Below are 72,089 nucleotides of genomic sequence, written 5' to 3' on the forward strand. Positions count from 1 at the left end.
AGCAGAGTCTAGTTTTTCTCCTAGGAACTATATGAAACTTGAAGGCTGGCAACGACTGGAGAGAACTGAACTGGGAAGTTTCTCAAGCTCATTAGGGTTAAAGGGACTACACCTGGGAGGGGGCAGCTATTAGGGGAGTCACAGCTGCTAATCTGCATTCATAGTCTGCGGGGGAGGGATGGGACATACATACACACATTTCTCACAGCCAAGTTTGAATTGATTAAATAGATTTTTTATATATATGTATATATATATATACACATTTATCCAGCAGAAGTAAAGTGCTCTATAGTCTGCTTTGGTGATAAACGGAGGCCAGTAATGACTTAAATTATCTCCTAACATGGTTGTGCGGCCACAATGGGTGGCGTGAGGAGACCTCATCCAGGCCATACATAAAATATATAAAATCAATTTTATATATATATATAAAATATATAAAATCTATTTTATATATATATAAAATATATAAAATCTATTTTATATATATATAAAATATATAAAATCTATTTTATATATATATAAAATATATAAAATCTATTTTATATATATATAAAATATATAAAATCTATTTTATATATATAAAATATATAAAATCTATTTTATATATATAAAATAGATATATAGATATATCTAGATATATAGATATATATAAAATAGATTTTATATATTTTATATATATATAAAATATATAAAATATATAAAATATATAAAATCTATTTTTTATATATATAAAATATATAAAATCTATTTTTTATATATATAAAATATATAAAATCTATTTTTTATATATATAAAATATATAAAATATATTATATATATAAAATAGATATTTTATATATATAAAATAGATTTTATATATATAAAATATATAAAATATATAAAATCTATTTTATATATATAAATATATAAAATCTATTTTATATATAAATAAAATATATAAAATCTATTTTATATATAAATAAAATATATAAAATCTATTTTATATATAAATAAAATATATAAAATCTACTTTATATATAAAATATATAAAATATACAAAATTCATTTTATATATAAAATATATAAAATATACAAAATCTATTTTATATAATCTATTTTATATATATAAAATATGTTATATATAATCTATTTTATATATATAAAATCTATTATATAATCTATTTTATATATATAATCTATTTTATATATAAAATCTTATATATAATCTATTTTATATATAAAATCTATTTTATATGTAAAATCTATTATACATAAAATCTATTTTATATATAAAATCTATTATATATAAAATCTATTTTATATATAAAATCTATTTATATAATCTATTTTTATATAATCTATTTCATATATATAAAAAATCTATTTTATATATAATCTATTTTATATATATAATCTATTTTTTATATATAATCTATTTAAAATAGATTATATATATATATTTTTTCTAGTATAATCCCTGGCACATACTTGTTTTAAGCATGTTTTTTATTTTCTGTATTTTATGATGTTCTAATATCTCAGAAAGCTTGCTGGCCAGGGAGAGACTTCACCTCACAGGAGCAGCCAATTCTTATACAAAACAGAGGTCTCCAGAGAGCACCAACCAATCCCAAGTCTACCGCCTCAACCATTTCCTTGTCTAGCTCTCACACAAAAAGCCAATATTTCCGCACCCCTAAATCACTCTAAGGACAGATCCATGCAACTAAAGACCACCTCTATGCCCCAAAGCCCCCTATAATTATCGAAACTGCCAACCTTAAGCTCTTCACCCTGCCCTGCCTTGCCTTTCCCGCAGAAACCCCAATAAAGGCTCTAGCCTCAACTTTCCCCTCACTCCCACTTCTGCTTCCTGGCACTGGAACCTCTTCCGTGGTCCTGAGTTGCATGCCTTGCCTCTCATTTCTTAGGGAGCTGTGAGCAGCAGTGAGCCTTTCTTTTAATGGCATTACCTCTCTATGTCGTCACACAGTCATACCTCTCTATGTCGTCACACAGTCATACCTCTCTCAGTTACATTCCGGGTATAATTTTAGAACAGTATTTAATGAATGTGAACGTCTCCCCTTCCCATATTGTCATTTAACGATTCCCAAGAGCCCGTACGTTGTAATTAGATATAGTGGACACAAACACAGAGAGTTTCACTCTATTGCTATCAACCAACAAGATGTAGACAGACCTGAAGACTTGGGAGGTAAAGTTCTGCAGCAGCGGTTCTCAGGCTTTAGCCGGCATCAGAGTCACCAGGAGAGCTGTGAAAACACAGATTACTGAACCCAGCATCCAGTTTCTGATTCAGGAGGTCTGCGTTGGCCTTCCAGAATTTGCATTTGTAAGAAGTTCCCAGGTGCTGTTGCTACTGGCTCAGGGACAATATTTTGAGAACCATGGCTTTAGAGGATGTGAAAATGAGCAGTTTGGGGAAAATAACTGGCGTGATAGGATAAACAAATATCTCAATTTGAATAGAATCAAAGTTTTGGAGTTTGGGGGAAACATCAACAAAGTAGATGCCTGCTTCACAAAAGGTGCCTAGATTACTTAGGCAGAGTTCCCAGAGTGAAGCTCTCTGTCTCAGAGAAAGAGCCACTCGGAGAATTTTCTGTTGTTTGTTTGGTTTCTGGACTTTTTTAGACGTCCATTGTTTATTTCCCTTTCCCCACATTTTTTGGCTAGCAGGGTCAAATATGAAAGCTTATCATTTATCCAGCAGAAGTAAAGTGCTCTATAGTCTGCTTTGGTGATAGACGGAGGCCAGTGATGACTTAAATTATCTGCTAACATTGTTGTGCGGCCACAATGGGTGGCGTGAGGAGACCTCATCCAGGCCATACATAAAATATATATTTTAAATAGTCCACACGTTCCCAACACAGGCACATAAATAGTGTCACTCTTTTAAACTATCACATCAGCACGGAGTATTTAATAACAACAGCATTTTTTCTCCCTCAGCGTTGTTTTAAGCCTCTATTCTTTGGCAGGTCTGTCTTGTCCCCAGCTTTCTAGGAATGAACTAAAAGAACTTTTGCATCTGCATGAACTAATAGCCTCTTGTGAAACAATGTGGGCTGTAAGTAGAGTTGCCAGAGTGAGTCAATAAAAAGACAACTAAAGTTTGAATTTCAGACAAATAACAATTTCTTATATGTTTACCCCATGCAATATTTGGAACATAATTACACTAAAAAGTTTTTCACTATTTATCTGAAATTTATTTATTTATTTATTTATTTATTTATTTATTTATTTATTTTTTGAGATGAGGTCTCGCTTTGTCACCCTGGCTGGAGCTGGGTGGTGCAATCACAGCTCACTGTGGCCTCGACCTCCTAGGCTAAAGCAGTCCTCCAGCCTCAGCCTCCCGAGTAGCTGGCACTACAGACTCACACCACCACACCCAGCTACATTTTTTTTTTATTTTTTGTAGAGATGGGATCTCCGCATTTTGCCTTGGCTGGTCTCAAATTCCTGGGTTCAAGCCATCTGCCTGCCTTGCTTTCCCAAAGCTCTGGGATTACAGGCATGAGCCACCTCGCCCAGCAGAAATTCCAATTTAACGGAGCATCCTAGATTTTATCTGACAACCTGCTACAAAGCCTTCCTCAGAGGTCATCCCTAGGCTCTGTATTGTCAGGAAAAACAAGGAGTGGGGAGGGAGCTTAGAAGCTGAACAATGCATGAGGTAGGAACAATGAAGAAAAGCCTTTTCCCTCCTCCATGAGCTATAACTGCTGCTTCCTTCTGCACATTGCACTGTGGTCAGGGAGCCTTGTTAACTACAGCTCCAACACCACTTTATAAATCATTACTCACTTCCTGTCCATTAACATTACCAAACAGCAGGGGACAACTTGTAAGCTATTATCCTGTAGTCAAGCCCTTGCATCAAAAACATTAGCTCACCAAGTATTTTTGTACATTTTAGTAAGGATTGCTCTTTCCTAAGTCAAGTTTTAAATCTCCCCCGCCAACACACACAGTATTACCACCTCTTTACAACTATATACGTGTAAATACTCTGACTCAGCTTTTTCTTTTACTACATCATTATCAAATAACCAAATTTCCCTATTCTTACCATTATCATCAATAGAACAAAGGCATTACTAAACACCAGAAACTATCAGATAATGCAAAAAGGCAATTCAAACCATGAGGTCTGTCTCCTGGGAATTTCTCTAGGTGCTATGGATACAAAGATGAACAAGACACTCTTTTGTGAATCCATTTAAAATATTTGGGAAATTTGACCAGGTGCGGTGTCTTACGCCTGTAATCCCAACACTTTGGGAGGCCAAGGCGGGCGGATCACTAGAAGCCAGGAGTTTGAGACCAGCCTGACCAATATGGCGAAACCCCATTTCTACTAAAAATACAAAAATTAGCCAGATGTGGTGGCGTGGGCTTCTAATCCCAGCTTGGGAGACAGAGGCTAGAGAATTGCTCCACCTGGGAGGTGGAGGCTGCAGTGAGCCAAGATCTTGCCATTGTACTCCAGCCTGGACAACAGAGTGAGAGTTGGTTTCAAATAAACACATAAATAAAGTATTTGGGAAATTTAAATGATTTGGAAAGGATTCCTCAGGCCTCTTGAACTACTGTGAATACCTGGTGCCCACTCAATGCACAACTATCCTTTTCCTGGAATTACTTCCTCCTCCCTGACAAGTAGATGCGGCAACAATCTCAGTGGATGATTTGTGTCTCCGATCCCTTGGCCACGGTAGATTGTACCAGGACATAGGCCTGATAAAAACAGTGTCCATTTTATTTCTCACCTGAGAATTTGAGATTCAGACTGAGAAACAGCTACTCAGCCTCTGAGCATGGTTGGAACTAGGACTTGGAAACTGTAGAGCTGTGAAGAATGGGTTCTGTGTATGGATTCAAGACATGGAAAAAGCCAGTGAAGGGAGAAAAGGAGGAAGCAGACAGAATGAAGACAGAGTGACTTTTTCTCCCATTCATTCCAAAAACATTTGTTAATGGCCTTCCATGCATGTGTCAAACACAGTTCTGAACTCTAGAAACAGAGGAGTGAAGAGGTAAAAGCCCTGCCTAAGAATGACAATAAATAAATGAGAAGTTAAATAATTAATAATACGATATATCAGATCAGTGTTAAAAAGAAAAATTAAAAATGTAACCTTTATTATCTAGAAATAAGAAGTTCTACAAAAGTGTAGGGCAATTTCAAATGGAGTAGTCAGGAAGACCTCACTGAGAATAAGACATTTGAGAAAAGAACCGAGGGAGGTGAAGCAGTGAACATCTTAAGGGGAGATATGTTGGCACTTTGGAGGTACCTTGAACTTAAATAACTAACTTCACAACCTAAAATTTAAAGAACATTTGCATAACACCCTCTTAGATTTATCATCTCTCTCCTTTGCCTTTGACAAGTATTACTCAAGCACTCATTGTATGTCTACTGTGTGGAGTCAGGACAGACAAGTGGATGGAGTGAGTAGTGGCCTGGGAGTGCTGATATCAGCAAAAGAAACAGGCAGAGTGCAATGCAGGGTATCACACGCCAGGATGAAGGGCTTCAGGTATACAGTACTGGGTCACAGGTCTACTTGGATTATAATGTTTACAGCCATTTCCATGCGCCACTCCAGAACTATGCAGAACAAAATAAGAGGAGTTACTACCACTCAAGCCTGCCCCCCAATTCCCAGAAAGGAGGTAACCTAAGGAAATGTCAATATTCAGTTAAAACATGGAAGCAGTAGTCTAGAATCTAGGTCAGAAAAAGCTACCATGTTTAAAGACCTTGTGCGAATAGGAAGCTGAGAATGTTTCATGCTTATTGAGGATCTAAAGATAAAATGTATTAAAAGAAGGGCTTCTGTATTTATGGGAAATTAGACTATATTCCAACTTCAAATCTATATTTTTATGATGCTGTGATGTCACCATAAACAGCAAGTGACATTCCCATTGGGTGAAAGAATAAGACGTGGCAAACTCAAGTTTTCACAAGCTAATAGGCAAATTACTCTCATGGTGAGATAACTGAGACCAAAGAGAAGGGAGGCATAAAGAAGTTAAAGAAAATAACAAGAAAGAACAAATCATTTAGATGGAAGGGAGGATGGAGGGAAGGGACCTGAAATTGAGGCACTAGAGCAACTGCTGGCAGCCCAGCATCCAGTGTGTGATGAGGAGAGGCTGAAGATCAGAAAGGTTTTCTTTTCTATGGGAGCCTGCTAGTCTTCAGGCACTGCCACAAACAAGCGATATATCTGAATGATTATGAGCATGCGATATTTTGAATGACTTCAGGCTTCATTAGGTTACAGTACCACATAAGTCATGTCACACTGTGCTTGGATGAGCTGGCACATATTTGTTCATTTCCTAGGGGTTAAAATATGTTTTATTTTCTTCAGCTTCTTTTAAATCTGTAAATATCAAGGCTCAGAAGACTTCACTTTGTTCAATGTATCAAAATAAACCTTGGCCACAGCTATCATTGTATCACAGCAGGGTCAATATGAACCAGTAATATAATCCTTCAAATCATAATTTGGTTCCAAATCATTTTAGGTTTAGGATTCAGTGGGAGAGTGGAGGGGAAGGTTGCAGTACAGAATGAAAGGAGAATACATTATAGAATGAAGGAGAAAACCAAGGTGGGGATGGCAGAAGTGGGGGGAAGGCAGGGGTAGGGACCATCATCACGCCAAGGGCATGACTCCAGCATGACCCCTTCTAATGCAGCCTGCTCCAACTCACCTCTCCCCTGAGCTCTAGAGAGAATGATCAACTTGCAGATGCCATCACACCTGCTATTTCAAAATATTTCCCACATCCATACAGTTGATCTTCCAGCTTTATTTCTCAAGCATCCTGCCCTGTTGTACACCCACAAGCACTGTCTTTCAAGATACAGTTCCATCTACACAATCTAGAATTTTCTGAAATATTTGCCTCCCATTCTAGAAATGGGGAATTGACCATATCCTTCTTTGTCTCTCCTTTCTCCACTCTCCCAATCACATAGTCTTAACAGAACAATTATATTTTATTAAGCTTAGATGTCAGATCTCTTCCTATCAGACTTAAAGCTCCTTGAGGGCAAGAATGATGTCTTTTTCATTGTTACTTACCAGGGTCTAGCAGTTAAAAGTCAAGCAATCCAGTTATATACAACTTTAATTCTCATGACATCAACCAATATATTATAGATAATTATCTGATCAATTGGGAAATTCAGGCTAAAGTAGATGATGTCTTCTTTCCAAGTCCACAAACTGAACTTTAACCTCTGACTGTGATTCCAAGTACAATGTGTTTGGAAGATGCTAAGAAGCCAGATTCCAGCTGACACAGGGTCACGTGGGCTGCTTCAGCTCTTATTGGAAGAAAGGGAGAAAAGTGAAGAATGTTCAATTGTCAGTTATTTACTCAAAAGACTGGAGGAAGGACTGTGTGTGGTCAGAAAATTAATCCTTAGCCCTTCTCAGAGGAAATTTATTTCAAATCTTGATCTCCTTAACTCTAATTTAGTTGTACCCACTAATTATTGGATAGTTCAATGCAGAAGTTCCGTAGTTACTTCAAATACAACAGTAACAAATTTGAATCCTTCATTGTCTCATTTAATAATCTCTTCCTGTCAATAACCCCTCACTCCCTGGGCTGCATGGCTCAACTATTGAGATACTGTTAATTCTCCCCCCTTTTTCACATCTCACACATTATAATGATTATCTTACATTTACAATCAGGCTTTAGAGTTTTAAAAATACCATCATATATAAATTGTCTCATTTAATCTTTGCAGTAAACCTGTTCAAGATTTTTTTTTTTAATGAACATTGTAAAAATTGGCCAGGTCACTAAGTTAACAAAAATGATACATCCGAGACTCAGATCTCAGTCTTCTGACTCCAAATTTAGGTCTCACCTTCAAGCACTTATAAAGCCTACTTCATTTTCTTTGAAACGTTGATCCTTCTTTTCATTACTGCTGCTACCCAATTATCTTGGTGCTGACCCTCAGTTATTTAAGCCTGAATAACTACATTTGTCTCCACGCATCTAAATTCACTAATCTCCATCCATCCTCTTGATGATAATGCCAAGTTAATATGCCTCAAACACTGTGTTCTTCATACCCATAACAATATAATAGATTTCAACAGCATTCACTGCTCCAAGAATAAGCTACACAAGAATATGTTTGAGAGCAGCATGGAAAAGGAAAAGACACTCTCATAAATTTCTGGTGGTGATGGCGGTGATGGCTATTGGTATAACTTTTCTGAGGATAAATTTGGAAATATCTACCGATACTCAAAATATGCATGCCCTATGCCTTAGCAAGTTTACTTTAAGGGTTTATATTGTGAAAAACTTACTTAAGATTACAAATACATATTACAATTCAGGATGATTGTGACATTGTTTTTAATAGTTATAAATCGAAACACTTTAAATGTTTATCAATAGTGAGTTTGTTAATTAAACAAAGTTTAATTCATACAATGAAATGCAATGTAGTTATTTAAAAGACTGATGTAGATCTATGTGCATCAACATGATAAGATGGCCTATAAAAAGTGAAATAAACAATAAGAGAAATATATTATTATTCATACCATTGTGTTAAAAATATATGTATGTATGTTTGAATAGGAAATCTATTTGTGTTTGAATAAGAAAAAGACTGAAAGAACATATACGATACTCTTAAAAGGGTTTTTTTAAGTATCAACATTATAGAAAATCTTTTAGTTTTTTTTAATCATTTGAAATTTAAAGCTATGTTTTTTAATGTCAGAAAAAAATCAATAAATAAATATATAGGAAATTTACTGCAAGCACTGAATGTGAGGCTTTTTTAAAGGTATATTTATAAAACAGTCTAGTATATGTATTAATATAATTAGAATTCCTTAGAAAGTAGAGAGAATGGAGCAGAAAAGTATTTTACAAAACAATGGCTAGTAATTTTCTATAGGTACTGACAGGCAATAAAGCACAGATCCAAGAAGCTCATAGTACACCAAGCAAAATAACAACAAAGAACACCTCTCCATGCCATACGGCATATTCAGATTGCTAAAAACAACAAAGAAGGAGAATATCGTGAGGGCCGCCTGAGAAAAAATACACGTTACATACAGAGGAACAAAGATAAGAATTACACCAAACTTCTTGTCAGAAACAGTGCAAGCTGAAAAAAAAGAAAGAAAAAGAAAAAAAGAAAAAAAAGTGACTCTTTACATGCTAAAAGAAAAAACTTAAAACCTAAATTCTATACCCAGCCAAAATAGTTTTTCAGAAATGAAGTATAAAAAGACTTTTCAAACAAATGAAAGCTTAACAGAATGCATTGCCTAGAAACCGACAGTACAAGAAAAGTTACAGAACATTCTTCAGGCAGAAAGAATAGGATAGCAGATAGAAACTGACAGGAAAAGATATACCATGTAAATGTTAACAAAAGAAAACTGGAGTATCTATATTAATATCACACAAAATATATTTCAGAACAAAGAATACTATCAGAAATAAAGAGGTAAATTACATGACAAAAGGGTAAACTCTTCAAAATGACATAACAATTCTAAATGTGTATGTGCCTAACAAAAGTGTCAAAATGTATAAAACAAAAAGTCATAAAACGGAAGAGAGAAATATACAAATCTACAATTAGAGTTGGAGACTTCAATACATCTCTCAGCAATTGATAGAACAAGGAGGCATAAAATGAGTACCAATATGTACCTTAACACAATATTATTCAATTTGCCCTAATCAACATTTGTAGACCCTCTGAGTGACAACAGTATAATATATATTATTCTCAAGTGCTCATGGAATATTCACCAATATAGACCATATTCTGGATTATTAAAAAAGCTCAGCAAATTTTAAAAATAGAAACCCCATAATATATGTTCTCTGACAATTATGGAATTAAACTAAAAATTAATAACAAAAACATCTGGAAAAGATCCCCAAAAGTTTGGATATTAATAACCTATGGGTCAGAGAGAAAATCTTAAGGGAAATAAAAATATGTTGAACTAAATGAAAATGAAAATATAACTTAGCAAAATGTGTAGGATGAAACTAAAGCAGTGATTAGAGAGAATTTTATAGTGTTAAATACTTGTGTTAGAAAAAATAAGAGCTTCAAATCAGTTGCTAATCTCCCTTAAGAAAGTAGAGAAAGGAGAGAAAATTCATTCCAAGGAAAGAAAACAATATAGAAAGAAATACAAATCAATAAAATCAAAAACAGGAAAACAGTACAGAAAACCAATTGAACCAAAAGTTGATTCTTTGAAATGATTAATAAAATTGATAAACTTCTAGACAAACTGGCAACAGAAAACAGAGAAGACCCAAATTGCCAATATCAAGAATGAAAGAGGATGTCATCACAACAGACTTTGTAGACATTCAAAGGTTAATAAGGGAATACTACAAAAACAAACTCTATGCCTCCAAATTCAACAACTTTAATAAAAAAGGACCAATTCTTTGAAAGTCATGAACTACTAAAATCACTCAAGAAGAAATCATTAATCTGAATATTCCTATATCTATTTAATAAAATAAATTTGTAATTTAAAACTTTCCTAAAAAGAAATTTCCAGGACAAGTTCACCGATGAATTGTACCAAACATTTAGGAAAAGAATAATATTAATTCTGTATAAACATTTTCCAGAAAAAGAAAGAGACTTCCCAAATTATTTTATGAGGCCATCATTAGCCTAATACCAAAGCCAGACCAAATCATTATAATAAAAAGAAAACTACAGATGAATGTTCTTCATGAACATACATGCAAAATAGTCAACAAAATATTAGCAAATCGAAACCAGAAACATATAAAAAGGATAATAAATGTCAACCAAACAAGTTATCCCAGGAATACAAGACTTCTTCAACATTCTAAAATTAATCCATGTAGTTCACCATATTAGTAGAACAAAGAAGAAAAAAACAGCCAGGCGCAGTGGCTCACATCTGTAATCCCAGCACTTTGGGAGGCAGAGGCAGGCTGATGGCTTGAGCTCAGTTCGAGACAAGCATAGGCAATATGGTGAAACCATGTCTTTACCAAAAATTCAAAAAAAAAAAATTAGCTGGGCATGGTAGTGGGTGCCTGTGGGCTCAGCCACTCAGGAGGCTGAGGTGGGAGGATCGCTTGAGCCTGGGAGGCAGAGGTTGCGGTAAGCCACGTTGGTGTCATTGCACTCCAGCCTAAGCAACAAAGAGAGACACTGTCCCCCCCCAAAAAAAAGAGAGAGCGAAGAAGAAAAAACTGATTATCTCACTCAGCATATACAAGAAAAGCATTTGACAAAACTCAATATCCATCTGTTATAAAAACTCTCAGAAAACTAGAAAAGAAGGGAATTTCCTAAATTTGATCAAAGGAATCTACAAAAATCTATAGCTAACATTATACTTAATGGAAAAAGACTAAAATCTTCCCCCTACCCACGGTAAAAAACAAGGCAAGAATGTTCTTTCTCACCACTTCTATAAAAACTTGTACTAGAAGTGCTAGCCAGTACAATTTTAAAAAAGAATGAAAGATAAGCCTATCGTATAATAAAAGAAGGAATAAAACTGTTTGCTTTCACAGACAACATGAGTGTCTACAGAAAATCCCACGTAATCTGTAAAGCCTACTAGAACTCATAAAACTTTATCTAAGTCACAGGATATAAGACCAAAATACAAAATTGTATTTCTATATAATAGCAATAAATAATTAGAGCTCAAATTAGTTTTTAAAATATCATTTATAATAGCACCTCCAAAAAATGAAAAGAAATACTAAAGTACAGATCTAACAAAATATGGGCAGGATCTGTATTCTGGATACTATAAAATATTAATAAAATAAATCAAAGAAGACCCAAATAAGTGAAGAAATGTAGCTGTTCATGGACTGGAAGACTCAGTATTGTAATATTATATTGAAATATTATACAATATTATAATATCATAATTGTATTACAAGTGCATTGCATTATATTGCAAGTGTATTATAATCTTACAGTAATTATACAATACTTTAATATTGTACAATATTGTGTTGTAATGTTGGATAATATTATAAAGAAAAGACTATAAAGACTCAAAATTGATCTATAGATTCATTGCAATTCCAGTGAAAATCCAAACTGCCTACGTGGTTTGTTTATTTGTTCATTTTTGGAGGAAGGGTAAATATTGGCAAGCTGTCTAATGTAATGGAAAGACAAAGGAACTAGAATGGCCAAAATAATTTTGAAAAAGAAAAACAAAGTTAAGGACTCACAATACCTACTTTCAAGACTTACTATAAGTCAAGAGTAATAAAGATAATGTGTTATTGATGAAAAGACATACACAATGGTCAGCAGTAAAGAAGTCTAGAGATAAACCCACATGTATACAGTCAACTGGCTTTTTAGAAAAGGACAAAGGCAATTCCACGATGTTAGAAAAGCTACACATCCTAATGAAAAGGATATAAGCCTGGACATAAACCTGTATGCAAATGTTTATAGCAGCTTTATTAAGAAATGAACAAAAACAGACGTTCTTCAACTTGTGAATGAATAAACAAACCACGTGACATCTATATAATGGAACAGTGTTTGGCAATAAAATGGGACAAACTTGATTCACACAAAAGCATGAATGAATCTTAAATGTATTTTCTAAGGCAAAACAACAGAAACTGAAAGCAAATTCATGGTTGGCAACGTGGGATGTGGAGAGGGGCCGATTGCAAAGAGGCAGAATGAGAGATGGTGATGGTGAAAACGTTGCGAATTATGACTGTGGTGATGGATACACCACTCTACAGATTTACCAAAAACCACAGAACTATTATATTGAAATATTATACAATATTAGAATATTATACAATATCACATATTATGCATGTGTAACATTATACAGTATCACAAACAGTGAATTTTTTACCATATGTTAGTTAGAAAAAATCTACAGGAAATGGGTTGAATCCAAAATGGAATAACCATAACAATTGAACATCGCCAGTAATAAGACGTTATCAACAGCCTATTTTTCCTGATAGATTCACTGGGAAGCGCACACTGTATCTGTGGTATTCTTACCAAAAATGCATAACCTCAATCAAATCATGGGAAGACATCAGGTAAACCCACGACGACATTATGTTTTACATAATATCTGACCAGTGCTTTTCAAAAGTGTCAAGATCACAAAACACAAAGACTAACAAGCTCTCACAGATTATTTGAGACTAAGGAGAAAAAACAACTAACTACAATGTGAGATCCTGGGTTGGATATCAGAAAACTAGAAAAAAGGATGATACTGGAAAAACTGATTAAATCTGAATAAAGTCCACAGTTTAGTTAATAGCATTGTTACTAATTATAATTTATTTATTTTGATAATTTTTCTAAGTTTATATGAAAGGTTAAAATCAGACGAATCTGAGCAAAAGGTATACAGAAACTTTCTGTACTATTTTTGCAAACCTATAAGACTATAATTATTTTAAATTATTAATTTTTTATTTAAACAATTTAAATATATTCAGAAACTGTACTTAGTTTCGCTTTAATGTTCACTAGACTTCAGTACCAACACAATTGGCAGATTGATATATATATAATTGTTCTGAGAAAAGCTTGTTTGATTTGGTGATTTTCTGTATTTTTACTAAGAAATGGATTTCCATTTCAAGTACATTGATACAAGAGCCAAATTCAGTGAGAATGATATTAATTTTCCCCCAGAAACCACCAGAGCCTCAGAAGAGTAGACAAAAGCTTGGGAAGTCTTTTGAGAGTTTCCTAAAATCAAACTTTCATAATGGCACAAATGCTTTGGATAAGGATTCTTTGTGTCCTTTCTCAAAGGACTTTTTGCTTATTGAATTAGGGAAGTGAGGGTAAGGTTTTTTTTGGAGAAGTCACACTGTACATTTACAACACACCTTTCAACATCATTGGTAGGAATTTGTAATCATGAAAAATGCGTGGAAGTCTCAATGCACTTGATAAAGGTCTTTGGGAGACAATGTAATGGAATTATTAACACAGTCCAATCAGAGTCTATCGCTTACTTATGGGCATGTATGTGTACTGTGGCAAATATTTTGGTATCCTGGGTATCTTTAGTTCAATCCCCAGAATATTAAACAATTCCCAGGCTGTGAGTTTCTGTAAATGTTCAAGATCATCTAACAGCAATGATGTGAACTGCTATGACAGACAGGTAATAAAAATTATGCTAATGAATTTGTAGTATAAAATCTCTCTAGGTGGTCTTTATTCTTGCTGAATCTTTAACTCATTTTCCTAAGCATTTAAACAAGTCATTTTTATAACTCTACAAACCCTGCTAAGAAACTGGCATCTCTGACTTGATCTGCAGATATTCTTGAGCTTGTTTCTCTGTATTGGGTTGGCCTGTTATATTACGTTATGCAGAAATGATCAGTATTTCTGTTAACAGCGACTCCTGTAATTACTCTCCCAAGTATTGACGAAGGTCACTAGTGAAATCTTTCTGTGGCCTTCAAAGTGTTATATTTGGTTCTGTGTAGAAAGATTGTTGAAGAGTATCAATTTCAAGTTCACATTATAATGATCGGGCCAAGTAGTTCTTTTTTAAATCTCCAAAATTAGAAATGCCCATCTCTTACATTACAAGCAGCCACATTCTCATAAGGCTCTGAAGATCAACAATGAGATATGAGCAAGGAGAGGTAATGCTGGTGACACATATTATTTTGATTATATCAGAACTGTTGTAATGCCTTAGCTTTAAGGCCCCCCAATCAGTGAGCACCACAACATGAGTCTTTTTGGTGACTCCTATTTTATCTCCTTTGCCTAGAAAGGATATCTACATAGGAATTTAGAAAACAGGATAGGCTTCAATCACTTCAGCTACACACAAACCAAATTCTTTTAAGCACAGAGTTTCAAAAGTTTCTGAGTGGAGATTTTATGCAACTGTTGGTTTAAAATGCACTAAAGAATTTATGCTTTCATTTTCTGGAGCTTTCTTTTTAATCGAGATCTTATGCTTGATACTAGAATACCTACTGGGATAGAAAAAAAAGTAGATTGAAAAGCAAACATTGAATCACTATGCTTTTTTACATGAAATACACATCAAGATTAATTATAACTTAAAAACTTCGCCTGCAACTGCAGCAACTCAGAGAAACAGGATACTAACAGCATCACTGATTTCAGCATAGACAGCATAACAATAATTCTAGAGAAAATCAAGTGCGGTAGAAGGCAATCCTCATTAGCTGTTCGTCATGGCAGGTTACATCCCATGCTGTCAGGTCTCCTTGAGTACTCACTTACAATTGAAACCCAAAAGTTACCCAGCAAAAGGGAGCTGTGTTTGGCTTTGTAAAGGTAACTTCCATTTGCAAATAATAAACCCCAATCATATAATACTCAGCAGGATTTTACTATAAATTCAATTCTAATTATAGTCAATACAAGATTCAATTTTGTTTCATATTCCATGTTGTTTGTTTTTTACCTAAATTAGAGCCTCTGTTCTATATCTTCAGTATATAGAAGGGGTGTTATATCTTCAGTAACCTCATACCTCAAAGTGGCTACCTCTGACCATCTCAGCTTCAGTAAATCTCTTGAACTCTTTCTTGAATGATCTATCTTCAGCAAATGCGTAACACCTGCTAAGAAGACTTTTTTCTTCTAAAATTTAAATCCAAATATTCCATTTATTAAAAAGAGAACTTTATATGTGCCTAATTGTTTACCTTCAAATTACCAAAGAGAAAAAAATGGTAAAGGTTATTTACTCATCAGGAAGGCTTTTGAGTCACTGGCATATTTTCAGAAAACTTTTAAAGATGTTTAATACAGGAAATTGCTTTTTTTCTGAAACTTCAAAACCCAGTTCACATGACACTACCCTATGAATAAAATAATCTCTAAACTTGTAAGCAAGAATCTGTTTAACCCACAAGTCTATTTCTTTTCTCCCTATTTTCTAATCAAATTCTAAAGTGTTGTGCAAAGATACAGTGGAAATATCTGTCTACTGTTTTGAGAGCAGTCTCGTTCAATAACACGCAGACCTACAATACCCCTCTCGTATGCATTTTAAACTTAGAAAAATCTGACTTCTGAACTAACAGTTCCAGTTTGAATTTTGACATAAACAATACTAATCCCTAGACTTTAAAACCTAGTATTTAGGAAATGTGGGTGAGCTAATGGAATTAGCCCAAATGTATAAAGAAACTTGAATATGATGATGGAGACCCCTAAAGCAGAGGGCACTACGTATGCAGGCACTCCATTTCTGAGCCTTCTTAATTAAGCTATTTTCTCCAGAGCTGGGATTTTCTACTTTTAATGCAATAGCAAAACAACAATTCAGCATGTTCCCAGAGTACAAACAAGGATTGTGCTGATGTAATATTTACAACTGCATCTTCTCTGTGTTCTTCTTTTATCTCTTCCTCTGCTCTGGGTCCTTTATCAGTCAGTCAGCTAAGGTCAGACTCACCTCAGTGGCTCAGCACACCACTCTTGTTTCCATTACATTTGGAGGCAGAAAATCTGAATCTTTACAATGCTGACCTTATTGTTTTACAAGCTATTGATTATGGCTATCAAATTTCAACAGTTCACTGGGGTCAGTCTCTGGAAAAAGAAAAGGCAGAAAGAGAAGCCACATTCCTCTCCCTCTTCTGACTGCACTGACTTCTCCATTAGTTAGATTTTGGTGTAATTAGAATGAATCACTGCCAGACGCAGCTCCTGTCTATTCTAGACTGCCACTCTTGATTCACCTAGATTTTTGGCCATACATCAGAGAACACATCTGGTATGTAATGAGGAATGTACAGAGTGGAAAGGGGAGGTCAGCGAGAAGCGAATGGGCCCTCTCTAGGAATGATTATAGAGTCACTGACACACAAATAAATGGCATGTATCACAATCCACAACTCTTAGGAAGTGTAAATCTCATATTTGACATACCCTTTGGCAAGAGATAGACTTTATGAATCTTTTTCACATCACTAGAGCAGTTTTATACAAGGATACCCTGTCCTGACATAATTCTCAACCTCAAATGCTTTTCTTATCTATCAGGAATATATTTTTTCACTGTAATTTTTTTCAATACATTAGGCCTTCAATATAATAATCATTAAACTACAGTACTTTTGCCTCAGATATTATTTTCTCCCCTGGACTACTTTCTTTCTAATCTTGTGATTCCTTTAATATTATTACCATTTATTGAATGCTTACAATATTCTGGCACTATGCTAAGTGATTTATTTCATTAATCTCATTTAAACCCCAACAATACTGAGGTAGTTCTGTTATTGTTTCTACTTCGTGGATGAGAAGGCTGAGATAAAGCAAGCTTCAGTGATTTTGATGATGATCACATAAAAATTAAGTGGTAAAAATCAGACTTGAACCCAGGAAATATGTTTCTGAACCTATAAGCGTAACCACTGCACCAGATTGGCTCCTTTTCATTAAAGGAACAAGCGAATGAACTAGCCAGCTACCCACCCACCAACTCTGTGCCTGTCTCTTTGCTTGATACTGAGAATACAAAGGTGACTCTCTCATTGTCCCAATTCTTAAGTACATCGCAGAATAACAGCATGTGCCAAAATAGCTTCATTACAAGACTATAACTAGAATAAAATAGCTAACATTTGTTGCTCATTATGTGCCAGATACTGTTTGAAATACTTGACCTATCTTATCTAATATAAACCTGATAACTCCAAGGTAGGTACTACTGTGATCCCCATTTTATCGATAAGAAAAGCCAAACACAGGAAAGCGTGGGTGCTTGGAAAAGACAGCCAGCTATGATGGGGTAGATCTGAGATACAAAGTCAGGTGGAAAGAGCCACAAGATATGCAGATTTTGTAAAGGAAAATGTGTCTCTTCAGTTAAAAAAAAAAATTAGGGAAATCTTTGTGGCAGAGATGGCATTTGATCAAGACCTTGAATCATAAGAAAAGGCAATAAAATGAGCTAAGACATTAATGTAGAAAAACCCAGGGCAAATAATGAGAATAGTAAATAGGTCAGAGGAAACCATGACTGAGTGTATGATTAATAAAGACCATACTAGATACATTTCTATCCTCATAGTATCCTTCAATCATTGCTACTGTGTAACATAATGGTAAGTGGGCTACAGAATTTAAGTTGTATAACTCACCTACAAAAACAGAGGGAAACGTGCTTTTAAAAAACTACTAAACACATTTGTCACATTAGAGCTTGATTCTAACGCGCATTTTAGTGACATGGCTGTCCAGTGTCTTCCAGTCATTGTCATTGTCACTGGCATACTCTTGGGACAGATTTTCTTGCCTCGGTTTTTATTATGCACCATATCAGTCAAGGCCCCAACAAAAAACAAACAGCACAGTCAAAATGGGATGGCTTGAGAAGAGTTTTTTTTTTCATAAATCTATTATAAAGTTGTGGGTAGAGTGTGGAGGAACCACTAGGGACAATGCAGGAACCTGGAACTAACAGCAATGGAGTATTTCATCCCCCCTTGCATAAAGGTGTGAGGAAAGGGAGAGGTGAAGAACCCAAAAATGAAGAAGAGCCAGTACAGGAGGTGACCCTGAGGACAACAGTGACCTTCAGTGGAAGGAAACAGACACTTAAAAGGAGCCAAGGGAATAAGGAAACACCTGATTTTTTCCCCCACCTTTAAACCTAGGTGTTGGGGACGGGACTTCCTATTGGCCTAAGCGAACCAGAAACCATATGGCATAAGCACCATGGTTGTTGTCTCTGTAAGTCAGCAGGTCAGGAGGGCAGAAGGAAGATATTAGTACATCTATACACAATTTTGTTCTGTACATTGTCAACTTTTCAGAAATAAATGATTTAAATCATCATTAAAATATGCCCCTGGCTTATATGGAATCTTTTAGATTGTTACAGAAGATCACTTGAACTTAGTAAATACACCTTAACAAATGACATTTTATACTTTCAGAGTAAATATATACGCCAGGTACTAGGATATTCAAGTAATTATGTTGTAACTCCTGATTCAGACAAAAGAAACTCCAAGAAAAGTCATTTGATATTTATTTTAATGGTTTGAAGGATTTTTGAAATAGGTTGAAATAGAGTTTTACATGAAAACTTCCATTTAGGTCAGTGAATTATAAACTTGGTTACGCATTGAAATGACCTGGGGAGCTCTGAAAATTACTGATGCCTGGGACCCAGGCCTGGAGAGTCTGTTCTAACTGGTCTGAATTCCAGCTGGGGCAACAGAAGTTCTAGATGTTCCCCAGCAGAGTCTAATATGCAATCAAGTCTGAGAGCCACTGAGTTAGTCCATAATGATAACTAACAGGTGGTCTTTTTATCAGCCTTTTACAATATGATCTTATTGTTCCTGTTTACTCAGTAAGACATTTGTCCTCTTCAAAATTAATCAGAAGGCAATTAACTGTATGGTTAGTTAACTGAACATTTAATAAATTAAAATTACTACATGAACCTTGCCAGTTTCCCTTTATTTACTCTCCATGTCAACATCATCTGAATCAAGCCATTATATTGTACATGGATAGCCTATACTTTATCTTAAAGTTGCTAAGGAAACAAGTCATGCATTTATATAATGCTAATCTGAAGAGGAGCAAGTAAGTGGTAATGCAAGTACTAACATTTATTTTGTAGTTTTTTTCTTTTGGAAAACTCAGCAGCAAGCAGATCTCACAAAAGGTTTTACTGACTGTAGGAGCATTTTTCCTGCATTGACAATGTAGTCCCATCTAGCACACTTCATCACTGCTAGATAAGGTTCCATATATGAGAAAAAGAAGCAGCCCAGCATAGGAGTTAGAAGCTGGACTCTGAGTCTGAGTCTGACTCCATCACTTTATAGCCATGCAATTTTTTGCCAAGTCACTTTTCTGCTTCTGTAAAGCTAAGATAATAATGCTCACCTCACAGGGTTATTAAGAGAATTACCAGAGTTAATATGGATAAAAGCACACAGGACAGTATCTAGCCCATAGGAAGAGTTATATGTGTTAGCCATTATTAACAGCCATGCAACCTGGGGTGACTTATGTGCTAGGAAAATGTCTTTTTCTCCAGTAGAAATTTCCTCTCAGTGATACATCAGTTTACCAATTAGGCTTTAGTTAACATGCAAAGGTCATTCATACAGCTAATTCTTGGCTTTAGAAAGTATATGAAAACAATCAATAAATACACAATTAAAAAGAAAAGGAATTAGAGTTTTCATATTTCCATTTCCATCTCTCTTAGGAACCTTCTTGATAAATACTCATTGATACTGCAATCAATAAAGGGAAGGATTTGGAGATCACACCTGCCAAAAAAAGGCAGAAAATGGGGAGAAAGTTCACTTAGGTTCTCTACAATGTAAAAGAATAAAGTTAATTTCTAATCAAATATTTAGTTGAATGAGGGCGATTCAAAAATTGCCTTGGTTATAACGAGCTGAAGGTTTTCTCTTTGACAGAGGACAAGTTCCTGTCCCATCTGCATTCAGGTGGTTTATACTGTTCTTACCTAATGAGATATAAAATATCTCCTAAATATTGACACATTAGAGGCATGCTTCACTCAGCATGAAGGTTTGAGACATCAAGGATACCTTGAGCATCCTCGGATTCCAACAACTTGTCAGACAAATTAGCACCTTTTCAATCAAGGGTAAAATTAAGTTTCACATTTCTTCCTGGTGGGGGGAAAAGAACGAAGGAGAAAATCACTCTGGTTTAATACTTTCTTTGTTAAGACAAATACAGAGAGCCTGATCATCTCTGTACAGCTCTCCCTGACCTCCTGATTTTTAATTCATTGGTTTTAAATGATCCTTAACAGTTAAGATCCTTTCGTCAACGCCTCTGTGCTTACCGCAGAAGACAGGCACTGTGTCTTTTGGTAGTCAAGCTATTTCTCTTTTTATGAATTTAACAAACTAATCCTAAAGAAAAATTAACATTTTGTTAATAGATGCTGAAAATAGATTTTTAAATTTTTTTACATTTCATAGGCATTTAAAAAATTTACTTGAGTCCAGTTTATGAGCTGAGTTAACCACTTTAAGAAGTGAGAGGGTGACGCTAACAGCTTTAAAATTCCTCTGGGGAAGCTTCAAAAAAATGCTATTGTGTAATTCGGAATAAATGTACCATGTTCTTTCTTCCTTTCTTTTTCCTATAAGTAACTTTTAGTTTCATAAGGTGGAAAGAAGTCATGAAAAATGCCTTGAAAACGTATTGTTATTGGCATTGTTGTAAAACCGTATCTTTATCTTTCTAGAGCTTAATATTATTGTTGTTTTTTTTTTTTTTTTTTTTTTTTTTTTGAGACGGAGTCTCTCTCTGTCGTCCAGGCTGCAGTGCAGTGACCGGATCTCGGCTCACTGCAAGCTCCGCCTCCCGGGTTCCCGCCATTCTCCTGCCTCAGCCTCCCGAGTAGCTGGGACTACAGGCGCCACCACCTCGCCCGGCTAGTTTTTCGTATTTTCAGTAGAGACGGGGTTTCGCGGGGTTAGCCAGGATGGTCTCGATCTCCTGACCTCGTGATCCGCCCGTCTCTGCCTCCCAAAGTGCTGGGATTACAGGCTTGAGCCACCGCGCCCGGCCTGAGCTTAATATTATTGAACCCCCAAGCTCCAGAAGAACTTGAAAAAAATTTTCCCCAGAAAAAGAATCTCTTTGTGGCAAATTAACCCCCAAACATCCAACAATTAATGAACTTTAAAAAATCCAACTACTGTGTATCTACCCAAAGGAAAAGAAATGATTATATCAAAAAGATATTTGTACTTGTATGTTTATTGCAGTACTATTTGCAATAGTAAAGACATGGAACCAACCTAACATTAACAGATGATTGGGTTTTTTAAATGTGGTATACATACACAAAGGAATTGTACTCAGCCACAAAAAAGAATGTGATCAGTCTTTGGCAGCAACATGGACAGAACTGGAGGTCATTAAGTGAAATAGGTCAGAAACAGAAAGTCAAATACCGCATGTTCTTATTTATAAGTGGGAACTAAATAATGTGTACACATGGATATAGAATGTGGAATAATAGACATTGGAAACACAGAAGAGTGGAGAGGAGGGCTGATGAATATAGAGTGTGGAATAATAGACATTGGAAACACAGAAGAGTGGAGAGGAGGGCTGAGAAATTACCTAAAGGGTACAATGTACACTGTTCAGATGATGGTTACACGAAAAGCCCAGACTTCACCACTATTCGATATACCTATGGAACAAAACTGCAGTTGTACCCCCTAAATCCATACAAATTTTTTAAAGCTGGCATATACAGGGAGGACATGACAGGAGGTGTTTCTCTGACACAGAGTTTGGTCAGTTTGCTCTGGGGGAAGAAGAATGAGTTGTCATGACAACCAGTATGTATTGTCACGAAAACAGTTTTTTCAGTGGGACCCAAAACTACCAAAGCTAGTAGGATAATGGACAAAACACAGAAGAGGCCAAAGAGATGAGAGAAGAAAAATCACAGAATTCGAGAACTAAAATTCTGAGACTTCATCTGAGAGATCATCTCCTCTAGTTCCCTCATTTTTCAGACAACAGGAAACTAGATCCATTTAGTGGCTTTCCCATAGTCACATTCTTACTTCAGCTGCCAAAACAGTATCATTTCATTTATCAGCAATGCTTCTGGGATTGGCAGCAACAACAAGGACACCACTAGTTGCAGTAAAACAGTATATGTACATCAGTAGTGGGTGTTCCAAACCACAGACACTGGCAGAGAAGACAAGCAGTGTCAGAGCACCAGAATATGCAACAGCTCTGTGGAGGAGGGCTCCTCAGTGAAGGAGGAGGATGGAGGGCCGCTTCGCTGCCTGCAGCTTCTGGAGTCTCCGTGAGCTACTTTAAAGACCTATGTTATTTAGAAGATAGTTACTTCATTGCCCAGGAAATTTAACTGGTCTCTGCTAGTATTCTTGCCATCTTTCTGCCCTACTACTGAGTTCCCTGATTGATTCAACCTGTGAACCCAGGTGTTATTCAGATGATAAAATACAGCATTAGGAGAGATCACTTGAGAAATTTAATTCATCACACAGATGCTGAAAATGATTGACTTTATTATACTCTTAAAAAGGAATTTTATATAGAAAGACCATTACCAATCACTACGAAAACACACTTAAGTACACAGACCAACGACACTATAAAGCAACCATACAAACAATAACCAGCAATAACCAAAATATGATTACAATAATATGCAACTAACAAAATATGTTAGCTGCATAATAACCAGCTAACGCACAACAACGGGATGAAATCCACCCATATCAATACTAACCTTGAATGTAAATGGCTAAATGCCCTATTTAAAAGGCACAGAGTTGCAAGACCAAATGGTATGCTGCCTGCAAGAAACCCATCTTGCATGCAATGATGCCCATCGGCTCAAAATAAAGGGGTGGAGAAAAATCTACCAAGCAAATGGAAAACAAAAAAAAGCAAGGGTTGCAATCTTAATGTCAGACAAAACAGACTTTACATCGAAAAAGATTAAACAATACAATGCATTACACAATGGTAAAGGGTTCAATTCTACAAGAAGACCTGGCTATCCTAAATATATATGAACCTAACACAGGAGCACCCAGATTCATAAATCAAGTTCTTAGAGACCTTCAAAAAGACTTAGACTCCTATACAGTAATAGAGGGAGACTTCAATGCCCTACAGAGAGTATTAGACAGACTGTCAAAACAGAATATTAACAAAGATATTCAAGACCTAAATTCAGTACTGTATCAAATGGACCTGACAGACACCTAGAGAACTCTCCACCCAAAATCTCCTGACCTCATGATCCGCCCACCTCAGCCTCCCAAAGTGCTGGGATTACAGGCATGAACGACTGCACCCGACCAACTTAAAAGTTTTAAAATTAACTCTCTTCTGACATACAGTCTTAAAATGGAAAAAAAAAAAAAAATCCTATTCTTAATGCTTACCAAAAGGTGGAAGCAGGACAGAAGACTGTGTCTAAGTTGACAGTGAGGTGGTGAAATTGAAACTATTTAGCTACTAATTTGGTTATTCCAGAGAGCATTTGAAAAGATCCTAACAAACAAGAAATTTATAGCAAAATTAAGGATGATTTCTAGGCACTGGAAAAAGAAATTAGAACAAAGGGGCTTAAGCAATCAACTCATAAAATCATTGAACATAAGGGTGTAATATTGACCAACACACTCACCATTCATTCAGTCATTCATTCATCAACAATACTAATTAATCTAAGTCCAACCCTACTTTACATGACACTGTTAGAACCTGAAAATGCATTATGAAAAACACAGTTCTCTTGTTAAATCATCTGGTAATCCAATAAGAGAGACAAGGAGCCAACAACACCTCAGCCAGCTGGAAAAATGCAAGAAAGCTACCCCAGAGAAAGCAATGTACACACTAAATTTTGAAAGATAAGTAACTTTTCAAGGGAACAAACTAGGAGTTTGCATGCTGGCAAAGAAATACATTATGAGAAGTCAGCCTGTGCATACAACTACAAATAAGTCCAAAGGCTGAAAGCTAACATTGGAGGAACTACTGGACAGAGGTGAATTTAACTAGTTATACAAGGTCTACACATAAACAGATGAGTCTATGGATATGGCTCATCTATATTAAGGAGGTAGTGTGCTGTACTCAGTCTACCAAACCAAATGTTCATCTCAACCACAAACACCCTCAGAGACACACCCAGAATAATGTTAGATTAAATGCATGATCACTCTGTGGTCCCGTTAAGGTAACACATAACAGACAGACCAATGTGGATTGGAATAGTGAACTTAACCCAAACCTTAAATAGTGGGCAGTATTAGGATAGGAGTGGAGCTGCTTAGAGAGAACAGAAGGGATTGAGCCAAGATAGAAGAGATCAACAACAGCAGCAAAACTCTAGAGGCTAAAGCAGAAGGTTTGAGATGAGCAGTGTTGACACACAGAAATTGGTGGGGTGATATCATCCATTAGAAAGTGAAATTTTAGAGTGATAGGCTGTGTGCCATCCTCTATAGATTTTACTCTGCAGAGATGTGGGATACTTGACAAAGATTATTGTGATGACTAATTCAGGTTAAAGTTTTAGCACTTCCCTAGTACACAGTAAGAAATATATAAATGATTTTGATTAGGATTTTTGGCCCCGTTCTTTTCTTCATCTCCTTTATTCTATCAGCTACCTAGCAACAGTCATTTTTCTTGGATTTTTCCTCTTTTTCTTAACCACTTTCTTTCCTTCTAATATATCACTTCTTGTCTGAATTACTGTTAATATTGTCTTTAACCAGTTTCCATTTCTTAATCCACTCAAATTCATACTATCACCAGATTGACCTTCAAAATAATCACTCATTTTGAGTCATTTTTAAAACTGCTAACATTAAATCCCATTGCTTTTCACATAATTACATCACATTTCAGCTCACTACTCTACAATTTCACTCTCTAATGGGTGATACTACACTATCTCTTGCTGTGTGCCAACACTGCTCATCTCAAACCCTCTGCTTTAGCCTTTAGAGTTTTGCTGCTGTTGTTGATCTCTTCTACCTTGACTCAATTCCTACTCTTCTCTCGAAGCACCTCCATTCCTGTTCTAATATTGCCCACTCTTTAAGGCTCAGGTCAGGTTCACTATTCCAATCCACATTGGTCTGCCTCTTATGTGTTAACTTGACCGGACCACATGGTGCCCACACATTTGATCTAACATTATTCTGGGTGTGTCTCTGAGGGGGATGAGATTAACATTTGGATTGGTAGACTGAGTACAGCAGATTGCCTTCCTAATTACTGGTGAGCCTTATCCATTCAATTGAAGGCCCTAGAAGAAAAAGGTGAATAAGAAAGAATTCCTCCTGCCTGACTTGCTTGAGTTACGAATTGGCCTTTTCTAGCTTGTAGAGTTGGACAGAAACATTGGCTCTCCTTGGATCTTGAGTTTGCCAGCTTTCAGCTCTCCTGGTTCTTCAGACTCTGACTGGAACTTTTACCATTGGCTCTCCTCCTGCATGTCCAGCTTGCCAACTGCAGATCTTTTTGATTGTTGTTAGAGTCAACAGACAGGTCTTGAATGCCTGAGCTCAAGCGATCCTCTTGCCTCAGCCTCCTGAGTAGGTGTGCATCACTGCCCCTAGCCCTAAACTGTAGCTCTTAAAGCCTCCATAATCATGTGAGCCAATTACTTATCATAAATGTGTGTGTGTGTATATATATATATATACACACACACACACATATATATGTATACACGCAGGCATGCACACACACACATTCTGTTGGTTCTGCTTCCCTTGGAAAACCCTAATATACATACCTTAATTAACTTTTAGCAAAATGTATGTACTACTTCTCCAATAAGGTTATAAGCCCTTTGAGGCTGGAACCATTCTTATGCTTCTTAGGATATTAATTAGCTCAGTGTTATTCATACATTTGGCACCAAAAAAAAAAAATACACTACATTGACTTACAATGAGAATTTCAACAGTTGATATGTCAAAATAAAAGGGATTAAAAAGCTTTTAGATGGGATAAAGCAAAGGCTAATTTTAGATAAAGCTGGCAGTTGATATTAGAATTCTATCAAGAGGGGTTAAAAATATTCTAATTTGACTTCTGACCCAGTTAACCATGAGAAGTGTTATCCTAGTAAAATGCTTCTAAGACTATAATAACATTTCCTATTTGAAATGGGTAAGAAGTAAATGTGCCTAGGAAAAGTTTGACCCTTTTACTTTCTATTATAGCTAGAATAAGTACATCAAGCAGTTACAGACATACCTCAAAGATATTGCAGGTTCAGTTCTACATCACCATAATAAACTGAACATTGGGTAATAAAGTGAGTCACACAATTTTTTTTTTGTTTCCCAGTGCATATAAAATGACGTTTACACATACTGTATTCTATTAAGTGTGCATTTTTACTGGGCTAATCTTATAATTATGACATCATTATACTCAAGGTTGCTAATTGTTAAAAAAAAAAAAAAGAAAGAAAGAAAGGAAAGGAAAAGAAAGGAGAGGAGAGAGGAGGGGAGGGAAGGGGAAGGGGAAGGGGAAGGGTTTAAGGAAAGGAAGGAAGGAAGGAAGGAAGGAAGGAAGGAAGGAAGGAAGGAAGGAAAAAAAAAAAACAAATAACAAAACAAAAACAAAAACCAAACAAACAGAAAACAGATGGTATACTATGTCTTACTCTGCTGCCCAGGCTGGAGTGCAGTCACGCAATCTTGGCTCACTGCAACCTCCACCTCCTGGGCTCAAGAGGGTCTCCTGTCTCAACCTCCTTGGTAGCTGGGATTACAGGCACCCACCACCATGCCCAGCTAATTGTTTTATTTTTAGTAGAGTTGAGGTTTCACCATGTTGGCCAGGCTGGTCTTGAACTCCTGACCTCAAGTGATCTGCAAAAGCCTCAGCCTCCCAAAGTGCTGAGATTACAGGTGTAAGCCACCACGTCTGGCCTGGTACAGCAATGTTCAAAAGTCATTATCCAACAAGTGAATGTAAGGTGTCTTGGGCTTGATCCTGGACCTGAAAGTAGACATTAGTGAGACAAGCAGCAAATTTAACTGAGATCTGAAGATGAGCCATAGAATTAAATCAGTGTGAATTCCCTGATTTTGATAATTGTACTAGGCTTAAGTAAGATGTTAACATCTGGAAAAGCTAGGTAAAGGGTATATGAGAATTCTTTGTACCATTTTTGCAACATTTGTGTAAGTCTAAAATTATTTCAGACTTCAAAATGAAAAGTCAAAATTGTAAAACAATGAAATCACAGAAAAAGCCATAGATATTTTAAGTGATCATATTAGACATTGTATAATTTAGACCACTCAATCCAGAGTTGCCCATCTCAGGGAGGTTAACCTCAGCTGAATAAGTTCATTAATGTTTTTTCCCTTAATTTGCCACATCCTACTTGCTGAGTCTGAAGTAATTGAGTTGAGTTCACTTCCAATCCCATAAAAAGGGAAGAGGAAACCTGTTTAAAGTGGGAAGCAGTTGTGTTCTAACTGGCTGCTGGCGGAGTGCTACCTCCAGGAAACAGAAAGCCCCACCCCTTTTATTTACACATCCTAAGCACTTGCAAATAAAAAGCCACAGCAGTGTGAAAATTCCTGAGGAATTCCAAAATGTCATTATTGATAGGAAACCAAATAAAGAGAGTCATATCAGAAACACAGAAGTTCTTTTCCTATTGCTCTTCTTTGGTATCAACGCCTTTTAGCCATGCTACTTCTGGCTAGAACATTTATAGCCAAAACCAGGATGTTCATCTTCTCTTGGTTTCAGGTAACACAATCAGACTCCCAAAATATCACATCATCTTGTCCATTATGTTCTACAAACCAACAGTCAAACAGTTGGAATTTTCGTCCATCATTTTGTAGCATACAAAGTTTTCACACATTTTTTTGCATGTTGTTGGAATTAAATCAATGGTGGCGCTAGAGAACTTCTCAAGTTCCCCATCCGCTGCTCCTGCTCTCTGTTTTACAAGGCAGTAGGCGTTGTTTTATGACGTCTGCACTATCGACATTACAGCTCATCAACCCTCTGTCTGATCCTAACATTAGCCAGAAACTTTTGGGTAGTGTTATATGTTTTAAAGAACAACATGAGATGATTTTTTAACTAGATCAAGAAATACAACCTCTTAAACTGTGGGTTCATACTTGTGCTATTTTGACACAACCAATGCTACAAATTTCTATCCTGTGACAGAGTGCACTAGCTAATGGTCGATCTTAGAAAAATAAAGCATCAAGGGGAGTCTTCTAAGTGAAACCTTAGCAAAGGTAAATTATCTTTACGGTCATCTGTCTTATCATGATTTAAATGTGCTGGGTAGAGCTGGGGAAGATTACATTTTGAGAAAATAAAGGAAAAGTCTCAAAGATGCATTTTGAAAGATGGCAAAATGCTAAGGGTGTTACAAAATACTTCATGGTTCTCACCTAGGTGTGGATATTGAGTAAGGTCAAGAGCTGTAAAACTTTTGCACACAGCTTTATTTGTCTGCACTCAGATGAAGATAATTAGAACAGCTCCAAGCAAATCATAAAATAAGGGAATTGGTCTTTGATGGCCTTGTCTTACTCCTGCTCCACACTTCCCAGAATGGCATCTTCTCCTCTCACTGCAGAAGAGCTGTGCCTCTCTATTCCCAGAGCCTTGCCCCTATCAAAAGCAGGACGAATCTGATATCTGTATTTACTTTCCCACACGTATCCCTTTATACTAAGATGTTAAACTCTTCTAGGTGTGTTAAGACTTTTAATTCTGTGAAATAAAAAGCTTTGCTTTCTTTTAAAATGATGCCAGTATTTAGAGAGGAAAAACAAACAAACAGTAGTTCTGCTGAGAAATCAAGCATTCCTTTCTGACTCCAGAAAGCAAAGTAGACATACATTGCTTCTTTTAGGGAGCTAGAGGAGCCAGATCTTAAAGAGGGTCCCCTAAATACTTTCATGAAGCAAATCTTAACCCTTCCCTTTCCCCGTTATTCCCCAGCCAGCTTCCTCATGCTAACTCGCCTCTCCAGGGGCCATCCGGACAGGGGTCTTGCTTCTCCTACAGCAGAGTCTGCACTTTGTAACTCTCAGCTTCACCTTCATATTTTATCATGCGGCTTTCCTTCTCTTTCGAATGCTCTAGAGCTCAATGAATCTGTAGATGAAGGTAGGGAAAAAAGAAAGGAACAACCTGGGGTCTGCTCAAAAGCTTCTCATTTGTGGGAAGAGGCGCCTAGGAGAAGATTTGTAAGATGGAGGCAGACAAGTTCACACCTCAGATCATAAAAACGTATTTGAGGTCAAAGTAGCCCCTGTTGTGAAAGAGTAATATAAAAATTATACCCCAAAAAGTACACACAAAATATACCTGAGTGGCAGTCATGGTGGAAGTGAGGATGAAATAGAACAGGTTATTTGGAAAATGTCCTTGGATTATGAAGAAAAAGCTACATAGTGACAGTATGACTGTGTAAAATTTTCACAATTTCATTTTTTTATTTTTAAAAAATTGTAGAAATTGTCTAATTCAGCTTCCCACACAAAGTGGGGTGGGGAATCTTATATTTTAATTAAAAACATTTACTTCAGAACTTGGGTACTGTTACCACATATAAAGAACAACAAGAGGTGGTTTGTTGGAGGAGAGGAGGTGTAAGCCTTTTAGTAGCTGTGCGTTCTCAGGCAAAAATTTATCTTCTCTGGGACTCCAAGAAAATGAGAGTTATTTGAACCCAGCTAGCCTCTAAGATTCTGTGGTGATTCCCACCAAATAGTGTTTAATTTACACTAATTTAAAAGTTATTGCAATGGCATTTATAAATTTCATTAAGTATATGTTAGACAATGTACATTTTTTTTTTTTTTTTTTTTTTTTGAGACGGAGTCTCGCTCTGTCGCCCAGGCTGGAGTGCAGTGCTGCAAGCTCCGCCTCCCGGGTTCACGCCATTCTCCTGCCTCAGCCTCCTGAGTAGCTGGGACTACAGGCGCCCGCCCCTGCGCCCGGCTAATTTTTTCTATTTTTAGTAGAGACGGGGTTTCACCATGGTCTCGATCTCCTGACCTTGTGATCCGCCCACCTCGGCCTTCCAAAGTGCTGGGATTACAGGCGTGAGCCACCACGCCCGGCCTGTACATTTTAGTTCTATATGAAAACACCTTCATAGTTTCAGGTTCATTACTTTGAGTATCATTGTCTACTTATATTGCAAAATCCACAATCAAAACAAACATAATCTATATTGTAATGCTGTCTTATTGACACGTTAATGACGTTGTGTCCATGACAATAAACGATGCCGTTCACATTTCCAAGAGGCTCTTGGAGACCCCTCCTGTGAGTTTGTGAATTTTCACCCAGCATTGTGATACCACCGAAGTGGAGTCTCTCCTATTCTGTCTCCACTCTGCCCTTTATCAAAGGGGCCACGGATCAACCGAAAAAGAAAAAAAGAAAAAAGCCACACTTAGCTACAGAATGTCTCCTTTACTGAATATGTATCCTTTGTTGAAGAATGAAAAGCAGCAAGTTGCTCAGACAGATAAACCGGAAGAGAGAATAAAAAATCTACATGTGTATGATATCGGACTTCCATTTTCACAGGATACTGACTGTAATTCACTCTCAAAATAGCCTCTCCAATTCTAACTGAGCAAGTCTAGTCAAACATGACAATTTTAAAGCTTTTTAAGGAGCTAATTCATTCATTTGTTGATTAAATACAAATAAGGTCCACTTTTATTTTCTTAGCCTCAGGCCTGGGCTCTCAGAAGGCTGTTAAGCCTGCATAATAACTTCATCTGAATTTAATTTTTTCAGGCTACTTTGAAACAGTTACATAACTAATTCATATTAGTCATCTCGGAGAAATCTCAGACCAAGTTTTCATGTATAAAGAGGTACCCCTGCTAATCCTGCTTTCCTCTGGATCACAGTCTATGTGAAGGAGTTGAGAATTCTGCCATTACAGGTTAATGCTTGACCTTTGGGATTTTTCTGTGGATCTGCTACTGGTAAGTTAATATAAATTACTGCACAATCGAAGTCTCAGAAATTTGAGTGCATTTATAAATTTAAAATTAAATTTAGTCTATAGGGAAAAATGAAGCTGATTTTGACACAGGTCACATTTGGAAATGGCCTAATACCCTAGCAAGCTCCTTCTGACTATCCTGCTTTCCCCTGATGCAGCCTGAGTTAACTCCAATCGGGGAGTAGCAATTGGCCTTTCACACTATAGTTGCTATATTGGGAGACTCAAAGAAGTCACGTTATTTGGTCAGTAAGTTGCCTTTGTCAATGAATAATTCTATAAGCATTGTAGACAACAGTACAAAATGGCTTAGATATTAACCTAGAATTCACCTGACTCAGCATAATCAGTGTAGCTTTTGAAAGGGAGAAATTGCTTTTACAAGCTCTATTACATTGAGAAAATTAGTCTTTGGGACTTCCTTCACTCTATCCTAAGCCAATCTTACTCTCTTATTTTCCCTTTTCTTTACTGCCCTGCTTTCTGTTCAGCCACTATCCAGGCCTATCTCCATGAATAGCAAAGCACTAAATTGGCAGAGAACAATGAACGTACTTTGTAAGCCAAGCAAACTGGGAAATAACCTTATTCATTAGGTAAAAGCACTACCTTTCCCCCTTGGAGAAAATTGTGCCGTGACTCTTTATTATTCCAGCCTGCATTTCTAGAAAATATCTAAATCTAAAGCAATGTTCCTTCTCTGTGAGTTCTATGAATAAAAATATTTATTCTTTTTTTATACTATGACTAAAGAGTCTACGAGTTCAGTTTCAAATCACCTAGAATGTTCAGTGTTTTACACTGCATGAGAGGAGAATTTATTTAATATGTTTACAGCTGGGTAATAGTTTACAGCATAGAATGGAAATAGAAAATTCTATCCTATGCTTTTAGACAAGCACTTTGAAGCCAGAATCCATCCATTCAAGCACCGTAAAATGATAAACCACATATATCAATGCATCTTAGAGATGGATGGTGGGAGCTCCATATCCTGGGAGTATCCTGAGCTCCTGGAGAGATTCAGATGTGTTCCCATCTGCAGCCAACTTTCAAATACCTGGGGCAGACATCTCAGCCACTTTATTTATTAAGGTATAACCGATCTGGACTAAGGAACCAAAACAGGCCTCCCTGAAGAAGTGATATTCACGATCTGAACAACGAGCAGGAATTAAAAGTAAAAGATGACAAAGGAGTGGTGGGGATTTCCAGATATAGAGAACAAGATCTGCAATAGTCCCGTAGTGAGCAGGGACATGGCACATTCTTAGAGTCTGAGAGGAAGCCAGACCACAAAGAACAAAAGTGAAAGTTTCAAGAGGACACTAGAGATACAGGTAGTGGCCAGTGCATGGCTTTGTGGGCCATCTGCTCCCTGGGAATGAGGACACACTTGACTTATATCTTGTCTCTCCCTTATCATTGTGTTCCTTTGGACTTAGCAACCCAGCCATGAGCTGTTTTCACTGTAAATGATTAGAAATTCCAAAGGTCACTGCAGTAGTATTTGCCTTAGGTACCAAATGTGACAGCTGAGGCTAAAAGGTGCTGGGCATCTGTATCCAGAAATGTTGCTGGATGCCTCCAACTAATCCTTGGGCTTTAGTGCCATCTAAGAAGGCAAATCAGACACCAGCTAACGGGGGATAAGATTTCTGAGCTATTGGCTCATGTTTCTTTCCCCAGCAGTTTCTCTTTTACCTCCAAGCAGTTTGGGCTCTGTGCTCTTTGCCTCAGGGAAGGGATGTGACAAGCAGGAGAAAAAAATAAAACCTAGGAAGAAATATGCCTTTAAAAATATATATATATATATATATAGATACATATATATATATATATATATATATATATATATATATCTTTAGGGAGACCTAAAGAACTAGATTTAGGCTAGTTAAATTTGATTTTAAGTAAATTAACTTGGATAAAGTTTAAAATGTAGTCTTCAGCCACACTAGCCACATTCCAAGTGTTCAATAGTCACTTGTGGCTATTGGCTACTTGTATCAATCAGCACAGATACAGAACACGTTCATCATCATATATGCTGTATTGGACAGTGCTGGACTATAGCAGAGACAAAATATTTGTGAGAAGAAGAGAGGCAAGAGGAACACTTCTCTTGCAATAAACTATCAACTTGTATATTTAAGACAGCAAGAAAAAGACATTTATGCTCCCTTCTCTCAGCAATCATTCTTGAAACAATGCCAAAAAGGAGAAACTGAAATGTAAATTCCATCATTGGTAAAACTATGAGCTGCCATATCCCCAAACCACAATACATGAGGAAAGTCAGCAAGGATCTATTGTGTATGTGGGAAGACACCAAGAGAGGACATCTGTGGCTGCAGATGTCAAAGAAAGCCTATAGAGCCTAGTGCTCAAAGTAGGTGATCTACGCTGAAGGATGAATCCAATAAGCCCTGTCTTTGAACGAGAATTTGCGGAGACTGGTGGAGAGAACCTCTTCGGATCAATTTGGCAACGTGAAGAAGCTGAGAGTGTGGAGCTGAACAGGAAACACACAGATGCTTTTCTTTGCTGAAGGGCACCTGCCAGTAGGCAGGGTATGAGGTTAGGGACTCTTTATAGAAAGCCTCCATGTAAGTGTAGATCTCCTTCAATGGTGGGAAAATCAGTTTAAGAACTCACTCAACCACATAAACTTGTGCCATAAGAAAATTTCTTAAGAGCCATGGAGAGTACTGCTAGCTTAGGACACTGCCCCAGACCGTTCCCCACAAATCTAAAAAGAGTTGAATCAGGAAGGATTCTTTTCATTTAAATATTAATGAAAAGAATGGGACAGGCACAGATCTGTCTTTGTCCTTTCAGCCTGCTATAACAAAAATATCTTAGACGGGATAATGTACAAACAACAAAATTTATTGCTCACAGTTCTGGAGTGTGAAAAGTCCAAGATGAAGGCATTGGTGGATTCAGTGTCTGGTGAGGGCTCACTCACTTCTTGAATGACGGCTCTCTTGAGGCTCTTTTATAAGCGTACTAATTCCATTTATCAGGGTGGAACCCCCATGACTTAATCACTTCCCAAAGGCCCTACCTGTTAATACTATCACAGTAGGTATTAGGTTCCAACATATGAATTTTAGGGTGACACCAACATCCAGACCATAGCAATATCTGCACACAGATAATACAAGAAAAAAAAAAAAGGTTAAAAAGGAGCAGAAAAAATAAATAGTGAAGAAAGAAAATACACCAGAAAAATGTTGCCATGTCACAGATGAAAATTGAGACCCAGTGTATTTCTATTCACTAAGAACGAAAGAAAAAAAAATACTTCTGGAAAACAAGAACTAAAGCAGGGTTCAGAAAAGACACATCAAGAAGATGAAAGATGAGCACTTAGAGCACTCAGGGAAAATTGGAAGGAAAACATTCATCACATAAATGAAAGTCATGATGGAAACAGAAGATAGAAGAATATGCACTGCATAGAACATGGTAGGGCCCATGGGGTCCCAAATGTTTTTCTTGAGAAGGAGTCTTGTTCTGTGGCCCAGGCTGGAGTGCAGTGGCATGATCTCGGCTCACTGCAACCTCCTCCTCCTGGGTTCAAGCGATTCTCCTGGCTCAGCCTCCCAAGTAGCTGGGACCACAGGCATGAACCACCATGCCCAATTGTGCATGCCTAATTTTTCATTTTTAGTAGAAACGGGGTTTCACCATGTTGGCCAGGCTGGTCTCAAACTCCTGACCTCAGGTGATCCGCCTGACTCGGCCTCCCAAAGTGCTGGGTGAGCCACCACACCTGGCCACCAAATATTCCTTAAGTGTGCAAAATCAAATGGAAATAAAGACATCGGTTTTAAAAAATGAAGAGAAACAATCACTATGAGAGACAGAAGAGATAAATTATACATAATTGGTGTCACCAACAGAGAATAAAACAAATAGAAAAAGATACAAAAAAAAATAATTTGAGGAAAAATTTCTATGCTCAGGAAAATTATTAGTCAGAATTATTAATATTATTGTTTATTAATAATTATTTTATTTATTAATACAAATGAAAGATGCTAAGTAACTTTTTTTTTGAGAAGGAGTCTCTCTCCATCGCCCATGCTGGAGTGTAGTGGCGCAGCCTCAGCTCACTGCAACCTCCACCTCCCGGGTTCAAGCAATTCTCCTATCTCAGCCTCTTGAGTAGCCTCTTGAGTGGGATTACAGGTGTACATCACCATGCCCAACTAATTTTTGTAGTTTCAGTAGAGATGGGGTTTCACCATGTTGGCCCAGCTGGTCTCAAACTCCCGACCTCAAGTGAACCGCGCGCCTTAACGCATGTACAGTGTAGCAGATACTGTCCTGTCCCCTCTCATGTTCCTTGGGCCTCTCAGTGTTCTCTGACTTCCAACTGCCAGTGCCTGTCACATCTTCATGCCTGATGGCATCCCTCCAACACTGGAAGGCTGCTCTGCTCATGTACAAGGCAGGCCTAAAGTGCCAGGGAATTCATATTAATTATTAATAAAATATTGTATTATATCTTAATAATGCTTAATAGAGCCAAATTAATCACCTCCCAAAGGCCCTACCTGTTACTACTATCACATTAGGTATTAGGTTCCAACATATGAATTTTGAGCGGGATACAAACACGGTGACCATAGTTAATAATAATGTCCTGTATTCTTAAAAATTGCTAAGATGGTAGATTTTTAAAGCACTTTCACCATAAAATAAATAATAAGCATTTGAGGTTATATATGTTAATTAGCTTAATTTAACCATCTCACAATGAATACATATTTTAAAATGTCATGTTGGTGGGCGCTGTGGCTCACGCCTATAATCCCAGCACTTTGGGAGGCTAAGGCGGGCGGATCACGAGGTCAGGAGATCCAGACCATCCTGGCTAACAAGGTGAAACCCCATCTCTACTAAAAATACAAAAAAAATTAGCCGGGCGAGGTGGCGGGCGCCTGCAGTCCCAGCTACTCGGGAGGCTGAGGCAGGAGAATGGCGTGAACCCGGGAGGCGGAGCTTGCAGTGAGCCGAGATCACGCCACTGCACTCCAGCCTGGGCCACAGAGCGAGACTTCGTCTCAAAAAAACAAACAAACAAAAAAAGCATCGTGTTGTATATCATAAATACATACCATTTTTATTTGTCAACTTAAAAAATAACTTTTCAAAGACTTATGCAGTAATAATATGAAGGCAGTGTGATATTAGAGCAAGGATAGCAAAAAAAAAAAAAGCCAAAACAAAACAATGAAACAGACAAGAGAAAGCAGAGACAGACTAACACGTATGCTGTAGCTGCTTAATTTATTATAAAATTAGCACTGCAGAGCAGCATGGAAAGAATGATGTCTTCAATTCATGGTGCTGGGTCAATTAGGTATTCATATGGAAAACAATTAAAACTTGACAGCCAGCTTAACAGCTAACCATATATTTTTTAAAAGTGATTTCAAATGGATTACAGACATGAATATGAAGAGCAAAATAATAAAGTGTATAAAACAAAATGTAGGATATTTTCAACATTTTGGAGCAGAGAAATATTTATTTTAAATGGAACACATAAAAAGGAAATTTAATAAATGACACCAATTAAATAAGGAACATTTATTCATTTTAAAAAAACAGTAAAAGAGTGTAAAAACACGCCACAAAGTTGGAGAAGGTATTTATAACACGAATAACTTTTAAAAGTTCCTATCCAGAATATTTAAACAAATTTTATAAATTAATAAGAAAATAACAGACAACTTAATAGAAAAATTCTCCCCTCAACCCTCCACCAAAAAAAAAAAAAAAAGAAAAAAATCTTGTCAGGTACTTCTCAAAAGAAAAATATCCCACTGGTCAATTGACATGAAAACTTCGTAACTGATCACTGATTTGAGACTTAACAATAAGATAACACTGCAGGTCCACCAGAATAGCTAAAATTAAAATGGCTGATAATACCCAGAGCTGAAGTAGAAGATATAGAGTAATAACTAATCTCATACTTTGCTTGTGGTACTTTGAACACCAATTAGGTTTTATTGAAAATATACTTACCTTATAATCAACAATTCCATTCCTAGAAGATTCCCTAAAAATAAGAGTTAGCAAACTAAAGCCCTCAGGCCAAATCCAGCTTACAGTCTGTTTTAGTAAATAAAGTTTTATTGGAACAGCCTTGCCTATTCACTTACGTATGGGTGCTTCTTCACAAATTTGGGTAGTTGTGACAAAAAAAAAAAAAAAAAAAAACCATAGGACCTGCAAAGCCTAAAATATTTACTCTCTGGGGCCCTCTACAGAAAAAGCTTGCCAATCCATGCCCTAAAGAAATGCATGTGCATATATATGCACCAGAAGATTGTTCAAACATGTCACAGCAACATTTTTATTAATAGCCCCAAACTAGAAGCAACTCCAGCATCCATTAACCAAGAGTATAATGGATAAATAAATCGTGGGATACTCATGTAAATATTAGAATACTATACAGCAATAATAATGTACAAACTTCAGCTATTCCTAACAATATATATGAGTAAATCACGTAACTAAATTTAAACACAAAGTAGTTCATACTTTATGAGTCCATTTATATAAAGTCCAAAGGCAGATAACACTGAATCAGTTGTTTTTTTGTTTTGTCTATTCTTGTTCTAATACCACACTGCCTTCCTATGATTACTTTATAAGGCTTCGAAAAATTATTTTTACATTGACAAAAACTGCATATATTTATGGTATACAACATGACATTTTAAAATAAGTATTCATTGTGGGATGGTTAAATCAAACTAATTAACATATATATAAGTATTTAGGCATCTTCATTTCATTGGCAAAGAAAAGCATATAAGCAAGTACCATAAAAGTTGGAATCATTGGTTTCGTTTAGTGGAAAGGAATGTATTGGGATTAGGAAGGGACACGCAGGGAGCTTCCAAGTGCTGGCAATTTTCTGATAATTGTCTGTTTTATAATTGTTTCAGCTGTTTATTTATAATATATATTCTATACTGTTATGTAATTTTCACAGTAAAATAAGGTTTAAAAAAGTGTGGAGACTTACTAAGCACTGTTCGGTGGTGCTACTTGTCATTTATGAGCTTTACTCTGGGGTGATTTGCTGGTCCATTTTAGAGACACCCTGTTATGTAGGATCTTTAGGTCTTTCCTCTCGGGCTGCTCTGGTTCTCCAGCAAAGACTCTTCCAACCTCCTGCCTGAGGGGTGACACCTAGGCTACCAGGATTCTGGGATCCCAAGCAAGCTAAGGAGAGCTGAAGACTGTCAGCATTCAGAGCGCATAGGGTTACTAAATACCATGCGATGGTGGAGTATCCACTTTCACAGATGCACCTGGAGTCCTCCTGCCCAGGCATGGTGTCATCCTCTTCAGAGCATAAGCCAAATAAGAGTATTTGTGGGAGCTGAAAATGGACAGTTACCCAGCAGCAAAGGGCGGAGACAGGCATCTTGAAATCTCTTCTTAAACAGTTTTCAGTACATTCTTACTTTAGCTCTCTATGCCCTTTTATTTCCACCTTATACCCGGTACTGAGCACTTCTGAGCCTTTTGAGAATTCTACCTGTGACTGGGTCTGAGCGTCCATGTTTTGAGTAAGATGTGGCTTTGTCGGGTATAAGTCAGTTGTCCCTCATCTGTTTGCTTTCTAACATTCACGCAGACTCTGGCTACTCTAATCCTCTCCATCTTGTTGGTTATATTTTTTACAAATCTCTTTATTGTATTTTTCACTGAGGTTTCAAAAGAAATAAAATTAGATGTATGTATTCAATCTACCATCTTTCCACAGATGGAGTTTGATTTGTTAATTTCTAAAATGAACATCAAAATAACTATCTTATAGGGTTGGCATGACTATTAAAAGTGATTTATGTATTTAAAGCAAACAGCTTCTTTCCTGTGGCTATTGAAATAGGAGGTCTTAAATACAGATAAAACCACACCATCTATACATACACACCACACACACATACACACACACACACACACACACACACACCCTCATCTCCTCCTCCTCCTCCCCAGGAAGATCATGTAAATTAAATCAAAGGTAGAATTCAGATGTGGATTATTCAGATATGAAGCTTACTCTAAGGGTGGGCATTCTTAGTCCATGATGAGAAAATATAATTGACTACAGGAACCCTGAGGATATTTAGATAAGAAGCATCAAACTTTCTCTTGAAAGATACTATTAAAACAGGACACACATTCATAATCAGTTGCGTATCTGGGGAGATACTGGGATTTGAATAGAACGATATTAGTAGGCATTAATAGAATGTGCTCTACTGCCTGACTTGTAAAATCTTATCGTAAAAGAAGATCACAGTTTCCTGTTAATTAGGACCACCTACAGTGTTGGAAACCTTTTTGGATGATCAAAGAGGTGGCATACTTAACCCAGGAGATGTTGACAAGCTCTTCAGCTAGTTAGCATAATGTAACTTTCGACTAAGTGCTTGATGTACAAGCTCTTTTATACTCTGCCATAGTTTGGGTTTAATAGTTTGTGAAGTGATATTCCTTGCATAAACGACGACAGTTACATGGAAATGTCATTTGGACTAGTGCCGTGTCCCTGTGTCAATTAATTTGCAATATACTTTTGTAATATTTCTTTCAATTATAAGAATGACAAAATACTTTAAGATATTAAGAATGTTATTTTCATTTTTGAGTCTGCAACACAATATATAAAGATCTTGAAGGGGACGGGCTCAGATTACATAGGAAATCATCTATTTCCCCCTTGCCCACTTCACAACAACTGAAATAGTGGTCCTTAATGTTAAACTTCAGGGAATTGAGAAAAATGCCTTCTTGGTAAGGGGCCTCAGATCAATGACTTCCTGAGCTTGAGACAATTTTTTTTAAAGCCTCTGGTCTATATAAATAGGAAGCATAATAGAAAGATCATTTCCTTTGGATCAGATAAACATGAGCTCAAATCCCCACTCTGTCACTTATATATCTGCGTGCTTTGAGAGATTTTACTTCATCCCTCTGTGTGTACAAATATGGTTCATAATATCAACTTCCAGGGTTGTGTGGAGGCATCAAGAAGAAAATGCCCGTAAATGACCCAACACATTCAGTCCCGTAAGAATTTGTAGCTCCTACTAGTAAACAGGTGCTCAATCTGCGTTCTTTTTTTCACTTAAACTAAAAACAAAATTTCTTATCAAGGAAAGTGTTGGTGTATTGGTAGAAAAAGAAATATAGTCTCTGAAATAAATTTATATATAGTATCCTTAAGATGATTCTCCTTCCTTCAACTTACTAACATCTATCAGTCAATTAAACTCATCTTACTAGCAAACATCTATTGAGCACTTAGGTGCCTAACTCAGCTCAAGAAGCTGGAGCTGTGCTTGGAGACCCTTGAACAATCCTGACTCAGCAGATCGAGGCGGCTTTCTGGACATTTTCTTCGTGGCGATGTGTCCTTTTTCCACTTCCGTAAGGAATTAGTATCTGTCACTTTCCCTACCCATGAGGTAATTTACAACAAGAGAAGGGAGCGAGAGTAAATGTTCTCCTTATATTTTGCACTATTTTGTGAGAATGTTTTGATTTCTTGTTGCTCTGTCATTTCTCTGCAGGAGTATAGGGAATGGGCCAAATGAAGAAGTAAACGGATAAAGAGTGGATAACGAAACTGCAGACCATTTTGGGTTTTAAAAAGAGGGCAAGGCCCCCCAAAGAGAGAAGCACTGCTCAGGTGGTGTTCATGAAACTTCTTCCCTGCCTCCTCGGCCCTGCCCGCCCTACTCTGCCCTGCTGCTGCAGTTCAGGGACCAGAGGTTAAGGTGTGCGGAGGAGTTTGTCAGGAAATGAGGCCGGAGGAGCAGGCTCCGGCCAGGCTGGGGAGATTAGCCTTCATCCTCTGGGCATCAGAGAGCCAGCAGAGGTCTTTAAGCAGGGAAGTCATGTGATCAGATCAGCTTTTCAGGATGATAACTCTTTATTGTGGAAAATGGACTGTGGGGGGAGAGACGTGTTAAGAGAACCAATTAGGAGGCTGTTGCCTTATTGGGCTTTCTTTTACAATAACTATATGTTATTCTGTAAAGTGTCTCTAAGGACCACAAAGTGTTGTAACTTTTAATGTTTATTTAATATTTAACACAATTTTACTCCTAAACATTTTCCTTCACTCCTCATTAGTATATGTTTAAATGCTATCCTAATAAAAATATTTTATTCAACATAAACTTTAAGATATTTATGGTGCTCTCAACTATTCTAAAGTAATTAAATGAATAAAATATGCATGTTTACTTTGCATGTGTATAGGGAAGTCTTGATTTTGAATTTAAAAGATATATAAACACTTGTTTGCTTCCTATTCCATAGTATAATTTATTTTCCAATATAAAACTAATGTCATAGGTTTAGATATTGACTAGGATCTTTATTAAGTTGTACGGTATCAAATTATCTTACACTAGTTATCTTCATTGATAGCACTCTATAACCAGTTTAAATAAATATATTTGTGTATATATATATGTACACATCTTTGAGAATCCCTTTGGAATTTGAATAGGATGATATTAGTAAGCATTAATAGAATGTGCTCTATTGCTTAACTTGTAAAATCTAGTCACAAAACAACCTGAACCATCTAAATAAGATTACTAGCAGACTTAGCTCAAGTTGCACTTTGGAAATTCATCCTTTTTAGAATTTGTATTCATAAAAGCTGAAAAAAATGTGCAGAAATTTGCATTGATGGATGTTTTCTTATCCTCCATCAGGAAATGATGTACTTGAAACTCATTATAGATCTTCATAGAAATTCGACTGAACGTGCCTTGGGCTTTGTGCTCATCAGCACATACCGAGTTGACTGCATAATTCATATCTCTTGTGTCACATTTAATGTATAACATGTATTTCCTGTTAATTATGAAAATAAAAACACATCATATATTCTAAGAGCATAATTACAAAAACACTGCAAAAAGTTATGTTTGAAGTCTATTAGCCAGTTTCTCTTTAGAAGATATGAAATGGAAGAGTTATTTTCTCTTGCTTTTTGAAAATCAGTTTAACAATGCTTCCCTTTTTTCTTCCACCTGACTTTACAGAATGATATAGAGGCTCCATAACATAGGAAACAGGAAATAATAGAGACAGAGGAGTTACCAACTCTATCATCTCAAAACATTTAGACAAATAAATAAAATTAACTCAGGACTTTCCAGGACAGAACCAAGATTGTTCTGTGGATATGAAGACCAAAGCAATTCACTGATTAGTGATTAATTATATTTTCTCTTTTAGAGGCATTTTTAAAATATGTTTGTAGTACATGGAAAAACAAAATTCCATAAAGGCCCTGATTGTATTAGCCTCCCAAAGTCAAAATTATCTTAGATAACATCTCCCTTTATAAAGAGGAAATATATTATGTAATTAAAATTCTAACTACTTAATAATCATAATCTGGCTTGAGAAAACTTTTAAAGTATCATGTAGGCCTCATAAATCTTGAACTGCATGTGAAGTTATCAAGCATAGTGCAGTTTAAGCTTTCACACCTGCAAAATATACAAGCTAAGCTCTAACTGTAGGAGGCAGCCATCATTCTTTGACTCTTTGGTTACTAATTAAACAGGCATGATATTAAAAATTAATTAGCTACATAATTAATATTGCATACTTGTCACAGGTAGTTATTATGCATCTTTTCCCCGGACTCACAGGAGAGAAACTTTTTGGCATTAAACTTTGGTAGGTTAATTTGATTCACTGCTTAATAACATAAACTGGATTGTTAGATTGGCTGTCATCAAATATGAAATTTTTTACCTAGAAGCTGATGAGACAGATTTTGAGTTTTCTAAAGTGACTCACTTTTGCTACCAAAAATCCTATCTAAGAAAATGATGTGACTTGTTTATTAATGCATACAACATTTATACATTTATTTATTGATTGATTCATTAATTTATCTACAAGTGCCACGATAAATTGACATGGTTTATTAAAATGAATATAAAAATTTCTATTTGCAGGAATGGTTTATAGGTTTTATCTGGTCAATAGCTTCCAATCTGTTGGCATTAGCTGCCTACCATACTCATACACGTTCAGCAAATAATACTATTAACAATGGCTATTATTATTATTATTATTATTATTATAGTAATAAGTTCCCAAAAGTGAAGAGTGGGGAGGGTGGTCTGTGTGCCCAGTATTTGAAGACCTTGAATAAGTGATTACAGAAAGACCTTGAATAAACTATTACAGACAGTGTTACAGAAGCTTGCACAAGGAACAGTGGAGGCACGAAAAAAAGAGGAACCCATTCTCTTTGTGGGGGAGCCATGGAAGGAATATTACGTGATGAGTCAAGATGCCCCAGAAGAATTCCTGTAGCTATGGTTAGTGAGCAGTGGGATACCTGACCTAGGATCTGAAGGACAGAGGTCTGGGCTTGAAATATAGATTTATGAGTCACCAAATTATTCTTGAAAGAGTGGAATATTGTCTAGGTTGACTAAGATGGAAGGGCATCCCAGGCAAAGAAATCAATTTGACCAAAAGAAGGATTTTTGACTTATTTTAGATTTCATCATGATAGAAGCATTAGATGTATTTCCTAGGTGAAGAGAAGAAATAACAAAGCATTAGAAACCTGATTAGCTTGAATAAAACATTAAATTATGATTTTATTTATTTATTTATTCTTTAATTGAGACGGAGTCTTACTCTGTTGCACCAGCTGGAGTCCAGTGGTGCCATCTCAGCTCATTGCCAACCTCTACCATCTGGGTTCAAGCAATTCTCATGCCTAAGCCTCCCAAGTAGCTGGGACTATAGGCATGCACCACCACGTCCAGCTAATTTTTTGTATTTTTAGTAGAGATGAGGTTTCGCCACGTTGACCATGCTGTTCTCAAACTCCTGATCTCTAGTGATCCACCCGCCTTGGCCTCCCAAAGTGCTGGGATTACAGGCAAGAGCCACCGCGCCTGGCAATTTTATGTTTTATTAATTTATTTCTCAGAGATAAAGTATGTCACCAAACTTACATATTTCATATTTGTATTGCACATTTACATATTTTAGTTATCCTAGTTAACTTAAACAGCTCTAAAATTCTATTACTCAGTAAATAATCTGAAGCAGATATTTCCTTAATTCAATGACAACTGCTACTTTGTGATCATTATAAATTTGATGTACATTTGAGGTAATAACTCTAGTGTGTCACTTTTATTTAATAATGAGAAAATCAGAATGGTGTTTTAATAAAGATTTTCAAATCCACGTATATACTTAGATGTTCCCAATTAATGGCATTCTTAAATATTTGTGTAGCACAAATACACAAGCTTTTAGGGTTTCCTTAAGTATATTAATGCATAGTAAAAAAAAAAAAAAAAAAAACTTAGGCACTTTTATTAGACAAAATTGTGTTTCTGAGCCTGGGTGAACTGCTTAACATTTCATATAAATTCTACTTCTTTTCAACTGAAAAAAAAATATTCTCCCATAGGGATGTGGTAAGAATAAAATGGAGATAAAGCAAGTACAACATGTAAGTGCTAATAAATCATGACTGTACCATTATTAGAGTATATTATTATGGAATGGTGTATATGCCCTATACAAGAAGACAAAAATGTGATGAAATCATACAATTACATTCTCAAGTTTAAATGCAACACACATTAGTTGAGGAGCTATAGTTCTTGCTTTTAAGGAATTTATAATTGAGTGATGTAATAAATAAAAGATGTCAAAGTTCATTTGCATTAGGAAAACAATTAATGTACATGGTATTGTCTAATTGAAGTCTGGTCTATCTGCATTTTACAAATGATGGCTTTTGTAACACAGAGAAAATATTAATAAAATCTAATTTAAATTTCTTTAAAGAACAACTTTTAAAAATAATTTTAAAATTATGGAATTAATTATTTGATTGGATCAAGTAGTACATTTTAAAGGGTTTATCATATCTCTTTATACATCGTTAATTATCTCTTTAACTCAAAGAGTTTCATATTTTAAAGCTCCAATTGAGACTGTCACTCTCATTCGTCAAATGAGAGAGAGATTGCAGTTAGAAATATTCTCATTTGTTTCCGAATAAAATCCTCTAGCCCATTTTTGCCTTTTTCATCCTTCTTCCTGCAAAGATTTATTTTCTAATTTGTTTCCTCTTTTTCCCATGATTGATCATTTAGGGCCTGTTATTTCACACTCATTAAGACCTAGCTGAGTGCAGAGTGTACCCTGCAGAGGACATTGAGGAATTTGGCTCAGTAGCTACTGGTTGAAGTGGGCTTTATTTTGCTGTTGTTCTGCTGTTGTGGGATTAAGAGGTTTATTTCACTCATCACTTTTCTCTGTCTTGTCTGTTAACATGTTGGTAAACTTTCATAAATGCTTTGAGTATTCCCTTTACCAAGGATTAGGCAGACAGTAAGAGACAATAATTATAAAGCAATGAGATAAAGAATTATTCCCAAGCACGGGATGATAAAGCATAGAAGATGGGCTCAACCCACCTGGAGACAAGCTGAGGGGAAGGTATTTTGAAGGACATGACACTTAGGGTCTTAGAAATGAATAGGTATTACCTAGAAGTGTGAAGTGTATGTGTGTGTTTGTGTGGATATAAACTGAGATTGGGAGCAGGGTGGGCTTTTCCACAGAGTAGAAATGCTTGAGCAAAAGGCACATACAGACATGAAACAGCACAGTGCTTTTGCTGTTTGGTGGAACTGAAACTGGAGAAGTGAGTAGCTATGCATCAGATTATGAAAAGCATTGTATGAAATGTTGGGATGTATAAATCATGTCATGTATTTTTAGAGAAAGAGAGAAATGGCAGGAACCTACACTCACAAATGCCCAATCCCACCTCCAGAGGTTCAACAAACTATGTCCAAAAGTTCAAGAACAGAAACATGCCATATTTATTTTTCCTCTATTTATATTTATTCCCTAGGTGACTGTGTTTAATCTTATGGCTTTAAACACCATATGTATGGTCTTAACTCCCACATATTCATCTGCAGCCTCACCCTGTTTCCTGAACTCCAAACACATCCAACTGCCTACTTGATATTCCCAATCAGATGTCGAATGAAGACCTTAAACTTAAGTCCAATACAGAAATCCCACCACCACCTCCCAAACTGTTTCTCCTATTGTTTTTCTCATCTCATTAAATTAAAACTCCAACCTTCTAGTTGCTCAAGACAAAACATTGCCTCTCACCTCCTTACCCGAGCTATCAGGATATCCTGCTGACTCCTTTCTGAAATATAACAAGAAACCAAAGTTTCTCACCTCCATTGCTACCAACCCAGTTAGAGCAACTATCATCTCTCACCTAGATTATTCCAGCAGTCTCCCAGCTGAGCCCCCTGCTTGTAGGTTTGCCCTTCTAGAGCTGATTCTGCCCACACGGCTCCTCCCAGAGGCTGCCCACCACACTTAAAGCCCAGAGTCCTTACCATGGCCTGAGACGACGCTTGCACTGGCCCCTGCTACCTCTCTGACCTTATCACCTTCCCCTCTACCCATTGCTGACTCCACTCCAGCCTCACCAGCCCTCCCTTGCTGTTCCTCAGACACACCTCTCACACCACTGCCTCCAGATGCGTTCACTTGCTATTCTCTCTGCCCAGAGAGCTCTTCCCATCATGCATCTTTCTAATTTCTTTCAGGCCCCTTTTTAAATGTCATCTTATTGTTGGCTTCTTCTTGTCCATTCTGTATGAAAGAGCAATAGCTCCCTGCACGTGTACGCATGCACACGGGAACACACACAGACATACACGAACACACACATACAGAGAAAGAAAAGAAACAGCTGACTATCTCCTGTAACCTGCTTTATTTTACTCCACAGTTTTCACCATCATCTGCCCGTATGTGTATGTGTATATATACATCTATATCTATACTCATAGTTTATCTACTGTCTGTTTCTCACCACTAGAATAAAAGCGCCATGTATACTGGCATTTGGAGCTATTTTGTTTGCTGCCACAGCTCTTAAAATAATATAGTACTCAACAAATATTTGTTAAATGAATGAATGCCACTGGGCACAATGGCTTGCACCCATAATCCCAGCACTTTATGAGGCTGCAGTGGGCAGAACACTTGAGCTCAGGAGTTCAAGACCAGGCTGGCCAACATGGCGAAATCCTGTCTCTACATAAAAGACAAAAATCAGCAGGTCATGGTGGTACACACCTATAGGCCCAGCTACTCAGGATGTTGAAGTGGGAGGATCGCTTGAGCCCAAGGAGGTGGAGGTTGCAATGAGCTGAGATCATGCCACAGCACTTCAGCCTAGGTGACAAAGCAAGACCCTTTCTCAAAAAAAAAAAAAAAAAAAGAATGAATGTGAGGTTCTATCCCAAATGGATACTCTGTGTTCCTTCTGCCTCTGTCATCCTACCTCCAACCCTTCCATCTCCAACTTAAAAGCTTTCTAACAGCAGAAACCAAGTTTCATTCGTCATTCATTCTTCATCTGTATATCTCAAGCATCCAGTACAGTCTCTGGTATATCTTGCCATTCAAAAAGAGACAAAAGTGGTTTCACTGAGGCGTATACACTTCTGAAACACAGTAACAATACGGTCTTCATTACTTTAGCCAGAAATAACTTCTTTTTATTTTAAACCCACTCCCTAATCGCAACTCTCTCTCTAGCTTACCATTCTAATGATGATGACAGCATGACTCAAGGCAATCCATGCAGGAAGATGAATCATAGCCTCTTGCCCAACACAGCAGCACAAAGCCCACCTCTTCTCCTCCGTCACATAAGGCATGATTCTGCAAAGGGGACCAGAGTTAGATTTACTGTGAGGCTAACAAAGTTTAAGTAACAGGGCTCCTCAATTTCAGACATCTTCTAAAGCTCCATGCTTAACCGTCTATCCACAATTACTAAATCTAGTCATCTTAAAACTCTACAAACCTGGTTGAAGTGGGAATTTTCCTAATACAAACTGAAAAAAGTAAATGTCACCCATCCCGCTTTGGAACGTGCCTGTACCTGTCACCTTCTGACCTCTTACCTGCTTGGCCACATCTGTGTTCATTCTTCTAATTCAATTCTGCCTTGTTTAGAAAGGTCTGACCTTGACATTTTTTAAACTTAGATTGGTTTTCACCTCTTTTCTTATGATTACATATAATAATTCTCATTTTCATTTTTCTTCAGAACTGGTTAACAAACTTATTTCTAAAAGATTTTGCTTCATACAATAATCAGATAATTTTTATTCTGCCAGATTTCCTTGTGATTCATTTTTCTCATTCACTGAGTCATACTGAGTTTCATACTATTGTTTTCTTTTCCTCCTTCTACATTTCTTTTTCTAATGTATAGGCTCGACTGTCAACTACTCTCAACGGAATCTCTGATTTATGGAGGAGTCTACCGCTTGTCAACTTTATCGTTCTTTCTCTGGACTACTATTCACTGTTACGTTTCCTTTCAAGACCTGACACAGCACTTGGCATTAGAGGTGCAAGATGAGTAAATGAAATGTAAATCTAAGGGAAATTACCTTTGAATAGTATATGGTGCCTGCTCCCAGAAGGAGTTCAAAGCTGCCTGTTCATTCATAAATTCAGAATCCCCAAATTGTATTATTCATAGGCTCACCCACAACATAAAGTTGGTATAAATTTAACATGTATAGAGTGAAAGTTAGAACCTGGCTTGCCCCGTGGACTTCATCGAGAGTCAAGAAACTCAGGGAATTCTCAGTTTCTTTAAAAGATTTTGAAAAAGAAGAACTTCAGGTCTTCAGAGTAAAGAGCACTTAAATTTATAAGGTTACACATTCAGTCAGCCAGGATTTTATTTATTGATGTCCAAGGCTTAACAGGAATGAATCAAATGCCCTGACATCTAAAATGTGGGATTTCTGGTTGTCTCAGCATTTTACATCCCTATAAACTTCCTTCTAGAACATGATCTGTATTTTAAACAACTGATTTTTGTAGAATTTCAGGAGGGAAAAAATGGTTTTACCTTAATAACTTACAAATCAACACAAAGAACTTTGCACAGAGCTACACTCAAAATTTTCTCTGAAGAAGCCCGTGTTTAATATATTAATAACACATTTCCTTGTGTTAAGTAGAATGCAACATTCACGCTGTTCCATATTTCCTTGCCAGCCCTTTTCCACAGAGCCTCTAATTTGCTCAGAAATCAGTGAAATAATAGACACAAATGAATGAGAGAGCCACTTCCTTCTGGGTCTTCTTTCCAACTGGGCCTGGGCTTAACATAAAGGAGTGACATCCTTTCTCACCAAGATGCTTGAGATTTTTTTTTCTCCTTTCACTTCTGACTTAAAGTTCATATCATTTAGAGTCTTGTCTTGAGCTGGGTCAGAGTGGGACAGGTCCTACCAACAACAGGGCTTTGAGCCTGAGGTCTACTTTTTGCATTAAAAAGGTATATTAGTAAGAGTAAGGGAAGACTTAAAGTCATTAACACCAAACTGAAAATTTCTCTTTGATTTAACCATAAAGAGTAGAAGAGACTTAAAAAGGGAATACTTCTCTCTGTATAATATCTGTGTTGTTCAATTTTGTGTCCATTAATTATTAAATATTCCTAACCAGAAATAAAAAATGGCCTTTGTAGTTACCCCCAATTTTCCTGATAATGTGAATTACTTTTTCAAGTAGCAAATGAAGAGATAGACTTCCTTTTTTAAAGGAAAGCAAAAGTGTCATCCCCATAAATATTGAAGTGGAGGGGAGGTTCTTGGGTTGTGGTTGATGAAGAGGCAGGGCACAATGAGCAGCCCTGGGGTCCAGCTAACAGAAGCAATGAAAGGACCAAAATGGGATGAAGAATCTTGTGTCTCACTCTGCCGGGTCATGTGCTGAGCCACCTGTGAGTGGAGTGACGGTAGGCTGTTGGGGAATAGAGATCCCAAGGTAGACACCTAGAAGTCAGAGCATCCCAGTGGTAGAAAGACTTGGAAATAGAAAGATGCCCATCTTCATGGGAGAGAACAAGAAACAGCAGCAATCAAGACAACTTCTAATTCACTCCCTACTCTCAACTATTCATTTCTTAACTCTCAGTCATCTTTGCATACCCTAGATGCCTCAATAACTCTCTTCCTGATGGCCTGCGTCACATAGCATGGACCAGGAAACCCCAGTTTTTGTATTTCTCTACTCCATTCCATGAAACTTCCTGAGAATATAGAAATGATTAGTGACTATTCTTTTTTTACATCCTCCTTTCTCAGCATTATCCTATACACAGTATTCAAACAATACAGAGCCTCCCCAACCCCACCCTATGAGATTACCGTAGACTTCCTTTAGGGGGAAAAAACTGTGGACACAAATTTAGCCAAGCTACTACTCTGTGACAACCAAACATATGTTGGTGAAGTTTTCACAAAAAGGAAACCAGCGGTTTGCCCAATGTCTAAAGTTTGGAGATGAAGAACAGAACTTAAAACTGGGACCTAGAGCTGCTGGAAGGAAGCAGGAACAAAATTTTAAACGAGTTAGGTTTATTGAGACCTCTAGGCATCAGTTAGTCTTTTTTCTTATCTGGGACTGTGTTTAGGATACAATTCAACCATATGGGAGTTGCTTCAGTGAGCTTTGCACTCCAACACCTAAAGAAAAAAAATACCTGTTACTAATTGGAAGTGTTATTTGAGCACTCTTTAAAACTCTTTCCGAAATTAATGAGGACATATAGTACATAAAGATGCACACAGGGAGGCAGGCGGCATCAGGAGACATCTGAGCATCTCACATAAATGCAGCTGGTAAACAAGTTCACGACATGCATAAAAATGGCAATGGGGTTATACCTGCGAGAACACCTCCGAGGGGCTTTAAACCCTCGAGCAAAACTTAAAAATTTTGCCTCAGACTTTCTGGTCTCTTGTAATATTAAACCAACTCTTTGTGCCTGCATAAACAGTTCATTTCATTTTTCTCTTTAATTATATATTGTGACTGCTGAATATTAATCTCACCCTTTTAAAAAGGAAAATGTATATTTTTGTCTGTCATTCAGGGTTTTCATAAATCTTCAAGTTTGAAGCAGATTCATCCAATAATGCATCACTAGTCCAGCTACCTCTGGTTGCCAACAGTCTATATGAATAGGAAGCAGAATGAGAACAAGGAGACCTTGAACTCATTAAATGGTTTATGAATGGTTCCCATTTCCAGAAAAAGTATAAATTTGTTTTCCAGATCCACTCTCTCTCTCTACATGTGTCCATGATGAGAGAGGCAGGCATTCTTTTATCTTACGGAGATTTTTGTTTTATAGAAGATATTTAAAAACAGAAGACAATTTGTAACAGTGAATTTAATGCTTCCAATATTAAGCTACAGTGTAAAGTAAATTCCAGCATTAATCTAAAAACCATATAAAATTAATGCAATTATGAAGATAGCTATGACAATGTCCTACACTAACTCATGCCTGACCGGAAGTTATCCAAACATGTAATGAAGCAGTTTTTTCCATCCATTTATAACTCAATAATTTACTTTTTCATTTAGAGTACACTTAAGTCTGTTGAGTTCAGCTACATTTTAGTAAACAAGTTTACCCCCCCTTTTCACCATGGCTGCATACAGAAATACTACCTGTCTCCAGACCCAGCAAAGATGGAAGGAAGGATGAGGGATGCAGCAAGAAAATATTCTAGGAGAGCACACAAAAAGAGGTAAGTTTGTAGAGTATCGCAGAGTCAGACAGTTAGGCATGACGGAAAGAATGGTTTAAAGACATAACTTTGGCTTTGGACCCAAGCCATAAATCAGGAAAGAAGAAAACTCTTCTCCTACAACTTAGAATATGCAGAGCACTTTTCAAATGCATGGTCAAGTTCTTTGCCAGTCTTTAAGGATTTGCAGACTTAGTGCTTTCATGACTAACAAATGGTTTGTATAATTAAAACAGTTTTTTGAAAGCCCTTTGAATTTCAAAGCACACAGAATTATCCTTCGCATAGCACTGCATCAGAACAATTAAGTAGAATCAGGCTGCATGTCAGTGCACAGATGATTTGTTTTATGATTAACTTAATTCACCATAATATTCACTTCCACTACTTACTCCCAAACAATATTGATCTGCTCTTTCCCAAAGCAGGTTATCCTGGTCTGGATCAAACCTGTCTCTGCTAGTAACAGTTTCTCTAGGAGACAGTTGTATTTTAAATGTTTCATAGGCCATCTAGTTATTTGTTCATTGTTAGGGATGGTGGGAGAGCTATAATAGGCAAGCAGCCTCAGCTGGCCGCTGGATGTAAGACTAGATCTGGCATTATTAAAAGGATAGACGGTATATTCTATGCCCTATGGAAAATAGTTTGATAATACATCTTGACCCAGAACTTATTAAAAAATCCATTACCTTTTTAATTCAAGTTCATAATACCCTTTGGAATTTCAATTTAGGCATTTCTTACCAAAATAATAGGTAGCTTTATTACTGAACATGGGAGATAGAGTCTCTCATATTGACAACTCTCTTACATGAGGGTTATTAATTTATTATTGACAAATTCATGTTCTTACTCTTCAAAAAAAATTAAAAAGGGGGGGTGCGCATGTTTGCCTTCCAAGAAGATCTTAGATCAACTCTGCCATTGCCTTGTGTTAATCTTATGGTGGTGCACCGATTCTATTTATCGGGCTGTTAATCTTTACCTAACAAGACCTGGCTCCATCCCTAAGATTACTCATGAAATCTGCACCCTGAGGCCAGTTTGCTTTGAAAACAACTGTACAAACGCACCGAGACGGGATAGCGTTATACACTCCATTTGGACGATTACATCCCATTTGCAAAATCAAAGATCTTGTGAGGCCATGGGAAATCCAACCTTGGCCTCTTATCCTGCATCAGAAGCACTGGTCAGGAACCCGACACCTGCTCCCCTCCTTCCGACACACTTGCAAGACAAACACATGCTCCATTAAAAATAACACCACTCTGCTCTGGCATGTTTTCTTCCCAGGGGCCTGGCTTTAGAATGTGCTTGCGTTTGTCGTGGCGGGCAGGTGAGGATCTCCGGTTACTGCACCGCAATGAGCTCCCGGAAGACAGACTGGCGCACTGATCGCTGCACGCCACCACTCAGCACTTCTCTCGCCTTCTAAGGCCTTCTTCCCACCAGTAGCAGGTCCTCGTGCCTTTTAGGTTCCTTTGATATGCTAGTACAACGGAAAGCAGTGGGAGGCAATGCTGCACCTTAACCTGTACTGGAAACTCGCTAGAGAACGTGGTGCTTGGTTGCAGGCCTTTTCAAACGGATTCTCTAGCATTCTTTTAAAATCATCTGCTGGCAGAAATGTGTCTGACCATTGGGTGTTTTAATAATTGCTCTAGCTGACCTGGGAACTGGGGGATCTGGTAAAGGGACACAGCGTTTGCTGATTATTTCACACTAATTTGGACCATAAATTCCTCGAATGCATCCAGTCAGCCAACACATGATTTTTAGCACAGGCTGAGGTTCTTCAAAGGGCTTCCATATATCACGATGTATTGCTATTAAAAAGAAAGGATCAAAACAGCAGGTACATCTCTATGGAAATTTAGTAAATATATAAATTATTATTTAAATCACTGTAGCTGGCTGTGGGAGGAAAAAATCAGTTTGTATCTTATAGATACAATGTGAACTTCACTTTCATTTGTTTTTTTTTTTTTTTTTTTTTTTTTTTCTGAATGATCAGGTTGCTTTTCTTCATGTTTTAGCATACCTTTCTCAGGAGGGTTACATTAAAGAGACTCTGTCCACCAAAATTTCCATTTGCCATGAGTACCCTAGAGAAAGGATCTATGTGTTTTGGGGAAGAAGGGAGTGCTTTAAATTATTAGCACTTAGAAATACATCAGCTTATCTTAAGCATTCATCATTAAAATGGTTGAAAAAAACAAAGTACCTTTTGCCTTTTGCCGTAATTTTTTTCTTCATCAGTGTTCCTATGACATGTTACTATTATCATGATTATTTCCTGGAGAATGTGGTTTTCAACAAGTTTTCAGCCTTCTTCTTTTTTTCACCCTACAGTGTCCTTTCTGTGTTATAGAAGTGCTATCATCTATTCCTCTTCCAAGAAAAATAACTTTAAAAAATGGGATTATTTATGCTTTCCCATTGTTAATTTAGAGGACAAGATAGAAATACTCCAGTAGCTACAGAGAAGGTCAGAAACAGGTAAGGTGCATTGGGGGTGAATCTTAAGCCTCTTTAAAGAAGGCTTAAGAAAATATTGAAAGTATGGGAAATGGCATAGGGAAGAGGAAATTGGCAAGGACTGAGCCCCAGGGGTGGGCTGAGGTGATGTGTTAGGAAAGATGGGAGAGGTTCCAGAACCAGGAGGTCAGCTTTCATTATTAAGTAAATACGTTAAGACTAACACTACAGTATAAGAGACAAAAAGCTTCTTTGGCTTTAGATATCTTTGGCTTTTGAATTTAATGGGTATGCTTTAAGATTCAGAAAGTGTATTAAAAGGTAAATAACCATCATTGAATATAATGCTGTAAGTTGTTTAAAAAAATGAATTCTTGTTTTACCAATATAGCTGATCAACATAAATAGTGAAACTGGTAATTGATAAATGCTGTGAAAGTCAGAAATACTCATATATTGACAAAGAATATTGGAAAAGGAAAATATAATCCGAAGATATTTTGTTAACATATTTTCAAAAAGCATTCAGCAATACCAGGTCTTCTGACAAGCCCAATCAAAACATTCCCATCAGAGTAGTGATTTCTTATAAGTCCTGCTACTGAAGGCAGTATTCTAGGGTCTTCTGCGGCCATGATGCAGAGCACTGGCCCCCAGTCCCTGCATATCCTGATGCTCTGAGGATCGTGGTATAGGAGATTATTCCTATGTGAAGTGGCTAAGAGGATAGCAATAGCAATCGTTAACACTTGTATGATATTACTGTGTACCAGGAGGTTGTTCAAGCATTTCATGTATATTACTTCATGCACCCACAAACTCTGCCAACAACTCTATGAAGTATATACTTTCATCGTCCCCATTTTCTGGATAAGGAGATGAGCCTCCAATAGCTTAAGGGACTTGCCCACATTCACACAAGTAAAGTACCAAAGCTGGGATTCAAACCGAGGAATGCTGGCTCTAGAATCTGTGATCTTTCCCATTATCCTATGTTGTTTTTGAAATCTGGCATAACCTTTACATGTAGCAATTTGTCTTTAGAAGCTAAAGAATCATGAAGATAGTATTTTTGGTCTCATTTACTTGTCCACAATGCTATTTTTATCCAAACTAAAATTGTTTAGCGCATTGGCAAATATTTACTAAGCATTAATGAAAAGTCATATTGCTAACTTTTTCCACTAAAATAAATGTTAAGGCTGGGCGCGGTGGCTCAAGCCTGTAATCCCAGCACTTTGGGAGGCCGAGGTGGGCGGATCACAAGATCAGGAGATCGAGACCATCCTGGCTAACATGGTGAAACCCCGTCTCTAGTAAAAATACAAAAAAAATTAGCCAGGTGTAGTGGCAGGCGCCTGTAGTCCCAGCTACTCGGGAGGCTGAGGCAGGAGAATGGCGTGAACCCAGGAGGCGGAGCTTGCAGTGAGCCCAGATTGCGCCACTGCACTCCAGTCTGGGCGACAGAGCAAGACTCTGTCTCAAAAAAATAAATAAATAAATAAATAAAATAAAATAAAATAAAATAACATAAATGTTAAGTACTGTATAAAATGTATGTAAGGTGAGTTAACCCATGCAACCGATGTATAAGCTGAAGTAAATTAAGTGATGTTTTATTCATTTTTTGGGTCAATATGCACTGCTGTATTTTGTACCAAAATTATTAGGGGAATGGAAAAGAAAATAGAACAGCAAAATTATCTTTATACTAATGGAACATTATGTTTTCCTCTTTCCTGTAATCAAATCTAAGCTTATGTACCAAGCATCCACCATACTTTATAATCAACATCTTTACTGATCCTCAAAACTATTCTAATATACAGTTTATAGGAAATTTACATCACAGAAGGCTAAACATTGTGGCCCAAGTTTCTGTGAAGGCGAATGGTCATCTGGAATAAGTAATGTCACTTGCCTCCTTGTTACTGTCATAATAATAGTAATAAAAACTAATAATGAGATCAATAAATGTGATTTTTATTACTATTTGTCAGGCATTATGCAGATATTATTTCATTTCATCCTGATAACTACCCTTACCTAGTAGGTACTGTTATTATCCCCATTTTTTATATAAAGGATTTTATTCAAAATCAAACAGATAATAAATGGCAAAGGCAGATTTGGGAGTTTTGTCTGCTTGTTGTTGTTGTTTTGGGATGGTGTCTCACTCTGTCACCCAGGCTGGAGTGCAGTGGCTCTACTGGCTCACTTCATCCTCCATCTCCCTGGGCTCAGTAGATCCTCCCAATTCAGCCTCCCAAGTAGATGGGACTACAGAGGCAAACCACCAAGCCTGGCTAATTTTTGTAGAGACAGGGTTACTCCATGTTGCCCAAGCTGATCTCAAACTCCTGGGCTCAAGCAATCTGCCCTCCTTGGCTTCCCAGAGTGCTGGGATTACAAGCATGAAGCCACCGCACCTGCAGAGGTGGATTCTGAATGAGGAAATTCAACTGGGAAGTAGAGAGACTTCACCCCTAAAGTCTACTGGGTAGTTCATGATGTGAACTTTGACACAGACTGAACTGTGTTAGAATTGTGGCTCTACTGCTTATCAGCTGGTAACTTCAGACAAATCTCTGAGTCTCCATTTCCTAATTTATAAAATGAAGATCATATTACAGTGTTGTTATAAGGATTAAATTTAAAAGCAGAGTCTATGATACCTATGATAGTAAACAAAACTATCTACCCTTTATTGAATGCTTATTTTATCTAGACTTTATGCTAAATATTTTACAAATGTTATTTATTTAATCTTCCAATAACTCCATCAGGCAGGTTTTATTATTCCCAGTTTATAAGAAACAGATTTAGAGAATCTATGCAATCAGTCCAAGTGACACAGACAGTGAGACACAGAGTGGAAAAGTGAATCCTGATCCACATTGTTATGATCCACATTGCTCACACAGCACTGGGTCGGTCCACCAGGTAATATGGAATTCATGCTCTTTCACAAGACTGCAGACACTGATACTGGGAACCAGCATCGCTGATGTAAATCACAAGTCAAAACTGAGATTTGCCTGAGTTCAATACATTTCATGGTTCACATAAATATTTCAGTATAAATATGACCATCTCCTCTCTGTCCACTGTCAGAGGGTCTCTCTCTCATGTTTCTGCACATCTTGCAAGCAGAACCACTACAATCTTTTCAGAACAGTGAATAGGCCAGTCAGGCAAGAAGCAAGCAGGAATGGTGCAGGGCGTTCTCCTGAAGGGGCCACAAGAGAGAAGGGTTAGCCAGGTCATCCTTAATCAGAAAGGCGATCAGCACCACGAAAGCCCTAGGGGCCACTGGACCCTACAGTAAAGCTGTGTTAGTCAGGACAAACTTACATTTCAGGACAGGTAGGTATGGATCCTTCAAGTGGACAGCTTGTTTAGCAAAAGAAGCTAAGCAAGAATGTGAGTAAAATTCTGAAAGCTGCAGGCTGTGACTTCACTAATGCAGTAAAAACAACTGTTTTGTTGGTTGACATAAATGACTTCCCTACTGTCCATGAAATCAAGAGTAGTTTTCCTGCAAGTGCTGTTTACCTGGTTGCTGCTTTGCTCAAAGGAGGCTGAGTTGAAATTAAGGAAGTAACTGTCGAAGGACCTCTCACAACAGCATGACTGTAAGTGGCCCAGTGTTACTTAGTCTGAAATTTTTCACATCTTAATTTTTACAACTGGTGAAAATGTGAGTTTGACTAAAATAGCTGAAGTTATTATGGAAATACCATAGAATATGGAGAGTTAAGCATGAAATGAAGATTAGATGATTAATTCAGTTACTGATATAATAAATTATTATTATTTACACCCATATTACTGAATGTAGGAAAGAGATACTTATTACTCAAGAGTGACTCAAATAAATAAAAGGAAAATAACAGGTAGGAAAGATGAGTCATTGTTTCTAAGAAATAATCAAGAGCACACCTAATTTAAACTAATTTAATGATATGAAACATTTTGTTCTCATGTCAGATATGCGATTCTGCTTTTATTTGAGTAAAATTAAAGTATTTAAGTTAGAATGTTAGAGGCCAAGAAGAAAGGGGATAGATAATTGTAGATAGATAATATTTTTCTAATGGAAATAAAACAGACGTGCAGATTAAAAAAAAGTAGTGAATAAATTTTGAAATTAGAAACAGGGTCCCCCTGCAGAGCAAAGGTCAGATTTTCTTATAAACAGGAAGAGAGAAAGCGTGTCTCCCTAAAAGGAAAGGACATGCATAGTTACTGCCCATTATAAAACATTAGGGTTCCTTAAGCTTAAAATCACAGTCCTGTAACATAACTCACTGCAGGTGTAGGTGTTTACTGGCCCTCTTCACATTGCCCTGTGAGTATTGGGGTTCACGGAACCAGCACAAGGACAATAATGGCTACTTGGCTGCTGCATGGCTGTGAATAATAAACTACACTTTGTCACTAATCCAGAGGTCATGAAACTGTAGCTGGCCTATTTATTAGCTTGCAAGTGTGGCAAAATCTCAGACTCTTCACAGTTCTTGGCAACCTTCTTCCTACCTCAACACACACATTTGGAATATAAGCTCAGTTAAAGCAGAGTCCTTGTCTATCTTGTTCACTGTTTTATCTGCAGTATGTAAAATATTTTCTGTTCACAGTAGATACTCAATAAATGTTTGTTAAATGACTAGAAGAGAATAAAGCATTCCTATTTATTCACTAAAAACTAAGCAATGACCAACTGTATCTCTCGACCTCTGTGCAAATAACTTATTAGACTGTTTTGACTGCTTTTATTTTATGTTACTTCTAAACTCTATATCCTAATGATTATGTCTGATCACCTGTATAAAAATATATGTAAGAATGTGTAATTCTTGCCACATAACTCATTATTTAAAAACTTGAAAACACCCAAGAAGTAATCTCTTAGATATCCCTATGTGTAGATCTACTCACAGATCTGGGAAATACTGCTTTGTACTATTGTCACTTGCACCCTTGCAGTAACTGCTGAGTCTCCACAACAAGAACACAAGAAGCCCCAGTATCACCACAGAGCTCCCTGGCTCCCCTTTAGGGATTAACAACATTCTTCCCCTTTCCACTGGTCACCTTGATCAGACTTTTCCAGTTCTTCTCCTGTTCTTCATGGAGAACTTGGAATATAGGAGACACCCAACATGGAATATGAAATATGGAAACCACTTGTCAAGAGTTTGCTAAGTAGTAGAGATATGCTTCGCTCTAAGCAGTGTTGGTAAATGAATCATGTTCGTAGATGCTTCATACACATCAGCACATGCAGACAGCTTTACTAACTGTATCACAGCAGGTAGGCATGAGCCTGTACAGGAAAGGAAGTGGGGCAAAAAGAGATGTGAAAAGGAGGAAAGACAAAAAAAAATGAAGGAGGGAGAGCTTAAAGGGGGAGCCTACAGTAGTACGGTTATAAGTCAAAGAGTTTAATTTCACGTTTCTCAGAGGTACCCGTTTAAATTCAGTCTCCTCTAAATGCTTTTAAAATTGATAGGCACTTTTAAACATGAAAACAGCCAAAATGGGCCATTTTCTTACTGAGCTGCATGGACCATTTCTCACCAGGCTCCTCCAGCTGCCTCCAACAATGTTCCCCATCAGCAAGCAGCTCCTGGGATTGGGTTACAGACAGGTCTGCAGCACCTGCCATAGCCTGCCATTTAAAACTACTGCAAAATAATGTTTTCTTCTCTCTGGGCTTAGTCTGCAAGCCAAAGAAAAGCAAAAAATTCAACTTAAAAAAATTTAATAGGTAGATATAGGTGAATTTATTTTAATATTTCAACTATTTTATCTTTTTTCCTATTTTGAACCAAAATTTATAGGCCAGGAATCTTTCTTAGAACCTTAGTCCTTTAACAAACAAGCTTCCATCACTGCAAATATCACTGATGTTTCCCTAAATATAAACTTAAGTTACCTATGTATTTTATTTATGGCTCTCTTTTAAAGCCTTTTGGATAGCATATGGTTCATGAGATACAGTGTAAGAAACATTGTAAAATGAAATTTCCCTGTCTTAATTAATGAAGCATCCTGGTAGGATACTTTAGATTTATTAACAATTAAACCACCTCATCGAGATATTTCATCAAATTGAAGATATGGAGACCCAGCTATATTGGTGCTATCATTTGCTATTACTGTTAGAACAGAACTTAGGAAAGCAGAGCCTTTGTTTAAAAACAGCTTGCAGTTACATGTACCATTTAATGCAGACTTATGGTCAGGTTAATGAATTTCCCAGTGCATACACACATTTTTACTAGACTGCCTTCATCTGGGAAGGCATGGATAAAAAAAGGAAATTATTGATTTTTTTCTCTTCATGTAACATAAAGTATAGATGAGTTATTTTAAGGCATGAGTATATTACACTCTATATTTTCTGTGATGTAAATTAATAATATAAAGTTCCTAAAGGAATTACTTTGACATATTTAATAATACTACATCTTGCAATACTAAGTAGTTAAAGAAGGGGAAGAGAGAGGAAAGGGAGTATGAAGTATTGTATAATGTCTTAATTCCACTTAAGTAATCATGTAAAACAGAAAAAAGGGGGAGAATGCAGGATAAATAGAGAAAAAAACATATTGTATATTTCAGTGAGAAAAGTACTTGATAAGCAGTGCATTCGTTTGTATTTTTCAAATCTATCTTTAGCCTAATGTTAAGACTCCTTAGAAAACAGCAGAATAATAGGAAACTCTAATTTTCATATTAGACAAATAATTGCTATTATAACAGATTCTCTTGAAATTAATTTTCTCCTAAATAGTTAATATGTTCTGCTATACGAATTTCTACTGCATTTGTAAATAACTGCTTTATTTGCAAGGGTTGGGGGAATGTGGAAAAGTTCCAAGACATTTTAAGCCTCTGCCCTTGAGAAGCCCACAGCCTCATGGTCTCTAGAATTGGCTAATTTCCCCTCCATCTTGCCCCATAACATATCTTGTATGTGTTATGTGCCTGTCCTCTCCCCTCAAATCCTACCTCCCTGCCATCAAGAGGGTATTATAAAAAGAGTACTTTGTGCTCCTATCCTAAAGGTATAACCAATGCATTTTGAAATAGAAGTTCTTCATAGATGCTGTAGGTATCTATGAAGATACCTACATAGAAGAGAAGAGCTCTTCTCTTCTACGGATAGAGAAGAGCTCCCACCATCTTAGACTATTGCCTTCTCACCATTCCTGCTGGGGTCCTTCCCAAGCATTGACTGCGCTTTTGAAGAAAACTGCCTTTCTATTTCAGTTTTTAAAAATCAAAGGTTTCAGAAACAGATTTCCTCCTGAATTCCTGCTCCACCACCGAGCAGCTCTGTGACCTTAGTTAAGCTACTTTGCCCGCAGAATTTCAGTTTTCTCACCTGCAAAATAGGAATAATAAAAAGAGAGAGAGAACAGCAGAATAAGGGGAAGATTTAGTTTATAAATGTTGAGAAAACACTTCTCAAACATTATAACGTTCTTCTCTTTCTCTTTTTAAAAAATTTACTTCTAATGTGTATTTCCAAAGCTCCCAAGGGTTTTTGTTCAGGTCACAATCTTTCAATTATTAGGCATTGGCCATCCCATGTCTGCACTCTGAGTTTTCTGCCTTCTTTCTCCTGTTTTGCTTGCTACTGATGCATTGGCCCGAATCACCATCACAGTCAGAGTTACTGTAAGGAAAATAAACCAACAACTGTGTTCAAAATCATAAGAACAGCAGCCAAACTATCATTTATGTTTCACAAACACACTCCTTAGAACCAGTTGCTATTCTTCACAAAACTTCAGTAATTTTCTTCTTCCTTTTACATCATCTCAGAACCCACCTTCTCATCTCATGTCATTCCTGATAACCACACCATGCAACCAGTCTGCCCATTGGTTTCTGTCTCAAAATAAATCCTTCTTTTATTCTTTTATTGCATGTTTTCTTTATTTGAAGCATCTTGCTTGTGACATAATATGTCACAATAAATTTCATCATCAAGAAAGCATCTTAAATGTAAGGACAACATTAACACATAATGAAAAAATTAAATACATAGAAAAAAACTTATTTGAACCATCCATAAAAGCTCCTTTTTCCTCTCCAGGCCATTTTAACACATTTTTATTTGCATTTTGCATTTTACATAGTTGCCAACTTAAGCCAAGCACACCCAGGAAAAGTTAGGTTTCAGTGGGTTCAAACTGGGAAATATCTATTTCAGCCATTAAACTCTGCTCACTCCGCGTGGGGATGCCAGACTCACACAAACCAACAAGCAGCCACATGGTGACCAAATGGACCCTGCTTCTCAGGATCATTTCAAGATGGCACAAGGTGGGGTGTAAGATAGAGAGTAATGTTGAAGGAACTGTGTTCTTTTCTCAAAGGTAAAACCAATGTATTTTGAAATAAAAGTTCTTAGTAGGTGGTATAGGTAACAGGCAGAGAAGAACTCCTACCATCTTAGACTGTTGCTTTATTCTCACCATTCCTGCTAGGGTCCTTCTCAAGCACTGGTTGCTCTTTTGAAGAACACTGCCTTTCTAATCCAGTCTTTAAAAATCCAAGATGTTCACCTTCTTGCCCAGGTAATTCACGCCTAATTGTAATGCCAAAGAGAGTCTCAATTCAGGCATTTTGTGTTCTTCTCTCGCATTGGTGCTATTGTCCTGTGTTGTATGTATTGGGTGAAGAAAAAAGGCCCTCCACACGGAAGCAAGTGTGTCGGAAACTTGTTCAGAGTTGGTAACTGAGGATGAGGAGGCCTTCCTTTGGAGCCATGACCCTTTCCTCTCACTATAAGGATGCATTCAGTGTCAAATTGGTTCATCTGTAACCAAATCCACAAGGCTTAGTTATCGAACTAAATGATTTATTGAAAAGTGATCCATGTGTGAATTGACAGCACAGTGCTGCAGAAGCACTCCCAGATCACACAACATTGAAGTAGCCTGTCCTACAGTGAAGAACTGGTTGGAGCTGGAAGGGGCCGGTGTTGTCATCCCATGTCTATATCTGAAAAATGATTGACCTCAGATAAGTCAGTCACTCAGGACCAAGCCTCTCCTTTAAAATGCTGACAATAATGGATGCTGACTTCTAGCCTTCTCACAGTGGTGTTTTATGTAAAACACAATGACCTTTTGAGAAAATAAGATTCTAGGAAAGAAAAGAGCTCTGTAAACTCAGGATTCAAATACAATTAACAAGTATTAATTGATGTTATTAAAAACAGGTTAGATCAATAGTGTATCTAGCACCATCCAGGCTAATTAATGAAAAGTAGTATATGGAGTCCCTTTATCTCAAGACAAGTTGAAATTACTTAAAAGTGTCTTGATAGAGGTTTAAATTTTTAGGATAGGCTGGATTGCAATACATTTGAAAGGATCCCTAAGGGGCACAAATTCTAGATTCCCAGTAGAAACCATACTCTAACTTCTTTATCAAACAAGGAATTTCCGGAGCAAGATGGCCGAATAGGAACAGCTCCAGTCTCCAACTCCCAGCGCGAGCGACACAGAAGACCGGTGATTTCTGCATTTTCAACTGAGGTACTGGGTTCATCTCACTGGGGAGTGCCGGACGATCGGTGCTGGTCAGCTGCTGCAGCCCGACCAGCGAGAGCTGAAGCAGGGCGAGGCATTGCCTCACCTGGGAAGCGCAAGGGGGAAGGGAATCCCTTTTCCTAGCCAGGGGAACTGAGACACACAACACCTGGAAAATCGGGTAACTCCCACCCCAATACTGCGCTTTAAGCAAACAGGCACACCAGGAGATCATACCCCACACCTGGCCGGGAGGGTCCCACACCCACGGAGCCTCCCTCATTGCTAGCACAGCAGTCTGTGATCTACCGGCAAGGCAGCAGCGAGGCTGGGGGAGGGGCGCCCACCATTGCTGAGACTTAAGTAGGTAAACAAAGCTGCTGGGAAACTCGAACTGGGTGGAGCTCACAGCAGCTCAGGGAAACCTGCCTGTCTCTGTAGACTCCACCTCTGGGGACAGGGCATAGTAAACAATAACAAACGCAGCAGAGACCTCTGCAGACGCAAAGGACTCTGTCTGACAGCTTTGAAGAGAGCAGTGGATCTCCCAACACGGAGGTTGAGACCTGAGAAGGGACAGACTGCCTGCTCAAGTGGGTCCCTGACCCCTGAGTAGCCTAACTGGGAGACATCCCCCACTAGGGGCAGTCTGACACCCCACACCTCACAGGGTGGAGTACACCCCTGAGAGGAAGCCTCCAAAGCAAGAATCAGACAGGTACACTCGCTGTTCAGAAATAGTCTATCTTCTGCAGCCTCTGCTGCTGACACCCAGGCAAACAGGGTCTGGAGTGGACCTCAAGCAATCTCCAGCAGACCTACAGCTGAGGGTCCTGACTGTTAGAAGGAAAACTATCAAACAGGAAGGACACCTACACCAAAACCCCATCAGTACATCACCATCATCAAAGACCAGAGGCAGATAAAACCACAAAGATGGGGAAAAAGCAGGGCAGAAAAGCTGGAAATTCAAAAAATAAGAGCACATCTACCCCGGCAAAGGAGCGCAGCTCATCGCCAGCAACGGATCAAAGCTGGACGGAGAATGACTTTGACGAGATGAGAGAAGAAGGCTTCAGTCCATCAAATTTCTCAGAGCTAAAGGAGGAATTACGTACCCAGCGCAAAGAAACTAAAAATCTTGAAAAAAAAGTGGAAGAATTGATGGCTAGAGTAATTAATGCAGAGAAGGTCATAAACGAAATGAAAGAGATGAAAACCATGACACGAGAAATACGTGACAAATGCACAAGCTTCAGTAACCGACTCGATCAACTGGAAGAAAGAGTATCAGCGATTGAGGATCAAATGAATGAAATGAAGCGAGAAGAGAAGCCAAAAGAAAAAAGAAGAAAAAGAAATGAACAAAGCCTGCAAGAAGTATGGGATTATGTAAAAAGACCAAATCTACGTCTGATTGGGGTGCCTGAAAGTGAGGGGGAAAATGGAACCAAGTTGGAAAACACTCTTCAGGATATCATCCAGGAGAACTTCCCCAACCTAGTAGGGCAGGCCAACAATCAAATCCAGGAAATACAGAGAACGCCACAAAGATACTCCTCGAGAAGAGCAACTCCAAGACACATAATTGCCAGATTCACCAAAGTTGAAATGAAGGAAAAAATCTTAAGGGCAGCCAGAGAGAAAGGTCGGGTTACCCACAAAGGGAAGCCCATCAGACTAACAGCAGAGCTCTCGGCAGAAACTCTACAAGCCAGAAGAGAGTGGGGGCCAATATTCAACATTCTTAAAGAAAAGAATTTTAAACCCAGAATTTCATATCCAGCCAAACTAAGTTTCATAAGTGAAGGAGAAATAAAATCCTTTACAGATAAGCAAATGCTTAGAGATTTTGTCACCACTAGGCCTGCCTTACAAGAGACCCTGAAGGAAGCACTAAACATGGAAAGGAACAACATGTACCAGCCATTGCAAAAACGTGCCAAAATGTAAAGACCATCGAGGCTAGGAAGAAACTGCATCAACTAAGGAGCAAAATAACCAGTTAATATCATAATGGCAGGATCAAGTTCACACATAACAATCTTACCCTTAAATGTAAATGGACTAAATGGTCCAATTAAAAGACACAGACTGGCAAACTGGATAAAGAGTCAAGACCCATCAGTCTGCTGTATTCAGGAGACCCATCTCACATGCAGAGACATACATAGGCTCAAAATAAAGGGATGGAGGAAAATTTACCAAGCAAATGGAGAACAAAAAAAAGCGGGGGTTGCAATACTAGTCTCTGATAAAACAGACTTTAAACCATCAAAGATCAAAAGAGACAAAGAAGGCCATTACATAATGGTAAAGGGATCAATTCAACAGGAAGAGCTAACTATCCTAAATATATATGCACCCAATACAGGAGCACCCAGATTCATCAAGCAAGTCCTTAGAGACTTACAAAGAGACTTAGACTCCCATACAATAATAATGGGAGACTTCAACACTCCACTGTCAACATTAGACAGATCAACGAGACAGAAAGTTAACAAGGATATCCAGGAATTGAACTCATCTCTGCAGCAAGCAGACCTAATAGACATCTATAGAACTCTCCACCCCAAATCAACAGAATATACATTCTTCTCAGCACCACATCGTACTTACTCCAAAATTGACCACATAATTGGAAGTAAAGCACTCCTCAGCAAATGTACAAGAACAGAAATTATAACAAACTGTCTCTCAGACCACAGTGCAATCAAACTAGAACTCAGGACTAAGAAACTCAATCAAAACCGCTCAACTACATGGAAACTGAACAACCTGCTCCTGAATGACTACTGGGTACATAACGAAATGAAGGCAGAAATAAAGATGTTCTTTGAAACCAATGAGAACAAAGATACAACATACCAGAATCTCTGGGACACATTTAAAGCAGTGTGTAGAGGGAAATTTATAGCACTAAATGCCCACAAGAGAAAGCAGGAAAGATCTAAAATTGACACTCTAACATCGCAATTAAAAGAACTAGAGAAGCAAGAGCAAACACATTCGAAAGCTAGCAGAAGGCAAGAAATAACTAAGATCAGAGCAGAACTGAAGGAGATAGAGACACAAAAAACCCTCCAAAAAATCAATGAATCCAGGAGTTGGTTTTTTGAAAAGATCAACAAAATTGACAGACCACTAGCAAGACTAATAAAGAAGAAAAGAGAGAAGAATCAAATCGACGCAATTAAAAATGATAAAGGGGATATCACCACCAACCCCACAGAAATACAAACTACCATCAGAGAATACTATAAACACCTCTACGCAAATAAACTGGAAAATCTAGAAGAAATGGATAATTTCCTGGACACTTACACTCTTCCAAGACTAAACCAGGAAGAAGTTGAATCCCTGAATAGACCAATAGCAGGCTCTGAAATTGAGGCAATAATTAATAGCCTACCAACCAAAAAAAGTCCAGGACCAGATGGATTCACAGCTGAATTCTACCAGAGGTACAAGGAGGAGTTGGTACCATTCCTTCTGAAACTATTCCAATCAATAGAAAAAGAGGGAATCCTCCCTAACTCATTTTATGAGGCCAACATCATCCTGATACCAAAGCCTGGCAGAGACACAACAAAAAAAGAGAATTTTAGACCAATATCCTTGATGAACATCGATGCAAAATCCTCAATAAAATACTGGCAAACCGGATTCAGCAACACATCAAAAAGCTTATCCACCATGATCAAGTGGGCGTCATCCCTGGGATGCAAGGCTGGTTCAACATTCGCAAATCAATAAACATAATCCAGCATATAAACAGAACCAAAGACAAGAACCACATGATAATCTCAATAGATGCAGAAAAGGCTTTTGACAAAATTCAACAGCCCTTCATGCTAAAAACGCTCAATAAATTCGGTATTGATGGAACGTACCTCAAAATAATAAGAGCTATTTATGACAAACCCACAGCCAATATCATACTGAATGGGCAAAAACTGGAAAAATTCCCTTTGAAAACTGGCACAAGACAGGGATGCCCTCTCTCACCACTCCTATTCAACATAGTGTTGGAAGTTCTGGCTAGGGCAATCAGGCAAGAGAAAGAAATCAAGGGTATTCAGTTAGGAAAAGAAGAAGTCAAATTGTCCCTCTTTGCAGATGACATGATTGTATATTTAGAAAACCCCATTGTCTCAGCCCAAAATCTCCTTAAGCTGATAAGCAACTTCAGCAAAGTCTCAGGATACAAAATTAATGTGCAAAAATCACAAGTATTCTTATACACCAGTAACAGACAAACAGAGAGCCAAATCAGGAATGAACTTCCATTCACAATTGCTTCAAAGAGAATAAAATACCTAGGAATCCAACTGACAAGGGATGTAAAGGACCTCTTCAAGGAGAACTACAAACCACTGCTCAGTGAAATCAAAGAGGACACAAACAAATGGAAGAACATACCATGCTTATGGATAGGAAGAATCAATATCGTGAAAATGGCCATACTGCCCAAGGTAATTTATAGATTCAATGCCATCCTCATCAAGCTACCAATGAGTTTCTTCACAGAATTGGAAAAAACTGCTTTAAAGTTCATATGGAACCAAAAAAGAGCCCGCATCTCCAAGACAATCCTAAGTCAAAAGAACAAAGCTGGAGGCATCACGCTACCTGACTTCAAACTATACTACAAGGCTACAGTAACCAAAACAGCATGGTACTGGTACCAAAACAGAGATATAGACCAATGGAACAGAACAGAGTCCTCAGAAATAATACCACACATCTACAGCTATCTGATCTTTGACAAACCTGAGAGAAACAAGAAATGGGGAAAGGATTCCCTATTTAATAAATGGTGCTGGGAAAATTGGCTAGCCATAAGTAGAAAGCTGAAACTGGATCCTTTCCTTACTCCTTATACGAAAATTAATTCAAGATGGATTAGAGACTTAAATGTTAGACCTAATACCATAAAAATCCTAGAGGAAAACCTAGGTAGTACCATTCAGGACATAGGCATGGGCAAAGACTTCATGTCTAAAACACCAAAAGCAACAGCAGCAAAAGCCAAAATTGACAAATGGGATCTCATTAAACCAAAGAGCTTCTGCACAGCAAAAGAAACTACCATCAGAGTGAACAGGCAACCTACAGAATGGGAGAAAATTTTTGCAATCTACTCATCTGACAAAGGGCTAATATCCAGAACCTACAAAGAACTCAAACAAATTTACAAGAAAAAAACAAACAACCCCATCAAAAAGTGGGCAAAGGATATGAACAGACATTTCTCAAAAGAAGACATTCATACAGCCAACAGACACATGAAAAAATGCTCATCATCACTGGCCATCAGAGAAATGCAAATCAAAACCACAATGAGATACCATCTCACACCAGTTAGAATGGCGATCATTAAAAAGTCAGGAAACAACAGGTGCTGGAGAGGATGTGGAGAAATAGGAACACTTTTACACTGTTGGTGGGATTGTAAACTAGTTCAACCATTATGGAAAACAGTATGGCGATTCCTCAAGGATCTAGAACTAGACGTACCATATGACCCAGCCATCCCATTACTGGGTATATACCCAAAGGATTATGAATTATGCTGCTATAAAGACACATGCACACGTATGTTTATTGCGGCACTATTCACAATAGCAAAGACTTGGAATCAACCCAAATGTCCATCAGTGACAGATTGGATTAAGAAAATGTGGCACATATACACCATGGAATACTATGCAGCCATAAAAAAGGATGAGTTTGTGTCCTTTGTAGGGACATGGATGCAGCTGGAAACCATCATTCTTAGCAAACTATCACAAGAACAGAAAACCAAACACCGCATGTTCTCACTCATAGGTGGGAACTGAACAATGAGATCACGTGGACTCAGGAAGGGGAGCATCACACACCGGGGCCTATCATAGGGAGGGGGGAGGGGGGAGGGATTGCATTGGGAGTTATACCTGATGTAAATGACGAGTTGATGGGTGCAGCACACCAACATGGCACAAGTATACATATGTAACAAACCTGCACATTATGCACGTGTACCCTACAACTTAAAGTATAATAATAATAAATAAAAAATAAAAATTAAAAAAAAAAAACAAGGAATTTCCAAACCTACAGGGGAATAGAAAGGAAGTCCAGTACAGAATTTATTGCTTTGTGCCCCTTATGTGATATTATTTAGTTGCCACACTGATGTGTTTAAGATGTACTAGGTACAGTTCTGTGCCTTTTGGGGGTTTGAGTGAGGACTCTTTAAAGCGAATGTATCACCACATTTGATCAATTCACAGGGAGAGTGGACCATACACATGATGGCTTTGGATATATTCTTAAATGAGATAGTACACTATAATGCAGTGTGGGATTGTGCAAGATTTGGCAATCTTTCAGAAGAGAGGAGTGATAAATTGCTGAGTAGCTGAGTACTGGCCTTGGGGGAAAGGAGTTTAACTAGAGAAAGGAAGAGGCACAAAGAAGGTCCCTTTGCTAAGAAACACCTCTCTGATTTGAGTTTCATTTGCATTAAACATTCTCCTTGTAAAATACAAATATTCCTTGAGGAGGAGTTACTTTGATCAGCTCAATTTCTGGCTTGATATGGATGGGTCGGAAACTGAGAGGAGTTTTGCTATGGGACTGGTGGAGTGATGGGAGGAAAGATCATTTGGAACGTGAGTCACTTTAAAGGCAGCCAGATCTGATGGATGTAATGCTTAAGGGACCGTAAACAGCTCAGGGCAGCAATGAGAGGAGGCACCAGGAAGAGGAAGGGGAGTCAAACCATGGGAGATGTACTTTATCAACCAGGCAATATTTTCTAGTACAACTGGCCAGGGGCATTGAACATTATTCTCCGTGATTCCTTGGTCTCCATTGTGGTAGGATACTGACTCTTACTTTGAAAGAACACAAAGTTAAGAGTTCAAAGACTTGGGCTTGGCTTTCTCAGTGTGAGTAGTCCATTTGCCACATTTCTTTTGCCTGCCTCATCCTGTACCTCTGCCAGGTAGAATGATTGAGACCTGCTCCTGCCACTCTTACCAGGGCATTTTGAGAACAAATAAGTAAATTTCTTGTTAAGCAAATTTGATGCCCGAATCTGAGGAATGCTAGGATTTAAAATAATAAGTGAAAACCTCATGGGACTGATGTTCTTGTAGCCTCTTCAGGCTAATAAGAGCAGGCTGGTTACATGTATATGTTTAAGAAATTAGAGTCTTGGTATTGTTAAAGCAAACTAAATATGGCCTGAGAAGGACTCTGTGGAAGAACCATAACCTGGCTTAATAGGCAGACAAAATTGAAAATCTAACATAGTAGTATGCACCTGTAACAATAGCTGAGTGTTGGCCAATCCCAGTGGCCATACTTCACTCCTACACTGTTGAGTGTTCAAACTGTGTTCAAATAAGGCAAAACCCGAGCTGTAACCAATCCAGCTGTTCTGTACCTCACTTCCAATTTCCGTATATCATTTCCCCTTTTTGTCTATAAATCTTCTTCCACCTAGTGGCTGTGCTGCAGTCTCTGGAAATCTGCTGTGATTCTTGGGGGGGGGGGGGTTGCCCGATGTGCAAATTTTTCATTGCTCAATAAAACTCCTTTACATTTCATTCAGCTGAAGTTTTTCTTTTATCAGT

General features: G+C 37.5%; 1 pseudogene; it reads left to right on the forward strand.

Annotated features, from left to right (window-relative positions):
• Positions 1-18,537: 18,537 nt before the first annotated feature.
• LOC106993953 (2-iminobutanoate/2-iminopropanoate deaminase-like) lies at positions 18,538-58,537 on the forward strand (annotated as a pseudogene).
• The last annotated feature ends 13,552 nt before the right edge of the window (positions 58,538-72,089 follow it).

Source organism: Macaca mulatta, chromosome 1 (genome assembly GCF_049350105.2).
Source record: "Macaca mulatta isolate MMU2019108-1 chromosome 1, T2T-MMU8v2.0, whole genome shotgun sequence".
NCBI classification, from domain to species: domain Eukaryota; kingdom Metazoa; phylum Chordata; class Mammalia; order Primates; family Cercopithecidae; genus Macaca; species Macaca mulatta.